The sequence below is a fragment of the Oncorhynchus keta genome, chromosome 2 (genome assembly GCF_023373465.1).
Source record: "Oncorhynchus keta strain PuntledgeMale-10-30-2019 chromosome 2, Oket_V2, whole genome shotgun sequence".
In the NCBI taxonomy this organism is placed as follows: domain Eukaryota; kingdom Metazoa; phylum Chordata; class Actinopteri; order Salmoniformes; family Salmonidae; genus Oncorhynchus; species Oncorhynchus keta.
This window is the reverse complement of record NC_068422.1, coordinates 38,381,137-38,442,084: the sequence shown is the minus strand read 5'-3', so window position 1 is coordinate 38,442,084 and position 60,948 is coordinate 38,381,137. Positions and strand designations below refer to the sequence as shown.

Sequence of the window (60,948 nt, the reverse complement as noted above, 5' to 3'; positions counted from 1 at the left end):
TTCACCAACAACCGCACCCAAAGGGTGGGTTAAAAAAATCGGAATAATACTCAGATGTCTGCCACCAAAGCCCTTAACTTACCGGCATGTTTGAATGAGGCCCAGGTTCATTCAGAGGTCTAAATGGAAAGTCTGTATGTAGAAAAGAGAGATGATATACTGTGTCCATGTCAGTTTTACACACGGTGGCTGTGTCTCCCCTCACTTTTGAGAAACTTGGTCCATGAAAAATGGTTGCCGCTGCTTGTTTCATGTCCAGCCATCACAGGCTTTATTTATGCATATTAGACTGCAGTATAAAACACTAGTGCAGCCAACCTAGCTAAGGCATGGTAGTAAATAACAGATGATGTTCACTCTGGCCAGGTCTACATGCCTCCGCTCTAAACAGTCTCTGTGTGAGTTATGACTGTTTACTGTAGCCCTCTGCTTTGTATTTCACATGCACAGACTGAAGACCAGAATACTACTGTGCAGCATGATTGTGTATGGATGTTATTTATATTTTTGGAGCGTTGCCCTAATGTTGCGGATCTATTTTAATGTTTAAAAGCAAGGAAGTTGTAGATATGAATCACTATTAACAAAACTCTACATTGTAGATTGCACTCAACACATTACATTAGAGATGTAACCAGCAGTTATGAAAACTCAGCTTTGGTACAATCATATCTAACTTGTCTACTAATGGATTAGCAAACCTCAGCATCCATGCAAATGTAATAACCATGACAAGTAAGTTGACAAACTGACATTGCTAATATACAGTGGGGCAAAAATGTATTTCGTCAGCCACCAATTGTGCAAGTTCTCCCACTTAAAAAGATGAGAGGCCTGTAATTTTCATCATAGGTACACTTCAACTATGACAGACAAAATGAGAAAAAAAATCCAGAAAATCACATTGTAGGATTTTTAATGAATTTATTTGCAAATTATGGTGGAAAATAAGTATTTGGTCACCTACAAACAAGCAAGATTACTGGCTCGCACAGATCTGTAACTTCTTCTTTAAGAGGCTCCTCTGTCCTCCACTCGTTACCTGTATTAATGGCACCTGTTTGAACTTGTTATCAGTATAAAAGACACCTGTCCACAACCTCAAACAGTCACACTCCAAACTCCACTATGGCCTCTCTCAACTTTTTAAGTGGGAGAACTTGCACAATTGGCGGCTGACTAAATACTTTTTTGCCCCACTGTAGCTATAGCGGCTTATGATGCATATTATTTCATGCATACTGTATGTGTAATGTGTAGGCACATTAGAATTTGCTTGGAACTACTTTAACTTAAAGTTTGAGGTGTTAAAGTCACATCCATCTGACTCACACAGTGAACATAATGTTGCAAGTCAGAAAAGTATTATTTTATTATTCATTATTTTACACAGAAGGATGTTTTGACAAAATGATAACAAATCAAAAGTAGTAAAGACCAATGACCTGATTTTTGCTTCAAAAAGCAATACTTCTACCCTGTCTCATGTGTCTGTACCTTTAAATATTTGGTCCCATTTTATGATTATAGATATTGAAAATAAAAGAATGGGATGAAGCGAGGTGCGTTATGTCCGTGTTTCAGTAAAACAACACAATGTTGCAATATAAGATTGAACATTTCTAAAGTTGGAGAGGATGAAACATTGATATTTAAGTGTCTGCGGGTGCGACTTGGATAAAAAGTAATGTTCGGCTATGGAAAATCCTATTTCAACCCACACTAGTAGGTCAGTGGAAATTAAACAATAGAAAAAGACTTGTCTACAGGATGTCAAAAGAACAAACACAGTGATAATTCATATGATTGAAAAAATAAATAATTATCAGACAGTACAACACAAAATCATTATTATAATTGTCTCTGTTAACATGTATCATGGTTGTTCTCTGTATGTCCTAATTTGGTCAGACAAAACTGAACCAGTAGAAAGGTCAAGGCAAACCACTTCTCAAGCGCAAGACTAATCCAGTATTATACAATACAATGACAGAGGCTTGTGTTAAACAGTTTCTATTAATAGCGCTGAATAACTTCATACATAGAGTACATATTACACATACTCAAATGTTGGCTTTAAATCACCATCTTTTTTTTTACATCACTAGATGGGATGTGTGAAGTCTTCATTCCTATGTAAAAGTGAACTGGGATAAATATGCACCTGAATATTCATTTGCCTGAACATTTCAGTGTTGTAACTGATCAAAGTTCTCTTCTCCAAAAGGCACACACGAATACTCTTCTATAATATTCAAACTAACATAGTTCCCTTGAGCAGTTTGCGTAACAGAGGGATCACATTTTGACACCATGAAAAAACACATTTAAGACAAATGTACATATAATTCAACCTTGTTTTATGAACCTGAAAAGTGGCTTGTACCTGACCATTGTTGTCTTTGAAACATTATAGATTAAAAACACTGTATTAGTATGAAAACTTAATGATTAGATAAATAGTTTGTTTTAAATGATTGCAATGCACGTCTAAAGCTCACATACTGTGCAACAATAACCAGCTACTGTAGCTAGATCCTTGACCTCCACATGTGTGAATACAGTTTCCTGTGTAAACAGCAAAAACACAGTATGAAGGCAAAATATCAGAGAGACTTTCTAACTAAAGAGACAAAATGTGACAAAGATATCCTGTTTCCTTTACCACAATCTCCTCCAACAGCTGGCTCTCTAGCAATTATCCTGGGGACAAGGTTACCTTCAAGTGTTAAGAAACATTATATTATTTTTTACAATACAATTGACTCCAAAATGACACAAATGATTTACCGTTCATTTATATTGGGCACACAATAATCTGAAACAACCTGAACTAAGAGAAAATGCATCCAACAAATGTGTAGAGTCGCAAGCTTGATGTGGTCATTGCTTGCTATGAATATGGCACCGAATACTTAACTTTTTGCTACTTCAATACACATAAGTGAATTTGTCCCTATACTTACTGGTCCCCTAAAATGGGGGGACTATGTGCAAAAAGTGTTGTAATTTCTAAACAGTTCACCCGATATGGATGAAAATACCCTCAAATTAAAGCTGACAAGTCTACACCAGAAACCTAACAGTCAGTGTATTGTTTAAAATCCTGGAGTACAGAGCTAAAACAACAAAACATGCATCACTGTCCACCACCAGTGGGGTGAAAGATGATTGTTTTGCAGTGAGTGAGCCAGATCCCTCCTGGTTAAGTCCACCTCCATGATAGCGGAGTCCAATCCAGTATCTGGGATACAGTGACACAGTGGAAGCCAGCATGGCCTCTTCCTGTGTATTGTTATAATATCTTTAATGGTCTATCACATACCTGGTACAGTAGAACAGGAGGTTGATGGCAACTTAATTGGGGAGGACAGGATGGTGGTAATGGCTGGAGCAGAATAGGTTAAGTGGTATCAAATACATCATACAAATGGCTTCCATAACATTACCACAAGCCCATGCTCCACAATTGAAGTCATTCCATTTACTCCATTCCAGCCATTAGTATAAGCAGTCTGCCTCTCAGCAGCCTCCACTGTACAGTAGACAGGTCATGGTGAAATGCCAGCCCTTTATGCCCCAACATGTTTTTCTGATATATTTGACGGGCCAACAGGATGATGCTGAATCTCAGTGTTGCTGAGCCATACTGAGACCGGCCAAACCTACATGCTCCAATAAGACTGAATTACAGTATGTCTCTGGTGGTCTTTGATGAAAAACCTCCTGTAGCTGAGCCATAGGTGACACAGACAGGTCAGCCCTACATGCACTGATAGGCCTCAATGTTTTCTTTGATCTCGGTGAATAAGCCACTGTGTTACACAGCCAGGCCAATCCTACGTGCTCCGGTAGGTCTTTATAATGTCTTTGATAGTCCTCCTGCAGATCGGACAGCAGGCATTGGCCATCTTCTTCAGTTTGAGGCCACAGGCGTAGCAGAGACACATGTGACCACAGGCGTACAGCACCGTGTCCACCACGTTCTCATAACAGATGGTGCACTCGTCACTCCAAGAGCCCGAGCACACTTGGAAAGTGGAGGATTCTGGGTGGCTGGAGAATGGAGAGCTGGGAGTCGTACCTGGGAGACAATGGAATAGGTTTTAGTGTTAGGTGGATAATTGTCATACCGTATAGCCTGGAAACTGTACTTCTCCTAGTAGGCGTTTTTCAATTTCGGACTAATTATACTGCATCTTCTCTGAAAAGATATCTTCTATGTTTACACTTTGCAGGATATTGAGTCAATATAACTCATGTTGTTGCTTTTGAGAGGGACTAAACTATAATAACAGGTATCAGGTTGCTGTGTGACGTTTTGTGTATTATACATATCACATTTTCAGCCTATCGCGGTCAAAAGAAACTCTCAACAAATACGTTAAATGCAGCTAATGTTGCCCTTCTTGGTCACATTGCTGCCATAAACAAAGGTGGGAAATGATATACAGCAAGAGATAGAGAGGAGGAAGAAGAGAAAAGAGAAAAATAGAGAGAGATAAAACACCGGGATAACATCTGACCTGGTGAGTGAGAAGGTAGTAATGGGAAGAGGGTTCACCTGTGGAGCTGCTGAAGGCTGGTGGGAAGCTGGCATTGAGAATGGTGTTGAGGTTGATGTTCAGGTTGGAGTTGAGGTTGGGCTCGGAGCTGTCGCTGCAGCGCAGTGTTGGGGTGATAGGGTTGCAGGATGAGGAGCTGGGAATTGATGGCACCTGAGGGTCTGCATTCAAAGACGAGCCTGGGGGCACAGAGAAGCACTGTGTCACATACAAACTGCTCTGAACTCATGTACAGTGCATTTGGAAAGTATTCAGACCCCTTCCTTTTTCCACATTTTGTTACGTTACAGGCTTGTAAAATGTTTTATTCAATAAATAAAAATCCTCAATCTATACACAATAATGACAAAGTAAAAATAGTTTTAGACTTTTTTTGCATACTTAAAAATCAAAAACAGTATATATATATTTTTTTAGTATTCCGCCCCTTTACTATGAGACTCAACATTTAGCTCAGGTGCATCCTGTTTGCATTAATCAACCTTGCGATGTTTCTACAACTTGATTGGAGTCCATCGGTGGTAAGTTCCATTGATGGGACATGATTTGGAAAGGCACACACCTATCTAAATAAGGTCCCACAGTTGACAGTGCATGTCAGAGGATACATGGATAAATGGATAGCATACGATCTATTTTTTTTTCAGTTCCGTAAACAAATGTTCTACAGGATTGATTGAGGTCAGGGCTTTGTGGGGGTGCGTTGCTGCAGGAGAGACAGGTGCACTTCACAAAATAGATGGCTCATGAGGAAGGAAAATTATGTGGATATATTGAAGCAACATCTCAAGACATCAGTCAGGAAGTTAAAGCTTGGTCGCAAATGAGTCTTCCAAATGAACAATGACCCCAAGCATACTTCCAAAGTTGTACACAAAATGGCTTAAGGACAACAAAGTCAAGGTATTCGAGTGGCAATCACAAAGCCCTGACCTCAATCCTATAGAATATGTGTGGGCAGAACTGAAAAAGTGTGTGTGAGCAAGGAGGCCTACAAACCTGACTCAGTTACACCAGCTCTGTCAGGAGGAATGGGCCAAAATTCACCTATTCAACTGTTGTGGGAAGCTTGTGGACGGCTACCCAAAACGTTTTACCCAAGTTAAACAATTTAAAGGCAATGCTACCAAATACTAATTGAGTGCATGTAAACTTCTGACACACTGGGAATGTGATGAAAGAAATAACAGCTGAAATAAATAATTCTCTCTACTATTATTTTGACATTTCACATTCTTAAAATAATGTGGTGATCCTAACTGACCTAAGACAGGGAATTTTTACTAGGATTACATGTCAGGAATTGTGAAAAACTGAGATTAAATATAGTTGGCTAGTGTATAGAAACTTCCGAGATCAACTGTATATCTCCATAAGTCAGACTGACCCCTGACTCTCATACAGAACTTTCACCCCTAACCTTAACCCCTAGCCTAGCTAACGTTATGACCCCCTCTAAAGTTGTTTGTTTATATATACACAGTACCTGTCAAATATGTTTTTTCTTTATTCACAATTTTCTACATTTTAGAATAACAGTGAAGACATCAAAACAATGAAATAACACACATGGAATCATGTAATAACCACAAACGTATTCAACAAATCAAAATACATTTTATATTTGAGATTCTTCAAAGTAGCCACCCTTTGCCTTGATGACAGCTTTGCACTCTTGGCATTCTCTCAACCAGCTTCATGAGGTAGTCACCTGGAATGCATTTCAATGAACAGATGTGCCTTGTTAAAAGTTACTTACATTTTTTTCCTTCTTTATGCATTTGAGCCAATCAGTTGAGTTGTCAGTTTGAGCCAATCAGTTGTGTCCCCGGACCCCAGTCTACAGTATGTGTGGCTGCATTTGTGTGCATCTATAAGTGAATCAGGAGCCCTTGAGGTATTGTAGTCTCACCAAGAAGTGCTCCCCCCCCCCCACCACATTTACAATCCCTCTGGCCATGGCAGTGTCTGTCCTGTGCCATATCCATCCATTCTGAACAGCAGCACCGGCAGCCCTATTTGGCATCAGCCCTCCTATTGGCATCAGAGGAGAATAGCTATGACATTTCCAATTCCACAGACCTAGTGGGCTATATCTTAATGGCACACATTTTTTTGGTTTATACACAGGGCTCTAAAGTGCAACCATTTTGGTTGCATATGCTACGAAATACTATACTGTCCGACCCAAGATTTTATTTTGGGATCACCGTGCATCTACAAAAATAATCAACCAGGTAATAATTTTTGTAATGATTAGGCTTCATTGTACTATTGTTTTTGAGTGACCTATAAAGATAAAAAAAATATAAAAGTGAAGTACAGATTCATTACTGTCATGGTTGCACCATTAATACAGCGAAAACTGATTGTTTCTAGCACAAACCATTCCACGGGCTGTTCCAAAACCACTCACAGGCATTTGTTTACACCTTGTTCAGTCATGTAACATTATTCGCTAACTAACAACCTGGTTACTCAAGTACCAGTATAACCAAATGTTTAGGGGGAAAGAAAGAAAGGAAAAGGGATAGCAAAGACAGTACAGAATGAACAGTGTGGGGATAGCTTCTTCAAGGAAATCAATGACCTTATCATAGCAATGAACTGAACTCTCTTAAAGAGACAGTGTACAATGTTCAATGTAATGCATCTAAATAGGTAGTGCTTTTACACAATGTAGAAACTTAATATTCCACAAACGACTGTAATTTCAATGACATGTTTTTGTATCAACATTTTAGCCCTTTATAATAAACAGAGTTTATAGGACACAAAACGAGCTAGAAATCCATATAGGCCCAATATAGACTCAATCACTTTTTTAAAAAATTATATAATTTCATGGTGGTCCTAACCTTTACGGTGAGAGCAACAGTACCACCAATAAGATGTTTTAATTTAGAAACCTGTTTAAACATAATGTCTGCCATAAAACTCCTCTTACACTGGTATCACTTATGTGCCAAATGAAACAACACCGTCAGTTTGCAAGCAGTAAGCATACACAACTCGCACATTACCCCATTTGTTCCCTATTTTTATATCCTGTACCCTAAGTCTCCCTGAAATGGAATAGATACCTGACCTCACTCCCGAAGGTGAAAAAGAACCGCAACAGCTGTACTTCACTCAACGAGACCGGCCATTTTTTTTTAAGAAAGTTTGAAACACATTCTCGTAAACCCTATTGCTATGACAATAATGTACATAATCGAGTCTAAAACTGAGTGACTCTGATACAATAGAGCCTTGACAAGGGGGCGCCCCTATACGTTCCCATCTCTATCTAGTTGGACCACCCTTACTGGTGGGGTCTCAGTTTCAATCCACATAGAATATTATATCAAAATTATTGTGGAGCTCCTGCACCTAAATACAAACAGTACCGGCACCCAACAAGAATACCGGCACCTATTTCAGTTCAAGTCAAGCACTTGTTTATTGTTATGTATCAACCAAGGTTACACTCAAACATGTTTGGTTTCAAGTGAATCAATGTAAAGTTTGCAGATATACAGTATCTTCTCTAAAACGTGTGAACCACATACATCACTAGCATTACTAGCAACAAGTTCAGTGACATTGTGGTAGAGTACTATAATTACACAAGTTTGCTTAAAAGCGTCCTCATATGATCATTATCTACTTAACGTGACTTGTGTGACAGACCGGCGGCACAGCTGTCTGGTAACATCCTGGTCACCTCTAATAGGAGATCATACAGAAAGATACCCTTCATGTGTATTCCTAAACCCTTTCATCCAGGACAGGGTTCAGATCCTGCCATCGTATGAATGCATTCCTGGCCCCTCTATCTGGAATGGACAACATCTGAGGGCCTAGGAGTATGCAATGCAGCCTGGGATGTCTGCATGCGGCCCCAGCTAAATCCACTGTGGTTCAGTGTTTCCCAACTGCAGTCCTTGAGTACCCCCAACAGTACAGTTTTGTTGTAGCCCTGGGAAAGCACACATTTTTCAACTGGTCAACTAATCCTCAAGCCCTCAATGAGTTGAGTCACGTCAGTTTGTTTGGGGCAACAACAAAAATGTGCTTTTGGACTGGAGTTGAGAAACAATGATGTAGTGTATGCACAGCGCCTTTCACCACAACCTTATCAGACCTCAGTTGGTAGAGCAGGGTTCTTACAATGCCAGGATAGTAGGTTCGATTCCCGGGACCACCCATATGTAAAACATTTATACGCGCATGACTAAGTCAATTGGATAATAGTGTGTGCTAAATGGCATTATATTATATCTTATCTGAAGTTTGCCACTGTACTTACAGTACACCATGATTTTATTATCATGAATGTATTGTAGCATGTGTGTGTGGAGCTGCAATGGGAATGAAGATAAATAAGTACTCTTTTGGAGCTCATACAAACAAGAAGAAATGAAGATATTCACGCACCACGATCATGAAAAAGTGATGGGCTCCCATCTGCTTCATTTCACAGATCCAACAACACACGACCATGGACAAGAGACACTTTCAGAGGTGGTGATGTCAGAGTCATAAGAGTGGAGAGAGAAAGAAAGAAAGAAAGAAAGAAAGAAAGAAAGAAAAGGCAGAGAAAGAGAGAGGAGATAGAGAGTGGTGGCCACCGTTAGGAGAGTAAGACGTGGATGAAAACCGTGATGTCTGAACGCGAGATGCAATTATATTTTCATAATGCATATGGAAGGAATCATAAGCAGCCCCCCTGATGGATGATGACACTGTCTGACGCTGCTGCTGGGCCCACGCAGAACAGAAATAACCCACTCTACCCAGGAGAGGAGAGTGGAAAAGATAGGAGACAAATTACCTCGCAATATCAAAGCAGTTCCATTAGTGCCTTCACATTTCTTGTTTAAATTTGTCTTTGAAGACCTGTTCTCAAACACTATGCTAACATAGTTAAACAAATTGAAACACAATCATTCTCAACAACAAGTTGGTCAGAAAACAAGGCCTACCAGGGGAACAGGTTGTTCAGGACATTATGACAAATAACCTGGCCTCAACAGAGCTTAATAACAAAACAATAGAGCACACGCACACATCTGTGCTTACAAGCTGTTTTCTGCAATATAGACATTTTCATATCAAACTAATAAATTGCCTAAAGTTGCAAGGCTCTGTAAAAAAAGGTATTCTCACAGAGTATCAAAGCCATGAACATCTAGTACTAAACATGCTTGCAAACCAGAAAATTATGCCTACATCTTAAGAGTTCTGATTTGTTTCAACCTGTAAAACATCTTCAAAGTAATAATTTCCCCCCCTAATTTCTCTGTGTAGAACATTGTAGTTTACTTAAATTCCAGGCCCTAGAATCCACTTACAAACAGGAGAATCACTGCAAATATGAGCGCAAATCTCCACATGCATCTTGTCATTAATTCCCCATTTGCAACAGCACCCTTCCCTGCCAGCCATTATTTATGACATGTTATTCTACTGTTTATTTATCATGGGTTGGTCCTATAATCACCCTGTTGCCTCTGATACATGGGACTGGCACCTCAATACCAAAAAGTGGGAGTTGTATTCAGGTTTTCCCCCCTAAGGCCTCCTCATCTATCTAAGCTTGTCATGGTGTGTAAAGACTGGGCATGATGTGTTAGTCTGCACCTGAGAGGACTTACAGTTAGGGAATGAGTGTGTACGGTCATTTGTGGTGTGTGTGTGCCTGTGTATTCCTGCATGCACACAGACATATTCACAGTTCAAGCAGGCAGACATACAGCCAGTATGAAGATTTAGCATCAGTCTGATGAGTTTTGCAGAGGGCAAGGAAGGCATATATTAACCCCCGCTGTACCAAACCAAATGCTTGGCTAGAAGCAAGGGGAAATAATGTGCGAGTTGAGATAAGAGATTATTTGGTAGTGTACCTGTGACGGCCAATACAATACGGCTTGGAACACTGCTTGTCCAATCAGCATTCATGATGTAAAGTACAGAATAACCATCTATTTTTGTACATTTACGCTTTTCTCAATATTGTCATAACAATATATAAGGGAAACTTGTATCCATGTACGTGGGTGTGTGTAATAATGTGTACATCTCCCACCAATGTGACACCCCCATGTGTGATCCCCGCTTTGAGAGGAGGTGACCCGCTACATGGAGGAGTTTGGGTATCTGACCAATCACAGGAGGAGAGGAAGAGGATAAGCATCAGACATCACCAACAATGAGGTAGGCTACAACCTGCAGTCAGACAGTTACCAGGAGGGTGAGTGGATGTTTTTGTTTTTTAGCTCATCTCTCACTGATCATTTCTGTCATGCCCTGATCTCTCATTCCCCCACCCCTTTCTATCTCCCCCTTTTCTCCTCTCTCCTTCTCTCTCCCAGTGTGTAGGCTGTGTATAATGAGTTCCACAGCACTCATGGCCATCAATGAACAGGACCACCTGCACTGGTAGAAGAACACTCACAGACCGGGAATACCCACTGACTGGCATCAGTTCCAGGTGCAACACACAGCGGGCTAATGGAAGTTAATGGGGCCTAATGGAGTGTACTGTAATATGGGATGATGTAAAATTGTGCCCCTTTGTTATTGTCCGAGTTTGTCGAATGTAGTGAACATTGTTACAAGCTAATGTAGCTAATGTAACCATTATTCAAGACTGTTAGAGTGTAATATACTGGACTGCCTTGTTGTGGGCACCAGAAAATAAAATAAATACAATTGAAAACTGTCAAGGCACAGAAAGGCGAGCATGTCTCCATCTGTTTTTAACATCACGCTACAGTACAACTATCTCAGTGATGCTAAAGGCCTTTGCCTGTACGTCACATTCAGCGCTTTACCATTATCACGTCACACTTATCATCCTGGCTAAATCATGCAGTCTGCAAAGGCCTGAAGAACTTAAGAGTCATTCAGTTCTCACCATCTCATTGTGATGAATCATCAATTCCTAATTACTGATTGGTATATTAATTATTTGAAGATAGCGTTATGTCTCCTCTGTGTCTGTATGTGTGTGAATGAATGACACAGAGATAAGCTTGTTGGGGGTGACTGGGTGAACAGTGCTGTAGCGGTGGGACTGAGAAGAAGGCTACAGAGAGCAGACCTGCCAACATGCACGCATTTTGAGTAACAACTATGCAATTCTCTACCCATGTACAAGATCTGAGTTAAAGTACGCAGAAATGAATAGGGCCTAATTTTTAATCAAAAATAAATCCACTGAGCAATCTAACATCCCGATTCTCGAGCTGCAACACAGACATGTACGGAGTTTGTGTCAATGGACATGGAGATTAATACATCATAAGCCGTGTCTGCCCCTCCTCCTGTTTGTTGTGATGCTGAGTTTGCCTACTGTCAGCTGTACGCAAACACATGGACAAATCCCTTTTCGACTGTGTGTTGTGGAAAGGTAAACACTAATTGTTTCAAGCTAACGTTAGCGAACATAAGATGGACATTCAGTGGGCTCTAAAGTACCTGCAGTTCACTCACATTTGTTAGTGAAAGAAATGAAATGCAAATAGGAAAAATAACTGGTTTTGTGCGAGTATGATATACATTTAATTTTGTGTCCCATAAGTTGTATTTTCCACGTAACATTACGAGGATAAAGCAACCTGATAGACTAATTATGATCCACGGCACAAAAAGCACTACAAAAGTATAATACAAAATAAATAAACATCTTGGCATTAAATTGAGTCAGGAGTTTAGGAGACTGCACGATGAAGAATGAATGTGTGTCCGGTATTAGCTATAGAGGCAATGCTTCTATAGACTCACAAACAGTTCAACTTGGGTTAACCAGTACCATGAAAGTAGCCAGGTACATTTCTATGGCGACAAATTCTTCAGAACTAACCTGCTCTTGGACAGGCTAACTCAAGGCTAACTCCACTTACCCTGAATGAAATGACTGAGCCAAGAGTTGAAGACCAATTAAATCAGATACCCTTCCTCTCACAAAGATTGTGTCATCATCCCCTTCATTTGAGGAAGGCTGATTAAATATTTTATTCATCAAATGTTGATATTCCACATTTAGTAAGGACAGCATTTTACTTTCCAAACTGTACATTTTTTCACGTGATTGTATTTTGAAATTTGCAAAAGCCAAACTTATAGCAGTTCCCATTCAAGTGAAGACCTTCAGCCATTGCTAATGTGTACCCCTTTGGGTCCACAGGACAAGGATGAAGAAATACCGTTCTATCCAGACTAATCGGATTCCCCATTTCTCAGAGGCCATTTCAAAAAGTGCCTATTGGATAATGCAAATAAATGCAACCCCCTTTTTTTTTGCAAAGAAAATAGCTGACCGATCTCGGTGCCATGTGGTGACAAAATGGGAATGGAGTTCACAGCGGTGGTCCAAAATGACGTTCTGGAATATGGATATTGAACGAGAAAAGAGGGAGGAAAAAAATTCCCCTTTAAAATGCATTGGCCAATCAAAACCTAAACTATCGTCTTTCCTATAATTGAATTACTTTGGTACATAGGAATCTATCCTCCACAGGCCATTCAAGGATCAGACACTGAAGTTGTTTCATAAATGGGGGAAAAATACTTTATCTGAAAAGTCTCATCATTTTCAGTTAAACAACAAAGATTAATATGATGTATTTGCTCTAGTCGATTACATGAGGCTGACTTTATGAAAACAGATTAGCATTGTATTAACAGATACATGTATTAACACATAATGAAGCCTTAGTTTATACTAGAATTTCACTTGATGCACTTGTCATAATCCCTTAACTCTGACATGAGTTTAACAGAATTATGTATTGTATTATCATAACAATTTTACAAAACCGTTCAGTGTCACAAACCCTCCAATGAACTCACCTAGGATCCTGAGTTGTGTAACGTCTCCATGCAGACCAAAGAACATCCATAGAGGTCTGGAGTTGTCCACACACACCTGTATCCCCGCGTTGATCCCATTGAGGCTCAGAGATACCTCCCCCTCCACGTTCACCACGAAACACAGGATATCACTGTTATGCAGGGGCGTCCCTACCCGACACACCGCCCAGAATTCCTTGCGGTCGACCAGAGACTCCGGGCTGTATGGCAGGTCATTGGGCCGAAGCCCGGCTGGGTCGCACGACGTCACGCCGTAGGAGAGTGACCCGAGACGAGTGCCACCCGCCTTGGTCACTTTTACAAACACACTCTCTCCATAACACAGTGGCCGGCTGGTGAACACCAAGGTCCTCTCGTTACCGCTGCGGTGCTCCATGCCCCGGGTCACCGTGTTCTCATCGAGGGCTTTGACGTTGGCACCTCGGAGTGGGTGGAAGTGGAGATCGCTGTCAAGGAGCGAGGGGAGCAGGGAGCACTGCTGGGAGTTGAGGGAGTTCTGGGGGATGGAACAGGAGGTGGAGCTAAGGGAGTGCAGGCGCTCCTCTTCCTCCTTGTGCTGGTGGCGAAGGTCACACAGTCTGATAGAAAGGTGAGGGTCGTCTGGGTCCCGCCATAAGGACGCCTGGTGGGCCGCGGTGAAGGAGTGAGGATGCAGGCAATCGAGAGGCACCATCTCACTGTCTGTCGGGATAGAGAGACACAAAAGCAGAATGGTTAATCATCTTATAAATTCCATGATTCAAATGGTCAAAGGTGTGTAAAAAAAACTTTGTTAGTACAATGCACAAATTCATACACTGAAGTGTCTTTTTTTTATTTTTAACATTGGAATATAAGTATTATGAGCTGTTTGCCTAAAGCTTTTCACTTGTCTTTCTTATGCATTCAAGATCTACTTTACTCACTGTTATGAAACATAGTCACAAATGCACAAATAGCTAAATGTGCATGTTTATGTGTTTAGAAATAGAAGCGTTAAAGTGGGAAGGGACATTGCTGGGGGGTAATGTCCATATCAGAATTAAATAGACATAATAGCGTTACATAACATTGACTGAATGAGCAGTTCACTTGTCCCTACTACAAAGACCAAAAAGCTCAGCTGTGCCCTGGACGGGGCAGTTCTACACAATGTCAGAGACCAAACATTCCAGCTGTTCCACACACTACACAGATAACATTAACTAGGCTTTCAGACTCCATATAGCTCACCATTCTGTTGAAAGCATTTATCAGCCTCAAACAGTTCTCATCGAATGTTAGTGCACCCAGAATTAAGTAGGGGAACTAAAATGCTTTAATGTGCAAGTCTTTGGGTTAGTACAGTATCTTCTCATGCCACTACAAGTTAAGCAACATGCATAAACATGTTTCAAAAAGCTATACACTCAGTGGAAAGTTTATTAGGTACACTCATCTAGTACAGAGTCAGACCCTCCTTTGCCCCCTAGAACAGCCTGAATTCTCTGGGGGCATGGACACATAGCTCAATTGGTATCAAGGGACCTATTGTATGCCAGGAAAACATTACCCACACCATTACACCCTCAGCCTGTACCATTGCCACCAGGCAGGATGTGTTTATGGCCTCATGTTGCTTACGCCAAATCCTGACTCTGCCATCAGCATGGCGCAACAGGAACTGGGATTCAACGGATTAGATAATGTTTTTCCACTCCTTAATTATCCAGTGTTGTTGATCATGTGCCCATTGGAGCAAATTCTTGTTTTTAGCTGATAGGAGTGGAACCCGGTGTGGTTGTCTGCTGCAATAGCTCATCCGTAAGAAGGACTGACGAGATGTGTGTTCCAAAATGTCGTTCCGCACACCACTGTTGTACTGCGCCGTTATCCTTCGACCAAATCAACACTGTTTTTGCCCACTGGATGTTTTTTGTTTGTTGCACCATTCTCACTAAACCCTAGACACTGTCGTGCATGAAAAGTCCAGGAGGCTGGGCGTTTCTGAGATACAGGAACCGGCACAACTAGCACTAACGATCATACCACCCTCAAAGTGGATTAGGTCATTCACTTTGCCCATTCTAACATTCAATCGAACAGTAACTGAATGCCTTGATGCCTGCTTTATATGGCAAGCCATGGTCACGTGACTCACTGTCTGTAGGAGCAAACGGGCTGGTGTACCTTATAAACTGGCCACTGAGTGTGTTTATGCATGTGCAGTGACGTGTATAAACATGACCCGACTTTACATAAGTCACATTAACATTGACCTTAAGTACAGTATGTCCTCTGTAGCCATTTGAACTATCCCATATAAAAATACTATATTATAGTGTGGTCTAAATACTATAGCATTCACTGTAGTGCTAAGGACTGAAGTCCGCAAAAACAGTAGTGAATATTGTAGTATTTACTGTCGTGTTTTTGCAGACATGACAGTAGTATATTGTAGTAACACCTGCCGACTAGGGTTAGCCAAAATGGCACAACTACCAGACTACGCCTACTGTTTAATGAGGAGAACACCTCAATCACAACAGGTTCGTGACAGGCCACTGATTGAGTTGGGTCAACAGTTTGAGCAATGCAACAGACCAGACAACATCTTACGAAATTCTATATTTTTCATTCCAATTGTAATTTTGAATGTTATACACAGGTTCATGATAGCTTTCTGGAGAAAAAAAAATTGGTGTCACAGAGATTCAGCTGACCAAGTTCACAAGATGCCCCAAAACACTGACAAATACTGTACTTCTGATGGTATTCAAGATCCACTTTACTAACTTATGAAACATACTGTCACATAAATGCATCTAAATATGCATGTTTCTGCGTTAAATTTGGAAAGGAGATTGCTGGGGGGGGGTAATGTACATATCAGACAATCATAAATATAGTATTTGAAATTACCCTCTTTGATCATATGTGACTTAGTCATAAGTATTTATGATTGTCTGAATACTGTATCACATGCCAATATATGGGTATGTACACTGCTAAAAAAAAACTCCATGTGCTCGCCAGAGGTAGCCTGACTGCCATTAGGTACCGAGATGAGATCCTCAGACCCCTTGTGAGACCATATGCTGGTGCGGTTAGCCCTGGGTTCCTCCTAATGCAAGACAATGCTAGACCTCATGTGGCTGGAGTGTGTCAGCAGTTCCTGCAAGGGGAAGGCATTGATGCTATGACTGGCCCGCCCGTTCCCCAGAATTTTAATTTTATGTGACTCCAAATCCAGACCTCCATGGGTTGACAAATTTGATTTCCATTGATAATTTTTGTGTGATTTTGTTGTCCGCACAATCAACTATGTAATGAAAAAAGTATTTAATAAGAATATTGAATTAATTCAGATCTAGGATGTGTTATTTTAGTGTTCCCTTTATTTTTTTGAGCAGTGTATTATTGGCTGTCTGATGATATACAGTGCCTTCTGAAAGCATTCTGAAATCCCTCAATCTACACACAATACCCCATAATGACAAAGCAAAACTGTTTTGTATAAATGTATTTACTTAAGTTGATTGGAGTCCACCTGTGGTCAATTCTATTGATTGGACATGATTTGGAAAGGCACACACCTGTTTATATAAAGTCCCACAGTTGACAGTTCATGTCAGGGCAAAAACCAAGCCATTGAGGTCGAAGGAACCTTCCATAGAGCTCCGAGACAGGATTATGTCAAGTTACAGAACTGGGGAAGGGTACCAAAACATTTCTGCAACACAGTGGCCTCCATCTTTCTTAAATGAAAGAAGTTTGGAACCACCAAGACTCTTCCTAGAGCTGGCCGCCCAGCCAGACTGGGCAATTGGGGGAGAAGGGCCTTAGTCAGGGAGGTGACCAAGAACCTGATGGTCACTCTGACAGAGCTCCAGAGTTCCTCTGTGGAGATGGTAAAATCTTCCAGAAGGACAACAATCAATGCAGCACTCCACCAATCAGGCCTTTATGGTATATTGGACAGACGGGAGCCACTCCTCAGTAAAAGCCCGCTTGGGGTTTGCCAAAAGGAACCGAAAGGACTCTCAGACCATTTTTGGCCTGAATAACAAGTGTCATGTCTGGAGGAAACCTGGCACCATCCCTACGGTGAAGCATGGTGGTGGCAGCATCATGCTGTGGGAATGTTTTTCAGTGGCAGGGACTGGGAATCCAACCTCCCCATCCAACCTGACAGAGCTTGAGAGGATCTGCAGAGAAGAATGTGATAAACTCCCCAAATACAGGTGTGCCAAGCTTGTAGCTTAATAATACCCCAAAAGACTAAGCTTTATACAGAATTCCCTGCTACAGTAGGTGACATGGATGTGGGGGAGGGTAATTATGGCAGGTGTACCCTCTATATAGCTCTATAGCAAGGTATTTATACGGGCAGGTTCGAGGGTGCCTCCATTCAATGCAGGTTCTTCTCCATACTTATTTTCCAACATAATTTGAAAATAAATTCATGTGATTTTCTGGATTTTTTTCTCATTTTGTCTGTCATAGTTGAAGTGTACCTATGATGAAAATTACAGGCCTCTGTCATCTTTTTAAGTGGGAGAACTTGCACAATTGGTGGCTGACTAAATACTTTTTTGCCCCACTGTATATGTTCATTGCTGTTATTCCCACCTTTCCTTTTAGATCAACCATACTCCAAACAAAGCCGACCAACTGTCAATCATTCCCTGCATCTATAAAGACTCTTAAACTGAACTGCATTTCTGCCTCAGCCTACTCTTTACCTGGAATTCCATAGTACAGTGCCGTGCGAAAGTATTCGGCCCCCTTGAACTTTGCGACCTTTTGCCACATTTCAGGCTTCAAACATAAAGATATAGAACTGTATTTTTTTTGTGAAGAATCAACAACAAGTGGGACACAATCATGAAGTGGAATGACATTTATTGGATATTTCAAACTTCTTTAACAAATCAAAAACTGAAAAATTGGGCGTGCAAAATTATTCAGCCCCTTTACTTTCAGTGCAGCAAACTCTCTCCAGAAGTTCAGTGAGGATCTCTGAATGATCCAATGTTGACCTAAATGACTAATGATGATAAATACAATCCACCTGTGTGTAATCAAGTCTCCGTATTAATGCACCTGCACTGTGATAGACTCAGAGGTCCGTTAAATGCGCAGAGAGCATCATGAAGAACAAGGAACACACCAGGCAGGTTAACTTATTTTTTTTTAACCATCAGTAGAACAGTATTGTTTATCACTGTTTTTGGTCATCTTGTGAACTTGGTCAGCTAAAGCTCTGTGAAAGCACTGTTGTATATCAGAAAGCCATCTATTGTAAGAAACAGATCTAAGTAATTTTGGTGTACTTTTGTTAACGTGTTATTTATGTGTGTCAAACAAGTCAACCTAATCCTCTAAGGTTAAATAAAATGTAGCTTGTTCTTTATATCTGACTCTGTACTGTTTCCCTTTAATGGACCTAGCTAGAATGTGTCTAATGTTAACATATTACAACTCTAATAAACATTTGATATTTTTTCTAAAGGTGTTGTCTGGTCGTTGCATTTCTCAAAACTGTTGACCCAACTCAATAGTTGGTCTGTCAAGAACCTGTGTCTGGTTGAGGTGTTCCCCTCATTAAACAGTAACTGGGGTTGTCTGGTAGTTGAGACATTTTAGCTAACCCTAGTTGACAGGTGTTACTACAGTATACTAGTCATGTCCACAAAACACTACAGTGGATATTAAAGTATACTACAGTAATATCTGCAATACACTAGTGAATACTATCGTATACTAGTAATTTCTGTAAAAACACCACAAAGACTACAAAGTCTGCAAAAAACACTAGTGAATACTGTGGTATTTAGAACATAGTATATAATAGTATTGTTTCATGTGTGTTAGCTGTAAATGGGTAACATGTTTGAACTAAGACCACAAAGGAAATACATTAACTTTGTATTATTCTTGAAACATTTCTAAATGAATTGTATTCGAGAGTGGTTGTATTCTTTTTAAACAGTCAATCAAGGGATATTACAGTGTGGAGTATAATATTATACAGTATACTACAACATTCTATATTAAGGACTACTCGATCAAGGGTGAAACTCAGAGGTAATCCCCAGCATGAATTCCCCAAGGACAGCACTTTCGAATCAAATCAGCATAAATAAAGCTAGCAGTCAAATCGATCTTAAAATCCTAAAGTAAGTGGACCACTATGTGGTCGAGGGATAGTACAGTGTGTAGTATACTATTCTACACAGTATACTACAAAAGTGTATAGTTAGCACTACAAGTTTGAGGGATACAATATATGGTATAGTATACTATTCTCCAGTATACTACAACATTCGAAAGTAAGAATTACAGGACTAGTACAGTATTCCACAAATGTCTATAGGAAGCACTACACGATCGAGGGATACTAGAGTATATGATAAACATCTGTTTATGTGGGATGTGTTTGGGTGGTAGAGATGGCCAATGCTGCAACTGAAGGAACAGACATTCTGAAGCACCAACCATTTCCCCTTTGATTTGGCTGTGCTCAACACCAATACATAGTCTCCCTTAGGGATGAAACGGTTACCGTTCCATGGGAAAATTCCCAATGGTTACTATTAGCGTTTCAAATTGTAAGTATCATTAAAACCGTGTTTGATTACCTTGGTTTGAAAAACTCACGGTTTGTCTGTCTAACTTGCTAATAGCTTGTCTATAATGTAAACTGAAGCTTTCAGTGTCACCTACTGTTGTAAAAACACTGCACGTTGTTCTGCTGCTGTGTGCGTCATGTGTCTGCAGACTCTATTCATCCATTGCACACGATAACACGTTATGTAGTTTAGTCACCTAACCAACAGATTTTGTTCATTTAAAATCCGTCAGTCGTCGACTTGGTTGTAAAAGTGTTCCAACAGGAGAAACACTATAGAGTCCTATAGAAGGCTCCTACATTTATGTCAATTGTTGGGCTCATTGCTATCACTGCCTTAAGACTCATTTGTATATGTAAATTGTGCATGGGGTCATTGCATACACTCAAATGCAACACAGAAGATAGACCGTGTGTGTTTGTGTGTGTGTGTGTGTGAATAATACTTATAACACCAATAATAATAATACATTTGCAATTCCCTTGTTTACAGAGTGGGCGTGCAGCAGGCAAACCCAGTGATGCTATGGGTCCCTCCTCTACAGTTGTGACACAGACACTCGAGCAAGTATTTAAAAAAAGGCAGGCTGCTTACACCTACATCAAAAAATGCTTAAGACCTCACTGCAGCCCTTTCATATTACATTGCAAATGACACGATGCCATTTCAAATTGTTGAGAGGCCTGGCTTTCTGAGGCTGCCGTGCCTCACTACAAAATACCATCACCAACATTCTTTTCCAAGACAAATCCCAAACCTGTACAACCAGGTTAAAGCTGATGTTGGAAAAAGTTTGTCTCAAGGTGGTTTGCTGCAACTACTGACCTCTGGACCAGTGAAAGCGGGGGTGGTCAACGCTACATCAGCTTCACTATCCATTAACTCACTCCAGACAAGCAACTGGAATCTAACTGCCTGGAAACAGTTCTTCCCAGATCACTCGGCTCACAGAGTTTTTTGATAATATGCTGGAAAAGTGGGGGATAAACAAGAAAGACCTGGTCTGCATAACCATAGACAATGCAACAAACATGATCAAGGCTTTTGAAGAGTTCCCAGATCTGTGACTTGGGTGCTTCGGCCATATTTTGAACCTGGCCATCTCAAAGGCCCTGAAAATTCAGAGAGTTGACGCAGCAGTCAACGCCTGCCGTCATCTGGTCCAAGGCTTCTCACGGAGCTGGAAGAGAAGGAGAGAACTGAGAGAAAAGCAAGGTGCCCTCAACATGCCACAGAACGCTCTGTTCCATGATGTGGTAACTCGATGGGATGCTTGAGCGTTTCCTCAGCCAACAGCAGCCAGTCTATGCGACACTGGCTGGAGAAAGAGGAACATGGCATCTTATGCCGACATAAGTGTCATGGAGCAACTGTGCCAGCTCCTTGAACCTCTGAGCAAGTTTACAGATGTGCTTGCTTCAGACACACAAGCGACACTGTCAGCCATCAAGCCTGTCCTGGACCACAACACCTGTGATGTTCTGGTAGAAAAGGATACAGAGCCATCCCTGACCAAGGAGATTAAAAGGGTAATGAGAGAAGACCTTAACAAACAGATCCACAGAGAAGGCAAAGATAGTCATGCACATGGCTTGTTTCATTGACCCCCGCTTCAAAAATGAGCTTTTTAGATGAGCCTGAGGCTGCAAAAGTTGACACTGACAGCTGTGTCCAGGAAGCCTTGAAGCTGGCAGCTGCACAAGTCAGGGAAGAACCACAAAGCACCAGAGGCACCTCCACCACCACCACCACAGCGGCATCGGAGAAGGCTTTGCTGGGTTGCTGAGAAAGATCACATCTCTGCTGCATTGTTGAGGTAAAGATTCAGATTCCGACCACCCCAAAAGACAAAAGTGGAATGCCTCTGCCACCCATTCCAGCAGAAGAGGATCCACTGGTGTGGTGGAGGGGCCATGCATCAGAGCTGCCTCACCTTGCCAGGGTTGCCAGTAAGCTTTTGTGTATCCCAGCAACCAGCGTGCCATCAGAGAGAGTGTTCAGTGCCAGTGGGCACATTTGTCTCCCCTCGCAAATCACTACTTAAACTGGACAAAGTAAATATGCTGACATTTTTAGATTTCAATCTCAAGTGAACAAAGACGCCTACATACAGGATGTTAGGCCAGCAGCACCTTATTTCTTTATGAAGGAGAGAATGGACATACAATCAGTGCTGTTCATTTGATTTGTTTACATATTTTGTGTTATTTTAATGTCAACACCTGCACATTGGATGTGTTTACATATGGTTGTATTGTTCTCACATGCACATTGCTGACTTGTGTTGCCTTTATATGCACATTTGATTTGCTTACTTAAGGTTGTATTGATTAAAACCTGCTCATGGCCACATGGTGCCATCTTTAATGTTAATGTTATTATTTAAATATTTATGCACACAAAAAGTACATAGTGCTGCTAATTGTATTTGTTGTTTTCAATATAAAACTTGGTGAAATTATTTCAGTGTGTGTATCAGTACTTCTTGAACATTTCCAGCACATTTGAACAATACCGCAATAATACTGATAATAGTGACATGAAATTTTCAGACCATTTCATCTCTAGTCTCCCTTGAGCTAAATTTGCAAACTTGAGTGAGACAGCCTCATAGACAGCCTTAGCAGCGAAAACAAACCTTGGGTTAATACAAAAATATCTGCATCATAGCATGCTTAGGGACAGGCAGCAGAACAAAATTAACCTGCCCTCTAAACCTGGGCTAAAATTAGCCATATTGGATATGTGAGAAGAGCGGAATTGGGCACAGGCCAGGGGTTGATTGACATAAGAGGCAGAGCCCATTCATTGTACAAAAGAGAGTGCAAAAGAGAGCGTGTGAAGGAAATGTGTTTGTGAACTATACGTATGTATGACTCGAGGGCCTCGGCTCCGTCCAGAGTGAGATCATTTATTTATTTTATTTAACCCTTAATTTACCAGGTCGGTTGACCGAGAACACATTCTCAATTACAGTAACAACCTGGGGAATAGTTACAGGAGAGGGGATGAATGAGCCAATTGGAAGCTGGGGATGAATAGGTGGCCATGATTGTATGAGATTGGGAATTTAGCTAGGACACTGGGGTTAACACACCTACTCTTACGATATAAGTGCCATGGGATTTTTTTTGCGACCTCAGATTCAATTTAACGTCCCATCTGAAAGACTGCACCCTACACATGGCTATGTCTCCAATCACATATTTTTTTAGACCAGACTACTGGCTCTCCAACAACACTTCCAGCAGAACTCTTCCAAAAGCTCCGACTTTCTGACCTGAAATCATCACTGACGTCATGACTTCACCTCATATTTTTCTGAGTTCCCACTTGTTTTGAATGCAGCAATACTACCATACATGAATCTGGAGGTAGCTAAAGCAAACTAATTAGGTTCAATGTTAGCTAACATTAGGCTATAACTAGCAATGCAAATACACTTCTGATACCAATAATATGACTACACAGATCATACACGTATTGTTAGCTAGCTTGCTAATAACCGTACGCTTTAACTTACATTTGAGTAATTTAGCAGACACTCTTATCCAGAGCGACTTACAGTAGTGAGTGCATACATTTCCATACTTTTTCCACCATACTGGTCCCACGTGGGAACCGAACACAACCCTGGCGTTGCAAGCGCAATGATCTACCATCAAAATGTAGCTAGACTTACATGGATGAATGCTTCTCCCTCTGTCAAGGATGGTTTGAAGATGTAATCCTGAGACAGGTGTTTTATTTAACAGCCTTCTGCGTTATTTTTTGGACTCTCTCCGCATTTGACAATCTCTGCTTTCACCGAGCATTCCACTGATTTCAAAACTCTGTCAACGACACTGTTGATCACCGTTTCTTCCCTACCACTGTCATCAGAAGACTCTACAATGTCTGGTTCAATTCAAATGTTTTTACCTAAATCACAGATTACCTCATTGTCTGATTCATTTTCAGACAAGTCAGAGAGAGTCAGCATGGCACGATCGTCTTCCACAACTTTATCACACTGATCTTTGTCGATTGCTGCCCTGAAGTTAATAGCGCTATGTTGAGAGCAGTAGCAAAACTTTTTTTCAGTTCTTCATATCTTTCAAAAAAAGTTGTAGAAAGCATTATGCACACATACTGAGCAGCTCATGTTATTTTTATTTTATTTATTTATTTCACCTTTATTCAACCAGGTAGGCTAGTTCTCATTTACAACTGCGACCTGGCTAAGATAAAGCATAGCAGTATGAACAGACAACACAAAGTTACACATGGAGTAAACAATAAACAAGTCAATAACACAGTAGAAAAAAAAAGAGTCGATACACATTCTGTGCAAAAGGCATGAGGTAGGCGAATAATTACAATTTGGCAGATTAACACTGGAGTGATAAATTATCAAATGGTCATGTGCAGGTAGAGATACTGGTGTGCAAAAGAGCAGAAAACGAAATAAATAAATAAAAACAGTATGGGGATGAGGTTGGTAAATTGGGTGGGCTATTATTATAGTCAGAAGCATGCTACATGGCAGACAAATCCGAACTCATCTCTCAGCATGTCCAGCCCATTAATTATCTCAGCCAATCATGGCTAGCAGGAAGGTTGTATTTCTTATTTACAGATGGCATACAAGTTATTAAGGCATGTGACTTTCAAATTACAGAAGGCATTTCTGCCACCCAAAAATATAATAATCAAATTTAAATTCCTCTCCTGTGAAGTAGTGACGTGCGACAGACACCTAGCTTCTTGAAACAGGTCAAATATAAAATCACTCATCCCATATACAATAACTTGAAAAAGCTTGTATCCCGGTTATGAGAAACCCGGATAAAATGCCTGGGATATGCAGATCTTAGACAGGATACGGTGGCATGTAAACATCTTATCACGTAAACTGTTGTTTTCACAGTCTGTGGATGCTCTATTTCACATCATGGGTGTTGCGTGAGGTTTTCATCCGATTGTCAAATCAATTCAAAAAGTAGGCTACCTGTGCAGTTCGATCAAGCAGAATTAATTTTGCTGATAGGCCTACTCCATACTGGACCGTATAGACTACTGGCTACTTTCACCCCTAAATTATAGAAGTTTCTACTTAGAATTTCCAACATTTGTTTGTCAACTATAGTTAGATACAAGCAGCTTCTCTTCAATCATAACTTGTTGCACAAGAAGACTAAATAAAGTAGCGCTCAACAGAATAATATCTTACATCGATAGAATGAATGCATCAGTAATCTAGTTAGACAAATTTACTGGTGTCGTTTCATTTAGGGACCGGGGAGAAAGAGTAACTACAAAATAGTGGAAAGATTGGTCCATTCAAACATTCAATCAAACAGTAACTGAATGCCTCAATGCCGGTCTGCCTGCTTTAAATAGCAAGCTATGGGCACGTGACTGTCTCTATAGGAGCAATCCATTTTTGTGAACGGGCTGGTGAGTGTGTTTCAATGAACTCTGACTTTGAGAAGTCAAATGTAAGAGGAGCTGCGTACGTATCATTCTTGGGGCATCAAGTTGGATTCTCTGGCCCAAAGCCAGATGTTTCAGATTCTTGGAACTCATTCCATATTGGAAAGAAGACCACTATACTGACCCACATCTTCCGCTAATCATTTAATTACCAAGGAGGACAAAAAAAACAAGGTTATTTGATTACTCCAACATTACTCATATTGTGTGAGCAAAATGTGACTTATGTCACTGCACTTCTACAGCTAACAAGAAATGTAAAAAAAAAAAATTGTGAATCGAGAATATTTTGGTTTGGTTCTAGTATATGTTCTAAAGACTGTAGTATTAACTATGCGATAGTTTTCACTGTAGTGTCTTTGCTGACATGAAAAGTATACTACATTATTCAGTGTTTATGAAGACGACTGTAGTATTTACTGTAGTGTTTTTGTGGACATGACCTTAGTATATTGAAGTAACACCTGCCGGCTAGGGTTCGCCAAAAATGTCCACTACCAGGCTATGTCAGTTACTGTTTAAAGAGGGGAACAACTCAACCAGAACACAGGTTTGTGACAGGTCACCTATTGTGTTGGGTCAACAGTTGAGTAATGCAACAGAACAGACACCTTAGCAAAAATTAAAAATTCTTAACGTCTAAATTAACATCTAAATGTTATACGTTCAAGGCCCATTAAAAGGAAACAATACAGAGTAAGATATAAAGAACAAGTAAAGTTTATTAAAGCGTGTTTGACACATAAATAACACATTAACAAGAGTACACCAAAATTACTTGGATCTGTTACTTCCACTAGCGAGCTGTGACGCCCTCCCACTCTGTCTGCCGTATTCTCTCTTTGTTCTTGTTTCCTTATTAGGATTCCAGTGGGCGGAGTTGAGAGGGTCGTCAGCTACATGGGAAACACCTGGGCCAGGTGTGTCCCAGGATAAATAGACCTCTTCCACATTCATGGAAGAGACTCTCTCCATGCAGACACCTTTCTAGATTTTGTTGTGTTTCTTGGTGGCGTTTTGGTTGTTTACTTTGGCACCTTTCAACACCCTGCATTATCACAGTCATGCATGCAAAACACTCACTTACACACACCATTGTATATTATACTTAGTTATTTAATAAATATATATTTTATTACTCCTTGTCTCCCTTTTGTTACGGGCTTTGAGCCGGTTCGTGACAAGTGGAGGCACACACACACACACACACACATTTAAATACAGATTCACTACATAGAACAGATAGTCCCACCAAAAAATATAAAGTGAAGTTTGTTCTGAAGTGTCTGTCCTATATCTGAGAGATAAGATATTTAACCTCTTATTTCCATCCATTTTTTCAACTGGTACAGGGGGACCTTCAGACAAGTCCTGTGAGGCCTGTCTGCATCTTAGAACTAAAGAGTCTCACCTTTCCACAGACGGGTAGTATTCCTAAACAATATCATAACCACCACCGATAAAAGACAGTACTGTGTAGCAGTCTGGCCAAGTCTTTCGACTCTGTCAATCACCGCATTCTTATCGGTAGACTCAATAGCCTTGGTTTGTCAAATGACTGCCTCGCCTGGTTCACCAAATACTTCTCCGATAGAGTTCAGTGTTTCAAATCAGAGGGTCTGTTGTCTGAACCTCTGGCAGTCTCTATAGGGGTGCCATAGGGTTCAATTCTCGGGCCGACTCTTCTCTGTATATATCAATGATGTCGCTCTGGCTGCTGGTGATTCTCTGATCAACCTCTATGCAGACGACACCATTCTGTATACATCTGGCCCTTCTTTGGACACTGTGTTAACATTCAAATGAGCTTCAATGCCATACGAAACTCCTTCCGTGGCCTCCAACTGCTTTTAAATGGTAGTAAAACTAAATGCATGCTCTTCAACTGATTGCTGCCCGCACCCGCCCGCCCGACTAGTAACACTACTCTGGATGGTTCTGACTTAGAATAGTTGGACAACTACAAATACCTAGGTGTCTGGTTAGACTGTAAATTCTCCTTCCAGACTGACATTAAGCATGTCCAATCCAAAATTAAATCTAGAGATGGCTTCCTATTTCACAACAAAGCCTCCTTTACTCATGCTGCCAAACATACCCTCGTAAAACTGACTATCCTACCGATCCTTGACTTTGGCAATGTCATTTACAAAATAGCCTCCAACACTCTACTCAGCAAACTGGATGCAGTCTATCACAGTGCCATCCGTTTTGTCACCAAAGTCTCATATACTACCCACCACTGCGACCTGTACGCTCTCATTGGCTGGCCCTCGCTACATATTCGTCGCCAAACCCACTGACTACAGGTCATCTATAAGTCTTTGCTAGGTAAACTCCCGCCTTATCTCAGGTAACTGGTCACCATAGCAACACCCACCCGTAACACACGTTCCAGCAGGGATATTTCACTGGTCACCCCCGAAGCCAACTCCTCCTTTATTTGCCTTTCCTTCCAGTTTTCAGCTGCCAATGACTGTAATGAATAAAAAATAAAAATAATTTTTGCATCACTGAAGCTGGAGACATATCTTCAAGCATCAGCGGTCAGAGCAGCTTACCGATCACTATACCTGTACACAGCCAATCTGTAAATAGCACACCCAACTACCTCATCCCCATATTGTTTTTATATTTTTGCTCTTTTGCACCCCAGTATCTCACAGGGGTGTGCACATCGACTCTAGGGGAAAAATACCTTGCCATGGAGTTAAATATAGAAGGCACACATGCCACAAGTGCCCGCCATCCTCACATGACCATAGATATGGGTAGAGCGCACATCTGCCACGAGTGCCCTCTCCCGCATCACCAAGCAGGGAATTCTGTACAAACTTCCAGTTTCTTTTAGCTTTACCAGTATAAATCATCAATAAATCAAACTACTGATTTTACATACCAAGCCACTATCTGGCTCAGACAATCGTGTAACTGGAGAATATTCTGTGAAAGGCAAGGAACCAAAGTTTCCCTGGTAGACATGGTTATGGACGGCAAAAAAGAAGAGCAGAGTGAAGAGGGAAGATGTGTGTTGAGGAAGAATGGCACCAAGTACAAACCGTATTCTGCCTTCTCTGATGGCTCAGAAATTGAACCTGATGAGAGTGAAGATGAATTACCTGTAGTGGCAGGGGTGGTGAAAACCTTCGAGCCTCAACCTGATGGTCATGCAAAGGATGGTGATTTAGGCCCAGTGGGAGTGACATTTTTGGACGAAGTGGATCCTTGCCTTTTGGCTGATCCATACGTAGTCTCAGGCTGGGTAGAAAAGAAGTTGGGTACTATTAAAAATCGGTGACGGTAGCTCGAAGTGGACTTGTCATGATTCCGTTTAGAGGGAGCGGGCGCTTTGTGTCATGCACTGGCAGGCCCCGGTGGCAATAAAACCAAAAGCTTACCTTGACTTGGAAGAGTTCAAGTTTTGATTATACATTGCCAGATAGCTAACATAGCATCCCTCTCTGTTATAGTAGGCTAAACTAGCTAGCTGCATTCGCTAGCTAAATGAAAAAAAATAGCTACAGTCACTCACCATTTTAAAATAAATTTAATTGTTAAAAACTGTTCAACTATTGTCTCAGAGTCAAATACTAACCACATGTTATTCACTGTAGTGCTAGCTAGCTGTAGCTTATACTTCCAGTACTATATTCATTCTCTGATCCTTAGATTGGGGGGAACAACATGTCAGTTCAAGAGCTCTGATAGGTTAGAGGACGTCCTCAGGAAGGTGTCATTACTGTATAAGTGCATGGAAGGGGGTGAGAACCATGAGCCTCCTAGGTTTTTTATTGAAGTCAATACCCAGAGGAGGACAGAAACCAGCTGTCCTCTGGCTACACCATGGTGCTAACCTACAGAGTGCTGTTGAGGCTACTGTAGTCCTTCATTGCAAAACAGTGCATTTTAATCAAATATTTGGTGAAGTGAATATATTTAGTATAGTTTTACCTAAAATTGATAACTTTATGGATAACTTTAATGTTTCACTATAATTATGAAATTCACTGAGGATGGTCCTCCCCTTCCTCCTCTGAGGAGCCTCCACTGGTTGCTGGGGATCAGAAATGCCCAGTGCAAGAGAGACAGGTTGTGGTTGCCAGAGTCAGAGCAGAACAGAAGCTGTCGTATGCTGAGGCAGTGAAGAGAGCAGAGGATGATAGGTCAAGAGTGAGAAGTAGGTCTAGGCCAAGAGTGATATGAATTTGTGCTTCAGTAGATTCAAGTTAGTCACATGCACAAGTACAGTGAAATACCTTTCTTGCTAACTCAAAACCTAACAATGCAATAATGAATGACAATGATTATGAAATAAGAAATGACAAACAAGTAAATAAGCATACTATATACAGGAAACATTTCAGTTCCAATATATTTACATTGTAGAATAATAGAGAATACTTTTAGATTAGATTCAACGTTGTCAAGTACAGTACAACCAAATATAGTTTGCACCTGACCAGAAGTGCAAATAAAAGAGTACAAAAAATGTACAAGTGAAACAATTAAATACAATGTATATTATTAAGTGGGATGTATGAATGTGCAAGGCAGGGCAGATATAGATCTGTAACAGTTTGGGTCTAGTGTCTCCCCCTTTGAAGAGGGGGATGACCGCGGCAGCTTTCCAATCTTCGGGGATCTCAGACGATATGAAAGACGTTGAACAACAGTGGCGGTGGATAATTTTAGAAAGAGGTTCCAGATCGTCTAGCCTGGCTGATTTGTAGGGGTACAGATTTTGCAGGTCTTTAAGAACATCAGCTATCGGAGTTTGGGTGAAAAGAAAAAAGGCGGACACTTGGGCAAGTTGCTGTGGTGGGTGCAGGGCTGTTGACCGGGGTAGGGGTAGCCAGGTGGAAAGCATGGCCAGCTGTAGAAAAATGCTTATTGAAATTCTCAATTATAATGGATTTATAAGTGGTGACAGTGTTTCCTAGCCTCAGTGCAGTGGGCAGCTGGAAGGGGGTGCTCTTATTCTCCATAGACTTTAGTGTCCCAGAACATTTGGGAGTTTGTACTACAGGATGCAAATTTCTGTTTGAAAAAGCTATTCTTTGCTTTCCTAACTGCCTGTGTATATTGGTTCCTGACTTCCCTGAAAAGTTGCAAATCGCAGGGGCTATTCGATGCTAATGCAGTACGCCACAGGATGTTTTTGTGCTGGTCAAGGGCATTCAGGTCTGGAGTGAACCAAGGGCTATATCTGTCCTGGTTGTAAATTGTTTGAATGGAGCATGCTTATTTAAGATGGCGAGGAAAGCACTTTTAAAAGAATAACCAGACATCCTCTAATGACGTCAATATCCTTCCAGGATACCCGGGCCAGGTTGATTAGAAAGTGTTTTAGGGAGCATTTGACATTGATGAGGGGTGGTCGTTTGACCGAAGACCCATTACGGATAAAGGCAATGAGGCAGTGATCGCTGAGATCCTGGTTGAAACAGCAGAGGTGTATTTGGAGGGCAGGTTTATCGGGATATCTGAGGGTGCCCGAGTTTACGGATTTGGGGTGGTACCTGGTAGGTTCATTGATAATTTGTGTGAGATTGAGGGCATTTTGCTTAGATTGTAGGACGGCCGGGGTGTTAACTTGTTGGAACTACCCATCCCGGATCCGGGAGAATTGTCATCAACTGACACTAATTAGCATAACACAACGGACAAAAAAATCTTACTAGAAAATATTCATATTCATGAAATCACAAGTGAAATATATTCAAACACAGCTTAGCCTTTTGTTAATCACCCTGTCATCTCAGATTTTGAAAATATGCTTTACAGCCAAAGCAAGACAAGCATTTGTGTAAGTTTATTGATAGCCTAGCATAGCATTATGCCTTGCTAGCAGCAGGCATTCTGGTCACGAAAATCAGAAAAGCAATCAAATTAAATCGTTTACCTTTGATGAGCTTCAGATGGTCACTCACGAGACTCCCAGTTAGATAGCAAATGTTCCTTTTTTCCAGAAAAAAAGTGATTTTTGTAGCCAAAAATAGCTCCGTTAGTTCTTCACATTTGGCTGAGAAAACGACCGGAAATTGCGGTCACGACAACGCCGAAAAATATTCCAAATTAGCTCCATAATAGCGACAGAAACATGGCAAACATTGTTTATAATCAAGCCTCAATGCGTTTTTCAAATATCTATTCGATAATATATCAATCGGGACAGAGCTTTTTTTCAGTAAGACCGGGTGGAAAAATAGCTACCTCTGTCTTTTGTGCGAGAAATACACAAAGAGCCATCAGGTGGACACTGACGCAATGTTGTTGTACACGCTCATTTTTCAAAATAAAACCCTGAAACTATGTCTTGTGATACTAGACACATTAAGGAAGCCATAGAAATAGGAATCTCGTTGATATCCCATTCACTGCTCAATAGGGAAGCATAGGAATGGACTCTTATTTAGAAACCGCTGCGTTCCTGATTGGATTTTTCTCATTATTTTGCCTGCAATATCAGTTCGGTTATACTCACACTATATAAAGCCTTGACGAAAATGTATCCTCCTGTTCCGAGGATGTGAGGACGACGGTCCATACGTTAAAAGGACTAACATGTCAACTACAGAACTAAGCCAACCTCAGCGTGAGCTGTGGTTGCGAATGGTATGAAATTTGACCTCTTATTCACTACAGAAGTGATACCTCCTAGCCGTTGAGTTAGCAACATCAGCTGCAAACGTTGGCTAGGAAAGAACAGACAGAGTATCCCGTCTACCACACAACGACATTACTACAACATACCCAAATTACCACCTGAGACATTCTTCAAAGGACTCGGTTGGGCAACACAAATGGGCCGTAATTTAGAATGCATAAGATACAATATAGACATCGCTTCTCCCTTTGTTCCTCAGTCTTCCTGCTCTTTCACTCAAACCCAGACCGTTTTCTTTGTGTAACCAGCTGTCATATAAGTTCCCTCCCCTAGGGACGTTTTCCTTCATGATATAATTTGTAATCAAGGTATGATTCATTCTGTGTATATGTAATTCTGTGTGATTAGATAGGTATTTAGTAAATAAATAATTACCCCAATATTGTATTGCAGATTCAAATTGTTAGCCAGGGTTCTAACCCTAACCAAGAAATTACAACTTTTAGATGAGATTGAAATAAAGGTGACAATTAATATTGACTGCTATTGATGTAAAATATGACTAGTTCTTTAAGAGTTTATTCGGAAGATAAAATCACTATTAATCTTATTTCGTGGTTCCCCGACTTTCTAGTTAATTACATTTACATTATTAGCTCAATCAGGTAATATTAATTACAGAGAGTATTTTATAGAATAGCATGCCATATCACTTAATCAGGCATAGCCAAAGACACGACAACGTGTTCCAGGTAGAGGGATGGAAGCTATACTATTACACTGGCAATACTAAAGTGCCTATAAGAACATCCAATAGTCAAAGGTACAGTGGGGAGAACAAGTATTTGATAACCTGCAAAATCGGCAGTATTTCCTACTTACAAAGCATGTAGAGGTCTGTAATATTTTATCATATGTACACTTCAACTGTGAGAGACGGAATCTAAAACAAAAATCCAGAAAATCACATGTATGATTTTTAAGTAATTAATTAGCATTTTATTGCATGACATAAGTATTTTTTCATTCTAAATAAAATCACCAACGGGATGCCAGTTAGGGATCCCTGGTGTATAGTATGATGTTGATGAAAGGCTATACCACATTCTAGATTCTACTTGTCCTCTTAGTCCAGTTGGAGGTCCAGTGTGAAATGTTTGGTTGTGAGGAGTAGCATCCCAGCAGCATAGGCCAAAAACTGTGTCAAAATGATTGATCTCGTTACAACGGCAGATTATCCTGGGCAACAATGTCATGGGGACTAAAGCATTTCTAAGGGAGTGCACTTATATTGTACTCTAGTCTATGGTTTATCAAGCTTTGATATTTGAAAAATTGACTATATTATTCACAGGAATCAACACACTCCATTTAATAAATAAAAAAACCTGAACAAAGAACACATTTATCACAAAAAGGCAACAACATCTTCCCAAATACACATCTTAACCTCGAGAGGTCTAAGAACAAAATTGTAATTGCTGATCACACTAATACATCATGTGCAAATGTCCTGCTGTTTCAGTGATTGAGCGTTTAAAATGTGATTAGAGACTGAGTGTGTACAGGGGCTGTACAAAAATTCATGATTTTAATATGGCAAAAATTGAAGCGCAGTGAATGAGTGTGAATGTTAATGTGGAGACACTTAGCAAAGGAGCTTAGTTTTGCGGAACATACAGTATTTCACCTCATGGAGAGTGACGAGAACCTAATGTATCTGGATATAGTATGAAACACCCAAGTTGGTATCGGTGAATATACATAAGCAGTTCCACTCAAAACACACAGTTAGGCTTTCACTTTGTTTAGTATAATTCAGAAAGGTTACACCACGTGTACATTTATGCACGCTGTATAACATTCTTGTCATTAGCTAGCTAGCCAACTTCAGCAAACTCAGTCACGTCACACATTAAACCTGCAGCATTTTCGTTTTAGCTTTTTTTTTCTACTGGGATATGTCATGATAATGTTGTTGATGGGTGATTTCGACTGGCTCAGAAAAAGTTGTCTTGTCTGGGCACCACTTATATGGTACAACACTGTTTCCGAGGTAAGACAGGCTGTACCAGACAAAATGCCAGGCAAAAGGAAATAATGTGCGACTTGAGATAAATACAAGAGATGATTCAACAACATGAACATGATAATCTTATGGAAGTGCAGTGATAATTTTCAGATAGAACGGTTAGCAGCCATAGGTGTGTCTGTGACGGCCAATACAACACGGCTTGGAACACTGCTCGTCCAAGCAGCATCCAGGGTTCAAACCACCAGTTTTATAATGTACTGTATTAGAGGATACCTTTTCTTAATCTTTCTATAGGGCTTTGGATTAGCCTTAGCTAAGTGTATACTTAACGACACTGGCTCATAACGGTATAATAACCAAGCCTGTCTGTATTGATATTTGTGAGTAGGAAGAGGGCCTAGTGATGTAACAGATCTTACTTAAATTGCAGGGGCAGCATTGTTGGTCTAGAAGACCCCGAGGCTCAGTTTGATTCCGGCAGATTAATTTAGCTTCCTTGGTTATGCAACACCATCTCGGCTTTCAAGCAGTCGGACCAGCCTCTGGATCACCTTTGACTCCTCACATGGGTGGCTATAGCTACTGAGCTACACTCCCCTGATACTGTAGCAGCTTGAGATGAAACAGAGCAAGAGGTCCTCAGAGATCTGAGTAATAACACCCCAGGAATGCAAACATTACCACCACCATTGGTAATAAAAACAGATAACAGATCTTGTTAAGTTATGAAATTAAAAGTCTGAAATCATTGGTTAATTCAACATAAATCACTACTGTGCTGTACATTTGACCAGAAATGTTTCTCTATGTGACATGTTAAAGCGAAGTCACAGATCACCACATGTCCCTAGAGGAAATGGTGACCGAATATGTAGAATTAAACTGAATTGAACAGGCAGTGATTTAAACTCTACATTCCACCCCTTCTCTACTGTGCGGCATTTATTACACATACTATCTTAATAGAATACTGTATATAGCATTGTGCCACTACCTACTATTTATTATCCATGTCACTCAAGTATTGCCTCCCAACAAATATGAGGGGAAATGAATGTATAGCACAGAGCAGTCTCCTTACAGCTGGTACTGAGGAACTGCTTCAGTTAGACTAATGTAACTGACATAAAATCAATCCATCAAACGTGAAAGACTAGGCACCAGATTACTCAAAGTGAAGACACATGCAGCTACATTTACAGTTGAAGTCAGAAGTTTACATACACCTTAACCAAATACATTTTAACTCAGTTTTTCACAATTCCTGACATTTAAATCAGAGTAGCAATTCCCTGTCATAGGTCAGTTAGGATCACCACTTTTTTTTACGAAGGTGAAATGTCAGAATAATAGGAGAGAGAATGATTTACTTCAGCTGTTATTTATTTCATCACATTCCCAGTGGGTCAGAAGTTTACATACACTCAATTAGTATTTGGGAGCATTGCATTTAAAATGTTTAACTTTGGTCAAATGTTTTGGGTAGCATTCCACAAGCGTCACACAATAAAGTGGGTGAATTTTGGCCCATTCCTCCTAACAGAGCTGGTGTAACTGAGTCAGGTGTGTAGGCCTCCCTAGTCGCACACGCTTTTTCAGTTCTGCACACAAATTCTCTATGGGATTGCAGTCAGGACTTGATGGCCACTCCAATACCTTGACTTTGTTGTCCTTAAGCCATTTGCCACAACTTTGGAAGTATGCTTGGGGTCATTGTCCATTTGGAAGACCAATTTGCGACCAAGCTTGAACTTCCTGACTGATGTTTTGAGATGTTGCGTCATGATGCCATCTATTTTGTGAAGTGCACCAGTCCCTCCGGCAGCAAAGCACCCCCACAACATGATGCTGCCACCCCCGTGCTTCGAAGTTGGGATGGTGTTCTTTGGCTTGTAAGCCACCCCCTTTTTCTTCCAAAACATATGAGGGTCATTATGGCCAAACAGTTCTATTTTTTGTTTCCTCAGACCAGAGGACATTTCTCCAAAAAGTATGATCTTTGTCCCCATGTGCAGTTGCAAACAGTATTCCGCTACTTTATGGCAGTTTTGGAGCCGTGGTTTCTTCCTTGTTGAGCGGCCTTTCAGGTTATGTTGATATGGAACTCGTGTTACTGTGGATATAGATACTTTTGTACCTGTTTCCTCCAGCATCTTCACAAGGTCCTTTGCTGTTGTTCTGGGATTGATTTGCACTTTTCGCAACAATGTACGTTCATCTCTAGGATACAGAACGCGCCTCCTTCCTAGGCAGTATGACGGCTGCGTGGTCCCATGGTATACTTGCGTACTATTGTTTGTACAGATGAACGTGGTAACTTCAGGCATTTGGAAGTTGCTCCCAAGGGTGAACCAGACTTGTGGAGGTCTACAATTTGTTTGAGGTCTTGGCTGATTTCTTTTGATTTTCCATGATGTCAAGCAAAGAGGCACTGAGTTTGAAGGTAGGCATTGAAATACATCCACAGGTACATCTGCAATTGATGCAAATGATGTAAATTAGCCTGTCAGAAGCTTCTAAAGCCATGACATCATTTTCTGGAATTTTCCAAGCTGTTTAAACGCAGTCAACTTAGTGCATGTAAACATCTGACCCAATGGAATTGTGATACAGTGAATTATAAGTGAAATAATCTGTCTGTAAACAATTGTTGGACAAATTACTTGTGTCATGCACAAAGTAGATGTCCTAACCGACTTGCCAAAACTATAGTTTGTAAACAAGAAATCTGTGGAGTGGTTGAGTTTTAATGACTCCAACCTAAGTGCGTGTAAACTTTCGACTTCAACTGTATGCACCAAGACCGCGCACATCTGACTGGAACACAGAGTGAAAGTTGGATTGAAGTTCAGTTGAAAACTAGTCAAGATATTGTCACGCATATGGAAGACGGTTACGCCTCAGTGGTGGACAAGATTTAGGATATTGAACTGGTCACACTACTTCAAATTACACACCATGTCACGCAAAAGTTTTACATTTCCTGATTTAGATCCCTTACAGTCACCATAAACTATAAACCTTGAGATCAATGTGAAAATGGTCCTCATTCTTTTCTCAAATTGTCAATTTCTTTCACGTTTACTTAAACAACCAAGTAAAAGGTCATCTCTCAAAATCACGTACTCCAAAGCATTGTTTTTTCACTAAACTCACCCCTATCCTACAGGACCAACCTCCTGACAGATTGTATGATAATAGCTTGACGCACAACAGGTGAAATTTGGCATCATTAAGTATTAAAATGTCCCCTTTGTTAGGAAACTGAGCACGTGCCAGATCACTGGGGCAGACTTTGATATGGCCGACCTATATCTAAGGGACTACGGGTTGCTCGAACTGTGGACAACTGCCGGGGCAATACTAACACTTTGAGATATATATATGCTCTTCAAATGGTGATGTTTAGGCTATAGACGAAGACGGATAGAGAAGGGACCCTTTAGTTGACTTAGGGCTAAAGGCTGCTGTGAAAGGGCAGCAGGGTAGTCAGTGTAGACAAGTATGAGTGTATCTAGGCTTAAAGGGATACTTTATTTAGGGTATTTTCCTACTGTACTTACCCAGAGTCAGGCAAACTCATGGATACCATTTTATATTTGCATGCAGTTTGAAGGAAGTTAAAAGGTAGCATATCGTTAGCTTAGCGCAACTACTGGAGGTCTCTGGGTATCTACTAGTCAGCTCCTCTCAAAGCAGGGAAATAGACCTAACTACTCCAAAGCTGGGCACTTTGTAAAGTATTCTTCACAATTAATATTTTGATTATACTTGTTTGAAAAACATTTTCTTTTTAAAAAAATTCTCTGAACTATACATTTAATTAATCCGCTGAGACGGTGCAAACAAGGATTGGCTGTGCATGAGTGTCTACACAGCTGGCCAGTTTTGAACATGTTTGCTAGATATTAAGTAAGTGTGAGAACAGTACATCAACGACAAACCCAACAGAAGAAGGAGTACATCAGACTGACATTGCTCATCAATGGCAATATTTTTACCTCGCAGCCATGACTGAAGATTGTTGACACTATTGGAAGTATTTTCAAGCTATTAGCTAGCTTACATTAGCAAGTAGCTAAGTGTGGTGAAAATTGTATTAAATCGACGTTCTACCATCACTACAAAATTTGCAATAACAAACCAAGTTACTGGTCGGCTATAATCTTCCAAACTTCAATTGAACGATCTGGACCAATTGAAACAAAGGCTAGTTCCCTGAATATAGAAAACATTTCAACCAAGGACCTCAGAAAGTTAGTAGTTTGATCTGATATTTTTTTTATGGAGGAACAGTTGAGAGGATGGAACTGACAAGTCAAGATGAGACGTTTCCTGAGGGATATACAGAAGTCCCATCAGTGGAGACTGTACGCACACCAGAACAAAATGGAATGTGGTTAAATGTGATGATCTTACATTATTTGATTGAATTGTAGTTAGCTGTTCTCGTGATAAAATTAGATAAGCCTGTTAATTCTTCGTGGATAGGCTGTCCATTTAGGGTGACCACATGAAATATACCCAAATGTGGGACAAGAGGATGATATTTTAAAGACATTTGCAGTTTTGGCCACAAAAGTTTGGGGGACTATTCAGCTGACCAACCAAAAATGAGACAGTAATGTTTTCCTATGCTTTTATATTTTGTTCTGTTATGCAGAACATTAATTAAATCAATGTGATCTTCTAAGACGTTGATTCAGCTTTGATGTAACTTCACTAAACGTGACCGACTGGCTTGATTCGGTCTTTTGCAGCAACATTTTCAATTATGTTTTTTCCATGGGATAAAAGTAGAGACTCAGAGCTAGAAAATTGTATATCATACACTACAGTTAAGGAACAATGGGAAAGTAATTCTGCTGTGAAAGTTGATGAACGTTTAACCTCACTTTTGAGAAAATGGCCCTTGAATTTGTTGGTACACCTGCTGGAGAGCTCTTCTTTGTCCACACCCATTCAGCATCGTTCACACCCTCTCTCCCACCCATCTCTGTAAGGATTCACATGGGAGACCATGACCTAAATAACCAAAGCTTTCAAGACTAAATGCTGGTTTATACTACGGGGTGAGTTTGGAAATTTAATCTGGAGTGCCAGAGTGTGCTATGGGTGTTTGTAAAACTCAGCGCTGTCAGATTGCGCTTAATTTACGAACGGATGTTTCGCTCTGTACGCTCTGGTCGAGGAGTAGGGTTGATCCGAGCATTCTGGCCTAACAGCAGTCAAGCACCCAAGCTAACTGGCCAACATTGGCTAGCTACTTTAGCATTGCCCGAACAACATGATTCAAATAGGTATGTAATGACATTATATAAACTCTATTTATTTTATTTACATTTTAGAGAGGTGATAAAGACCAATCCGAACTCATCTCTCTGCATGTCCAGTCCACTCATCATCTCAGCCAATCAGGCTAGCGGGAAGGTTGCAGGCTTTTTCCGTAGCTAAACCAACTAGGCTCGTAATTTAACAATTGTATTAGTATTTACTGATGGCATACAAGTTAGTTACTAAGGCACATGAAAGTTCACGTTCCTGAAGGCATCTCTCCCATAAAACTAATTTTGATTTAAAAAATGAATTTAAAAGAAAGTTTACGTTCACGCCTGTGAAGTGATGACACATGCCTAGTTTCCTGAAACGAGTCACAAATGAGCAACATTGTGAGAAGTGGCGGCTTGATGCTCCGGTGCATTCCGGCAGCACTACACCCCTGCACCGAACAAGTTAATTGAAGCGCACCTAGCCTACTCTTTTGCCTCACGCAAAATTGGGTGATGAAGGATCAAGGGACCACGTGTGGCTGTTTTATGAAAATCTGGGAATATGTGGCCAAGGAAACTATTGTGGTGGTCTCGGGAAAGTAAAACAGTTAAGTCTTTCAAACTGCACGTCGATACATAAAAATGGTATCCATGCGTTTGCCTGACTCTGGTAAAGTCAGACATAACTCAAAATATCCCTTTAAGTGCTATGATAGCTGCTATTATGGAAACCTACAGTAGGCAGAACCTACATTCGACATAAAAATATACATAAATTCAAATTTAGTTTTTGTAAATTACTGTAAAGAATCCTGATTGCATATGATCATGTTTAGGTAAAGTCACAAAGCCCAGAGTGGATCCAATGCAGTGATTTCCACAATACAAACACAACCTACACTTTCTTAGCCCAGGGAAAACATTCATTTTTTTCACGTCGGTGAAAATGACTTCAGTCACGCCATTTTCCTGACATCACATCTACTCAACGTCTGTTGAGGAACAAGAGCTTTGTGCCTTGTGTCATCACAGCTCACCGCAAAGCCACTGAACTCCAGAGAGTCACACTCTAGCGCTGGATACATAACAGCCCAAAATAGAATAGCACACTTCTTGTTGTCAGCTTAATGAAACCAGAAATTAGGTTAAATGGTACTAATCTACACTATATGTGAGTTTGTTTTATTTTTATTAAGGGTAACGATTCTTGAAAACGACCCCATGTTGATTAAAGTTTTGTGAAATTTGAAAGGTGTTTTCTTTCCATCTTAACTTTGTTTGAATTTTCTCAAGGGGTGAATGACAGAATTGTACTCTAACAAGAGCAATTTAGGATTAAGCAAAATCTAGGAAGGTATACTAGCACTATTTGACAGTAATATGGCTATTTTCAGCTCCAAATATCAGACTGCACTCCTATCAATGTTAACCCCTTAGACTCATTTCCATTAGGGTATATGGATAGGGCCAAAGTGAAATGTTTCTAACAGAAGAACTAAATGCATGCCCATAGTAGCAATTAAGAAAATAACACTTTGGAGATGGTGAAATTATCAGACCAAAAGGTGAGGACACAACAGTTCACCTGACAAGACTGAATCCAAACATTACACTGTTGATTTTTTGTGCATTTGACATTTTATTGTGACTCGTTTCAGGAAACTAGGCATATGTCGTGGGTCACTACTTCACAGGAGAGCTGTTTGAACGTAATGGTTTTAAAATCAAAACGCGTTTTTGGGCAGAAATGCCTTCTGGAACATGTGAACTTTCACATGCCTTAATAACTAACTTGTATGCCATTTGCAAATACTAATAAAATTGTTAAATTACGAGCCTAGTTGGTTTTTCCACAGAAAGACAGCAACCTTCCCGCTAGCCATGATTGGCTGAGATAATGGGTGGGCTGGACATGCCGAGAGAAGAGTGTGGATTGGTCTGCCATATAGCACGCTTCTGTCTAGTTGAGCTGGTCAGTATGTGTAGGTAATCCTTTTAGCGCAGCTTTGTGTGTGTTTGTGTGTGTATTAAAACTACATAAGTGTTGTTCTCCACTTTGTGGAGGACTGAGTTGAGTATGATGTGGAATTAGAGTATGATGGCTAAGGAGATGGAGAAAACACCCGTCTCCAGATTACATCTTCAAACTAAGGGCAACTTTGGCATCTGACGCGTCTAACCACGAATGATGTATACGGGTAAAATAGTCTGGCAAGCTACATTTTCTGATATTACAGGTTTCTAATTTTGAAAGAAAGAGCCATTTGATTGACTAGCTATAACCTAATGTTAACTGACTAACATTGATCTTGGTTGGTTAGCTACCTGCAGATTCATGCAGGGAATTAATGTCATGACTTGTGATTACACAAGTCATCTTTTCAGTGCATTCTTAAATTTAGTCTGGCCACCTACCCCGATTTTAGAGCACTCTCAGAGGGTGCCAGAGAGCGCAGAATAACTGATGAATTTACAAAAACACCTGTTTAATATGGCCGGTGTCAGTAAATGGTCAGCAAAAAAAGCGGAATTAAATTGTTGCCAGCAGCAGTTAGTCACCAACCCTCTAGATAACCAGCTCTGCTAGGGCGAGTAAAATGGTCAGAGTGAGGTGTTCTCTCATTATGTGTATGGAAGTAGCTAACAAGCTAGCCAATAGTAGCCAGTTACAAAATATTGAAAAGTGAACATTTGGACCCCCGGGTGTGTGATTTGCTTGAATGACATCAAAGCAGTATTTATTATAATCCTCAATATCTCATCTTTCAGAAAAATAATAATAATACTCCTCTCGATTTATAGCAAAAGTAGCCCAATTAGTGGGAGGGATGGGGGCATCTTTTTGTCGCATGCGGTGCTCAGGTTTATAACGGCTGTCAGTCAAAACCCATACAGCATTTAGAAGTGGAGAACCAGAGCTCTGACGTCATGTATAGCATGTTACTGTACAGCCACTGCGTTCCAATTTAGGTGCATATCATTGAAAAAAAAAAAAAAAAATCTAAACCGTATACGGGATGACAAGAGCTGTGAGTAGAAAGGGCTACTCAGACACTCAGTTTGAGAGCTGGTTAAAACTTCAGATACTGGTAATAACATTAACTACAAGTCGCTTTTTTTAATGGTACCTTTAACCTCTTTTCCTCCCCAATATCGTGATATCCAATTGGTAGTTACAGTCTTGTCCCATCGCTGCAACTCCTGTAAGGACTTAGGGGAGGTGAAGATCGAGCGCCATGCGTCCTCCGAAACACAACCCTGCCAAGCCGTACTGCTCGCTTAACCCTTAACCCGGAAGCCAGCCTCACCAATGTGTCAGAGGAAACGCTGTACAGCTGGCCACCATAATGATTCGCTAGAGCACCATGGTACAAGCACATCCCAGCCAGTCTATCCCGGACGACGCGGAGCCAAATTGTGCACCGCCTCGTGGGTCTGTGACACAGCCCGCGATTGAACACGGATCTGTAAGGATGCCTCTAGCACTGCCTTAGACCGCAGCACCACTCGGTAGGCCAACTACAAATCTCTACTTAACAAATATCTCTTCAACTTGAAATATTTATTTTTAGTTTCTACTTTGCAAAATCTGTTGGCTGGGAAAAGTTTAAACTGTTTGCGGTAAACCCATCAAACAGAATGGTTAACATCTCGGAATAGATGCCTTGTTTCCCAGGTAGGATTGCAAAGGGTCGGAAACTTTCTGGGAAATTTTCAGAAAATTTCCCATGGGAATAAGCCCTGGAATTTGGGGAATTTTGCTTAAATTCATCAAAAAGTTTAGCTTATAAACAGTGAACCTTTTTTCGTGGGATACACAAGGCAAATCTGGGTCTTGTGGCATATTTTGGTTAAAGTATCCCCCATTCAATGAAATTGCAACCCTATGCATGCAAAGTGCATTCTTTCATCACATGTGCAGTGCACTCTTCAACACATGTACGGCGGATTCTCAAGAGCTTGCACACTAATGAGATGCTATTGAGCCCACACTACTACACTGTCTGAGCCAATGCTTTCTGGTAAGTTTTGATTCCAATAGTGGGTTGGGTGAATATATTTGATATGACATAGATGCTTTTTTGTTAACTAGTAAATAGTAGCCTACGGCAAATCATTTCAAACTTGTTAACAATTTCTGCTAGTTCGTTTTTGCTACCATGTGGGTTTAAGCTTGCTTGAGCCTGCTAACTGAGGACTTTTAATTCACCTGTTTCCATAAGTGTTTCATTTTAAAACATTTATCTTACAAAGGAGTTGTTTAAAACTTCTTGGGGATGGGGGGCAGTATTCGGAAGTTTGGATGACTGAGGTGCCCAACGTAAACTGCCTGTTACTCAGGCCCAGAAGCTAGGATATGCATGGTAGTATTGGATAGAAAACACAAAAGTTTCTAAAACTGTTAAAATAATGTCTGACTATAACAGAACTGATTTGGCAGGCAAAACCCCAAGGACAATCCATCCAGGATTCTTTTTTTTTTCGTCATTGGATTTTTCAATGCTTTTCTATGGGGAAGCCAAATTATTAGGACCCAGATTGCAGTTCCCATGGCTTCCACTAGATGTCAACAGTTTTGAAATTGTTACATTTTTTTGTTGATGAAAAATTAAGAAGTAGTCGTATTCTATCTAAGTGTCACGCACTTTTGGTGCGTGTGAATGAGAGCGCGCACCGCGTGGTTTTTCTGCGGTATTGGAAACAGTTTATTCCATCTTAACTTTTAGCGATTCTTTACATTTTAGGGTACCTGGAAGTTGGATTTTACAAAACGTTTGAAATGTTTGGACCAAGTATACAGGTAACTTATTAGATCCTTTGTAGGCATATTGGGCGAGTTGGAACATGTATATTTCTGAATTTTTGGGATATAAAGGATTTTATCGAACAAAACGACCATTCATTGTGTAATTGAGACCTTTGGGATTGCAAAAGGATGAAGATCTTCAAAGGTAAACAATTTATTTTATCGCTATTTGACTTTCGTGATGCATCTGTTTGGTTGGAAAATGTTTTTCATGCTTTTGTATGCGGTGTGCTGTCCTCAGATAATCGCATGGTATACTTTCGCAGTAAAGCCTTTTTGAAATCTGACAAGGCGGCTGGATTAAAAATAACTTAATGTGTAAACCGATGTATAACGCTTGTATTTTTTATGAATGTTTATTATGACTATTTCTGTATTTTGAATTTGGCGCTCTGCAATATCACCGGATGTTGTCAAGGTGGGTCGCTATCGGAACGCATGCGCCAGAAAGGTTAATTTAACTAACTATTTATCTTCACATGGAATTGTATTTGTCCCCCCCCTCCCTCATTTTTACAGGAAAATGTCTCAGGCACTATCTGTGTGGAGACATTTCACTGCAGCTAATGTAGAAGGAAAAGCTGTGTACATTTGCAAATACTGTGCCAAATCATATGTGAAGAAGCAACAAAGATTCAGAATCATCTGGCCAAGTGCATAATGTTCCCTTGGCGCTCACAACAAGCAACCTCTGACAAAAGTCCCACTACTTCTATTCGAGATGAGAATTATGAATCAGACACCTTATCGATAGCAACAGCTCATGTTCTGCCTGGAATCAGAAGTTTTTTTGACTCAATGGAGGAACGTAGTCAGAGAAATGCTGATGAATGTCTTGCTCGAGCTGTGTATGCAACTGGTTCACCTCTGATGCTCACAGGCAATGTGTATTGGAAGAGATTTCTGAATGTTCGTCACCCAGCATACACCCTTACAACCAGACATGGTTTATCTACTCATTTGCTGGTGCAGAGTCCCATGGAGTTCAAGTGAAGGTCAAGCAAATTATAGAGAAAGCAGACTGTATTGCAATCATCTCTGATGGGTGGTCGAATGTTTGTGGGCAAGGAATAACGAACTACATCATCTCCACCCCTCAACCAGTATTCTACAAGAGCACAGACACACTGGTCTCTACATTGCAGATGAGATGAAGGCAGTCAATGACCTTGGACCACAGAAGGTAATGGCACTGGTGACAGACAATGCTGCGAACATGAAGGCTGCTTGGTCTAAAGTGGAGGAGTCCTACCCTCACATCACCCCATTGGCTGTGCTGCTCATGCATTGAATCTGCTCCTCAAGGACATCATGGCACTGAAAACACTATACAAGAGAGCCAAGGAAATGGTTAGGTATGTGAAGGGTCATCAAGTTATTGCAGCAATCTCACCAAGCAAAGTGAGTAGAATAAGAGCACCACATTGAAGCTGGTGTTGTCATCATGTTTGACAGTCTCCTGGAGGGGAAGGAGTCTCTCCAAGAAATTGCCATATCACAGTCTGCCGATATGGACAGCCCCATCAAGAGGATCCTCCTGGATGATGTATTTTGGGAGAGAGCGGTAAGCAGCCTAAAACATATAGCAGTAGAAGTTGCACAGATTGAGGGCGACAATGACATCCTGTCTGATGTTCAGACTCTGCTTGCAGATGTAAGAGAAGAAATTTGTGGTGCCCTACCCATTTCACTGTTGCTCCAAGCAGAGAAAACTGCAGTTCTGAAATACATCAAAAAACATGAAGACTTCTGCCTGAAGCCCATACACGCAGCATACATGTTGGACCCCAAATATGGTGGTAAGAGAATCCTGTCTGGTGCAGAGATTAACAAGGCCTATGGTGTCATTACTACAGTGACTCGCCACCTTGGCCTGGAAGAGGGCAAGGTTCTTGGCAGTGTGGCGAAGTACACTTCCAAGCAAGGGCTTTGGGATGGAGATGCAATATGGCAGTCGTGCCAACATAACTTATTAGCCACTTGGTGGAAGGGGCTTTGTGGATCTGAGCCTCGTTCCCCTGTTGCCTCAATCATCCTCCAAATCCCACCAACATCAGCCGCCTCAGAGAGCAACTGGTCCTTGTATGGGAACAAACACAAACCAAAGCACGCAACAGGCTGACCGATACAAGGGTTGAAAAATGTGAGGCATTTTGATCCTGGCAACGAGCCATCCTCATTAAGGTTTGAAAGTGAGGATGAGGCCTTACAGTCACAACAAGATGAGGCCTTAGAGGTAGAAATTGAGGAGGTCCAGGGAGAAGACATGGAAGTCTGAGAGGAAGACAACCAAAGCTTAAGTTTCTAGACTATCATTTTACAGATATTTTTTAAATATTTTTTTTATTTCACCTTTATTTAACCAGGTAGGCTAGTTGAGAACAAGTTCTCATTTGCAACTGCGACCTGGCCAAGATAAAGCATAGCAGTGTGAACAGACAACACAGAGTTACACATGGAGTAAACAATTAACAAGTCAATAACACAGTAGAAAAAATGGGCAGTCTATATACAATGTGTGCAAAAGGCATGAGGAGGTAGGCGAATAATACAATTTCAGATTAACACTGGAGTGATAAATGATCAGATGGTCATGTACAGGTAGAGATATTGGTGTGCAAAAGAGCAGAATAGTAAATCAATAAAAAAAAACAGTATAAAAACAGTATGGGAATGAGGTAGGTGAAAATGGGTGGGCTATTTACCAATAGACTATGTACAGCTGCAGCGATCGGTTAGCTGCTCGGATAGCTGATGTTTGAAGTTGGTTGAGGGAGATAAAAGTCTCCAACTTCAGCGATTTTGCAATTCGTTCCAGTCACAGGCAGCAGAGTACTGGAACGAAAGGCGGCCAAATGAGGTGTTGGCTTTAGGGATGATCAGTGAGATACACCTGCTGGAGCGCATGCTACGGATGGGTGTTGCCATCGTGACCAGTGAACTGAGATAAGGCGGAGCTTTACCTAGCATGGACTTGTAGATGACCTGGAGCCAGTGGGTCTGGCGACGAATATGTAGTGAGGGCCAGCCGACTAGAGCATACAAGTCGCAGTGGTGGGTGGTATAAGGTGCTTTAGTGACAAAACGGATGGCACTGTGATAGACTGCATCCAGTTTGCTGAGTAGAGTGTTGGAAGCCATTTTGTAGATGACGTCGCCGAAGTCGAGGATCGGTAGGATAGTCAGTTTTACTAGGGTAAGCTTGGCAGCGTGAGTGAAGGAGGCTTTGTTGCGGAATAGAAAGCCAACTCTTGATTTGATTTTCGATTAGAGATGTTTGATGTGAGTCTGGAAGGAGAGTTTGCAGTCTAGCCAGACACCTACACCTAGGTACTTATAGATGTCCACATATTCAAGGTCGGAACCATCCAGGGTGGTGATGCTAGTCGGGCATGCGGGTGCAGGCAGCGATCGGTTGAAAAGCATGCATTTGGTTTTACTCGCGTTTAAGAGCAGTTGGAGGCCACAGAAGGAGTGCTGTATGGCATTGAAGCTCATTTGGATATATGTTGAAAACATTTTTGGGAGATGCGATGGATCATTGTGGATCATTCAATATTCCCTTTCTTTTGTTGTTCAGTGAAATCATCCCATGTGAAGAGTCAACTCATTTAATTAAAGTTCAAATTGTTACTAATTTTTGTTTATTCTATTGGAAGGATTTAATCATTTGCAATTATGTCTACTTATGATAAGGTAAAAGGTTTATGTTTCTGTCTCCATATGATATGGTAAATATATCCATTGCAAAAAACATCTACATTTAAATGCTATATTAATTTGCATATATTTCCGTTAATTCCCATATATTCCCACAGAAAGTTTCCACCTCTGAATATTCCCCAAAATGTGCAACCCTATTCCCAGGGGGTTCTCAAATTCCACTATGGTGGCATTTATTTTATGCTAACAACTGTGCAACCCATCTTTTTTCCAATGGACTATTTTTATTTGATTGTGTATGGGAAAAGTAGAGCAGTATTACAAAAAGTGACATCACCAAACAACCAACTGCACTTAGACCAGGCACATAGCATTTTAAACATTTAACCACCACACCGCCATCACAAATCAATATGGGAAATTCATCAAAATGAATTTGAATTGTTAACCAATCTCAAATCAGACAGAACAATGCATGGCCAGGAACATCATAAGCCACCATTACACTGTCATTTCTCCTTGTGAAACTCACCCAGTAGCTGGACCCCTCGTGTCAGGCCGTAGACGTCTATGAGAGCCCAGAGTGGCGCGGAGGCATGGACCCCGCAGAAGAACAGTATGGGGCTAGAGTCAATGATACGGTAGAAGACCCGGCCCTTCTTGTCCACCCAGAATGAGATGATGTTGCCCTCGTTGGACAGCTCCTCGGGCAGGGCCTTGGCCCAGAATCCGTTCTGTGAGACAAGGTCTGGGCAGGCGTACTTAGGCAGGTTGTCTGGGTTGATGCGGGACGGGTCCTTGGAGGTGAAGCCCAGACGCATGGCTCCGCTCCAGCAGCACTGCTTCTTAGTGATCTGGAGGAGAACAGGTAAAGGGGTTTGTACCATTTAAAACATGATCAAATAGAGTTAAGCTGGTGAATAACCTAAAAACCATTCCATTAGTCGTGTTTGATTTATCACTCCACATTCTGGTTGGCCATATGTTAAAACTTTGACAAACAAAATGGTAAACAACAACAAAAATAGACATGTCTGTTTATCATCTGGCTATTCTTGTCTCACCTCATTTAAAACCTCCATTTACACTGCTTTCACCGTGTAAGATAACAGTACGGCTCACATGGCAATGCTTCCCATGCTCTTTCACTTTCGAGACATAGATGGACTGATAGGTGAAGTGGAAACGTTTGCTATGCTGGTTTGGCCCACACAGAATCAGGGTAATAAAGGCAACATACATAGTGAGAGACAAACAAAAACATTTATGGAAAATAGTTAGACTAAAAGGAAGCGATGAAAGAGTTTCTGCTTATAAACATGGTCCACTTCCCAGTCTGTCCATACCTTGAGGCGGACCTGCTCGAACAGGGCAATGGGCCGGTTGCTGAAGGTGATGGCGTTGCAGAAACTGGCCTGTCTCTTGACGGTCCTCTGGGCCATGTCCATGACGATCTGGGAGCCCTTGGCACTAGGGTGGAAGAGCAGTGGAAAGGAGGACCTGCTGCCTCCACACTGCTGGATAGGCAGACATCTCTTGGTGGGCTTATGGTGGCAGCGGTGAGACGTGGTGGGGAAGGGGCCACCCAGAGAATCTGAAAAGCAGGAAGCATAGGGGGAGTTTGTAGATATAACTAAGAACATTACTTAAGAGATCAGAAAAGTATTACTGAACAAAATATAGGAACCTAAATATTTCCAGCTGTTGTCTGGCATCCACTGTATGAATATGCACAACGTCAATATAGCAAAGCATCAGCAGTACACACACATTCAAAACTTCCTTTCTTCAATTTGTGATGATGACTGGGTGTATGTGCCTTTAGTAAGCATTTAACTCAAGCTCCATTTTCAGAAATCATATCAAGGAGTGCAAACAAAATGAAATAGTTATGTTAGTCATCTCGATTTTCTCAGATAAAAACATAAGGATAAGAGCTGCTTGGTAAGCAGAAAGAATTGTGCAGCTGCGAGAAACTCATACAAAATTAGGTCATTTCTGTAATAGGCAATTTCCTGTAACGCCTATATTTTTGCCAATCTTGCCAATTTGGCACTGGTTTGGTCATGAGTCTTGAATATATCTACATGAGAAAATAACAGATTTTGAGAGCAGCAGTTAGCACTGATGATAATACTCTGGCAAGAACAGTCAAAATTTGGAAAACAGGCAGATGTTCCCTTTCAGTCAGTCAACTTCGGTACAACACACTATGGGGAGTAGCACTCTCCCGACTTCGGTTTAAGGATCTACAATCACGCCTGATAAGGCCAATGAAATCCACACCTTGCTGGAGCCCCGCCTTCCACAGGTGATAAGTGTGAGGCACTGTTCTCCTACTTGTCCTCGGCACAGGTTCTCTTGACAATAGTGTAGCATTCTTTAGGGGGCTTGGTGTTTCCGATAGTGACTTCCTCTCCCGGGTGCCTGCACCTCAGCGGAGTTTTATGTCTCCAGGCTCTTGTGCGCTCTGTTTCCGGTTATGGGAGACTACTCAAAGGAGAGAGGGTGACAAGGTTCTGTGGGTATCTTCTCACCGCATGTGTCTGCCTTGGTTAAGCAAGGTATCTTCTCAGAAGGGTCCTGGTCCCTTCTCAGTGATCCGGTCCTATATAGACTTGAGACCAAGATAGCTAACATGCCCTGCATAGCGTGCTAGCCAGGTTAGCTAACTCGCAGAGGTGAGCTAGCTACTGCTGGCTATTCCAGCTTCCTAAAGGTGAATTGCTTGGGTAGTTAATTTGTTTAGTATGCGTTTCTAGTGTTAAGTCACTTGTTTATTCTAAACAGACCGTGCTGTGGTCAGAGGCTAGCTAGCCTAGCTTAGAAGCTTCATCATGCATAACTTCCGGCTAATGAAGCTTAATACCCTCCCCCAGCGTTATGGCAATCCCATTCCTATTACAAAATCCTGGAGTTGGAGGAATGTGGGGCTTGCAGGAAACCTCCGATGGGGAAGCAATCTCCGAGCACTTGGATTGGGTAACCCCAGGAGCGAGGGGCCTTAGCATGGGTCTGAGTGACCAGTGCACCCCTTCACAAAAACATTTGTGACACCAGTGCCCCCACGTTTGGTTACGGCCAAATGGGTGCTACGTCAGCTATTGCCAGAGCCACCTGTGTCCATTGGCTCCAGAGCAGCACAGAGGCCTAAGGCACTGCATCTCAGTGCAAGAGGTGTCACTACAGTCCCTGGTTCAAATGCAGGCTGAATCACATCTGGCCATGATTGGGAGTCCCATAGAGCGGCGCACAATTGGCCCAGCGTTGTCTGGGTTTGGCCGGGGTAGGCAGTCATTATAAATAAGAAAATTGTTTGTAACTGACTTGCCTAGTGAAATAAAATAAAAATAAGGGATTGGGCTTCATCCAGGCTTGACAGTCTCACAGAAGCACAACTTAGTTTGGAAGCTTGATGCCCCATCTGTTACCTCACATTCCATTGTGTTCACAAGGCTCAAGGGGTATATCAATCTCTCCATGATGAGAGTAATACGTTGGGTGATTCACTCTCTGTCCCCAAGGGGGCACAACGTCAAGGTGGGTCATTACTGGCATTCATTGCTGATTCCTGCCTGTAATTCACAAGTCCCTATGAGGTGCTTAGTGATACAGGTTATGGGTTTCTATAGGCGATTGGTTTCATTCCTAGGAATAGGATTAAATTGCAAAATACCCGTCTGTTACCACAGAAGGGGGTCAGTTTTTCAGAGCTGTCCATCCCTTTCCAGCTGGGTTAAAAGGTGCTGTGGCACTGGTACCGCTATAATGAAGGTTTTCCACTGGATCCATCTTACTGCCTAAACCAGGGGAGGCTCGTTGTGACAGAATAACACAAGAGGCACTGCCAATCAGAGTTCATCACTGATTGCCGGAGCCCCCGAACCCAGCTTAGACCAGGCTTCAGGCAAACCTTGGTGCATAAACACAGTTGTGTCAACCCAAAGTATTTACAGGTGTCAGAAGTGCTGTGTCTTCCACATTTGGGATCAATGAAGTGTCCCTTCTCCACATTCAGACACATGGTGCTAGAGAGTGATGTAAAGGGAAAAATAACCAAATCTCTCCCAGTCCACAATGTGGCACCCCTTCAGATGGCACTTGACTGCTCTAACTAAATGGCACACATGCGCACTGTTGCTCTGGATCATGTGTATAGTGATGTCGGGGTACCATCTGAAATTTGTTGCGCGTCCCCCATGCTTCTACGACTTCATCACACTGACTGTTCAAGGCCTCAGTGCTTGTTTTGAGAGGGGGAATATCCTCCAGTCGCCAGACGCAGGCAATCCGAGTGGTTTCTATTTCAGATACAGGACGGCTGGTACAGCTGGTATTTCCTGGATTTGGAAATGGGTCAGGACTTTACGCCCCGCTCAAAACTTGTGTCCCCTAGTAAGCATCTCAGGCTATGAACTCAGAATGCTCACGAGCCGCTGGCTATTACAGTCAACAGGCTGGTGGCAAGCAGTGTTACACACATACATGCTGGTGTCCCATACTCAGTCTGAAGGCTTCATAGGAAACTGGAAAAAAAACTTTCCCGACTCCATCTCAGAACATTCCGTTTCTGGGTCTCGAGTCAGTAAATCACGCTTTTCTATCCCCATAGGGGGTGTCCAGGTTCTGCCTCTGATTAACCCAATTTCATCTGTGTCACGCAGTGCGTTTTCACCAGTGCCTACGCCTACAGGGCATGATGACTTCTGTGATAGAAAACGTTCCCCTGGGGCTATTGTTGTTGTGGCCTTTCCAGCACTGAGTGCTAGTCGCTCAACTTCCACGCATCTCACAGCCTAATCGGTCATGTCGAGTGTCTCTGTTGAGCCTACAGACCCTGGCCAAGGGGTGAGACACCCTATTGTCAGGAGGCTCCCATGGTGTCAGTTGTACCCCGCAGGATGATCATGAAAGATGCATCCCTCAGCTAATCCAGCTCGTGGCAGGCACTCTTCGCAGCGTCTCTCCAGCTGGAACAGGAGAAATTCACTAGGCAGTGCACCTTGTGTGTAATACCCAGACCTCCACAATCTTGCAGGGTCAGGTCTGGGTGGTCTGCCATGGGCCATTTCATTTAGTATTCGTTGTGGGTCGGCTTAGGGCGTGATACTATTTCCCCATGGTATGTTGTACCAAAGTTGACTGACTGGAAGGTAACTTCATGACTATAACTACTGTTCCCTGAAAGAGGGAAACGAGGTACAACACCTGTTTAGCCCCTGCCCGTTCCTGTGATCGGTGAAGAGCGGTATTAATATGAAGGAATTAATCCGAGCCTCATGCTTATCACCTGCGGAAGGTGGGGCTTCCAGCAAGGCGCACATTTAATTGGCCTTGTAAGGCGTGATTGTAGATCCTTAAACCAAGTATGTTGCACCTCGTTTCCCTCTTTCAGTGAACAGTAAGTTATAGTCATGATGTGACGTTTTCATCCTACAATAGTTACAAGTGGGAGGAAATTAATGAGTCATTAATGAATGTGAAATGCATGATTCCAAAGGCCCTTGAGAAGGTAGTTAACAAGAATAGGTAGCCAGGATATTAACTTTGGTGATGAACCGTAAGACTGCTAAAATACTCATCAGAGAGATGGTGAAAGCGACACAGTAGTGACGATGAGGATGACTAGCAGTTAGCTTTATGTGTAACCCAACATCTCTGGATGTGCCTAATGTTAAATTGATTGCATGAAGGCTGCATGAATGACTGTCTTTATGAACATGTTGCAGGCAGTCATCAGGAAAAACAAAGTCAATGACTAAGAGCAAGAAAATAGGATTGCCATTCAATGTGCTATTCAAAGCTTTGGACATGTTAAGAGGAAGCAGCAAATAGAAATCCCAAAAACATATTGTATACATTTCCCTGAACAAGCAGAAACACAAATGTGTATAACAGGGAATGAAAAACTACTACAAAGCTACTGTGGGGCGTATCTGACTTGTAGTAAATTAAAGAATGCATCATGGGTAATAAACGGCTCTGACACATACATCCTTCAATGCCGCTGTAATTGACTCAATCTACTTCTTACATCTGGCATTTTGTAAAACACTAAGCGCTAAATCAACAGTTAGGCTACTCCCATTGGTTACCCCCCCCCATCTCTCATCAAATCATTACAATGCCAAGGACACCGAGTTATCATGGTGATATTTCTGGTTAGGTCATCCCAAATAATGCATTTTTCAGACAAATTTGTGGGAATGAGGCATGTAGCTCATGTTCTTTTTTTACTTTCATTTAGCTGATTGTCAAATTAACATATCAGTCACAGGTAGCAGTCCTTTACCAACCTACAGACAGTATTAATTAATAATTGTGAGGGAGCAGGTCAACACTAAACTGAAAAGCAAAATGTCTAAGGATCAACAAATAGAGAATGTTTGCATGCCTAATAAAAGATACGCGTGTGTGAACGTGTGTGTGTGTGCGTGTGTGTGTGTCCATAGCCTAATCTAGACATGCCCTTAGGAACAGAAGGTTATTCTTGCTCATCAGCTCATATCTTCTAGGGGTCAGGAGCTTTTTAGACTACCCAGGAAACAAATCAATTAGGCAGCCGGTGGCACATTAAATTGGGGACGACGGGCTCAAAGTAATGGCTGGAACTGAATAAATTGAATGGTATCTTACACATCAAACATGGTTCCATTCACACCATTTCAAACGGTATTATGAGCCTTCCTTCCCTCAGCAACCTCCTGTCTGTGTTAATATTGGCAACAGAGCATCATGAGGCATTTAAGACCACAGGCTATTTGCAGCTGCTTCAATTTCAAGGCAGAAATATTGTGCAGTGGGAAAACACTCCCGTATCCTGATCCATGAATGTAAATATAGCATAATTTGAAGAGGAAATTAACCAAATGTGCTTTTACAGAGTTTGTTTATTTGTGAAACTCTTTTAGGTTGTGGCTGCCAATAGAACTCAAATGAATTGTTTGGGCTGAACTGTCATATGATGCTTATTTGTTAAAGTATACACTTGTGCCTTGAGGTATTCAAATTAGGCTTGGGCAGTATGCAGCTTGGCATACCTTCATACCAAACTTGTGCCATACCAGGATATTTCGGTAATACTTGCACTGGACAAAAGGGGTGCCGTTTTCAAACTGTAATCCGAAGGTTAGCAATGCTAACAAGTACATGTAAATTCCCATAGAGAATGCTAACGAGTGCATTGCAAACATTTTGTACAGTTTCTGACCTAAACTATACAAGCAACTCAAAAATGCTACTCACAGTTTGCTGCACGCACAAAACAAATATTAGCCTGCAAGGCTCTTGATCCAGAAGGGGATTCTCTGCTGTTACCAAACGAATGCTTGATTTTGGAAGAAGCTAACCACTTAGCTTGATAGCTACTAGATTAGCAAACCAAATGCACAGCTGCAGAGCATTTAGACAGTTATCTAGTTGTGAATTACATACTGTAATTAGATCACCCTGGCACATGCTGCACAACAGTGAGTGACTCTCGTTGTGTGCTTGTAAACAAACCATACATACAACCATACAATTCATAATAATGTGAACGTATTGTACAAATTGACTGCAGGTATTTACTTAAATAGTTAATGGTATTGAAAAACCATTCCGTGGCTTTTTCCACATACCCCGGTATACAGTATACAGCCTAAGCCTAATTCAAATGTCTATCCCTGGGCTACTTTAACAATGTTGAATTGTTCTCTATATACACAACAATGATCTTAAATTAAGTCAGAACAAATCAATTAACCATATTGTATTTAATGTCAAATTATGGGATTTACATTCAGCTGGTGCTAAGGTGGCGCAAGTATCAATGTAAAAACTGGCGCACTGGCATTTCCCAGCCCTAATGCCAGGTTCGGCAATTTACCTGTCTATCATCAGCTCGCTTGTGCTGAGGTGGGAGGGGTAGCAATATCTGAGATGTGTCCTTAAAAACAAGTGTGAGCGGTTTTAACTTCATTGGAATAGGGGGCAGCATTGGTGGGAAGTTTGGATGAAAAGCATGCCTAGAGTAAATTGCCTCTTACTCAGGCCCAGAAGCTAGGATATGCATATAGATTTGGATAGAACACTCAAAAGTTTCCAAAACTGTTAAAATACATGTCTGTGAGTATAACAGAACTCATATGATAGGCAAAAAACTCAGGCAAAAAACTCAGAAAAAAAGGTTTTTAAAAAAAAGTGATTGCTTATCCAATATCCTGTGTCTATGTCTATGTCAACAGTCTTTAAAAGTTGTTTCAGGCTTTTATTGTGAAAGGGGATTGAATAAGAGCTGTTTCAACAAGTGGTCAGGCTGAAAGCCTTTAGTTTAGTCGTGTGGCCGTGAGCGTGACGCTCATTCTCTTTCCTTTCTAATGACAACGGAATTGTCCGGTTGGAATATTATTGAAGATGTATGATAAAAACATCCTACAGATTGATTATATACATCGTTTGACATGTTTCTGCAAACTTTTTTTGACTTTGTCTGCATTTGGATTACTGGACTAAAAGCATGAACAAGAGAGGTATTTGGACAAAGATGAACTTTATCAAACAAAACAAACATTTGTCTAACATGGAGACCTGGGAGTGCCATCAGATGAAGATCAAAGGTTAGTGATTAATTTTAACGCCATTTCTGACACCTCCTTGGTTGGAAAATGGCTGTATGGTTCTCTGTGGCTAGGTGCTGACCTAACATAATCGCATGGTGTGCTTTCTTCGTAAAGCCTTTTTGAAATCGGACTCAGTGGCTGGATTAACTTGAAGTTTCTTTAATCCTACGTATAACACTTTGTATCTTTCATCAATGTTTTTCTGTAATTTCACCAGTTGTTTGTTTGAGACAATGCATTTCTGAACATAACCTCATTTGAAATTGGTGCGTTTTTGGACATAAAGATTAACTTTATCGAACAAAACACATTTGTCTAACATGGAGTCCTTGGAGTGCCATCCGGTGATCATCAAAGGTTAGTGATTCATTTTAATGCTATTTCTGACTTGTGACACCACTCCTTGGTTGGAAAATGGCTGTATGGTTCTCTGTGGCTAGGCGCTGACCTAACATAATCGCATTGTGTGCTTTCACCGTAAAGCCTTTTTGAAATCAAACACTGTGGCTGGATTAACAAGAAGTTTCTTTATAATGGTGTATAATAATTGTATATTTGAGGAATTTTCATTATGAGATTGCTGTTTGAATTTGGCGCCCTGCAATTTCACTGGCTATTGGCGAGGTCGTCCCGAACGATCCCAGAGAGGTTGAGACCCACAAAAAGTAGGTCTTAATGGTGACAGTTGATAATAGCATAGATTTTGAGAGCGGAAGTGCCGCGCACAATGCCCATGGAAGAAGAGATGTTCCTTTTTTGCAGGTGAATCTCGTATTTAGAAACATAAAAACAAACAATTGGCATCTACCCAAATTTCATTTAATAAAAATAAAAAAAGCATAGCCTCCCCTTAATGAAGACTGGTTTTGCAGCATCACATAAGTGCACATTTTTTTTATCCTGGACATTAGCCAAAAGTAGCCTGAATAAAAGATCCTGCGGGATCTTCTGAGAACAGCCACCTGGACAGCTGGATGAAACCGAGGAGTATTTCTTACTGTAATAATGCCCTTTTGTGGGGAAACAAAATATTCTGGTTGGCTGGTCCTGGCTGCCCAGTGAGTGTGCCTATGCGCTTCAAGGCCTACCCATGACTGCACCCCTGCCCAGTCATGTGAAATCAATAGATTAGGGCCTAATTAATTAATTTCAATTGATTGATTTACTGTAACTCAGTAAAATTGTTGCGAGATATGTACATACACACACCATTTTAGTTGGTTTGAAGTCACGGCGATGGTCCCTAACTAGCCCCATAGGGATATTCCAAGTCAACCCAAATGTAACACAGGCAATACGACACAGGCAATATGATCAGATCACGTGCAGCTGCACTCCGAATGTATTATTCATTGTGTGCTGCCAGCTATAGGCAAAATTTTAAAAAATAACACCCTTCATTTACGTTGTGATGCGGTCAAAAAAAGTCTCAAAACGACCAAATTATCCTATTTACACTTCGCAGTAAATTTATCGGTAGAATAAATGTTTGACTCATCTATGCCACATAGGCTGTTTTCCAAACGAGAAGTTGGTTTTAAGGGGCAGTTGCTGTATAATTACAACAACTTGTCAACCAAAGATAATGTACATTTGTCATTTAGACACTTATCCAGAGCGATTTACACTATGACATCAGTCATAGTAAGTACATTTTCTTCTCGAAGTATGTAGCTATCTGTCAGAGCTAGTATACCTAATGGGGAAACAAAGTCGAGTGTTATTCCCGAAAGTATACATACCATCAGCCAAATTGCAAATACGAAGTTCATTCTTGATCTAGACTACATGCAAGTGTCTGCGCTAACAAAATATTGCATTGCTGTAAGTGTGATAACGTTTGCATGCATTTTACATACAATTTACACATGAAGTCATAGCTTGAGTATTCATAACTTACACTCATTGTCTTGCAGACTCTCCAAATGTGTGAATTACTGACCCTTAACTCTCAATATATAATCATCCTCGATTTGCCATTTCTGCTACAAGGTTTTCGTTGTAGCCTCTGACATCAACAACGATTTGATACTAAATATATGCAATCTATAGTCGAATATTCCTCCACCTCAAATGTAAAATCTCCTTACCGTACAAGGTATTTCTTGTTATCTGACCTCCCATGTTTAAATACAAGGCAAGTTCCTCTTCTCTGGGTTTGTTAGACAAAATATTCAGAGGCATGCGCTCCTTGGCTGTCAACATAACATCATCGGATAATTAACGATTTCGTTCTCTCCGGTTCACAGAAGTCCTAACACTTAACCCTCCGTGGGAGTAGTGGCTGTCCCAGCCGATTCACATCGGATACAATGGCAGCACCGCAGCGTAGAATCACATAAAGTGAATCTTCAGTAATTAGCGCTATCGATATCTTCAACGAAGGAGAATTCCAACACCTTTTGAGGTCCGCGAAAAATGAGCGTATGAACAAACCTAGCCGGACCAAAAACAAGTTATGCATTGAGAGGAAGGAAACAGCCTATAAGAAATATGGATGACCTACACAGCTCTGGCAAATGCAGAAAAACTCTGCCAAGTTACTTTTATCTACCGCGCAAGTAGCCCAAACCGCCGCAAGATGGCCCTATTATTATTTTGTCATTTTACGGCTGACTAATGTGCATAGCCAGCAATACACTCCTGGCCGGTATCATAAATCATACCCACTGCGCAAAAACTGGTTGAGTTGTTTCAACGTCACTTCAACCAAAATAATCTAATCAAATTGTATTAGTCACATGCGCCGAATGCAACAGGTAGACTTTACAGTGAAATGCTTACTTACAAGCCCCTCACCAACAGTGCAGTTAAAAAAAATATGGATAAGAATAAGAGATAAAAGTAACAAGTAATTAAAGAGCAACAGTAAAAAAATATATATGTACAGGTGGATGCCAGTGCAGGTAATCAAGGTGATGACGTTGAATTACCGTGGAAAACTGATTGTATTTGCAAAAAGTAATCAACACAATTGAATTTCGTATTATTTTCACCTAAATCCGATGACATGGTAATTTGTTTTTTATTTCACCTTGAATTCACATTATTTGACATCTTTTTTTTTTTTTTTTAACTCTGTTTATTAAGTTTTACACACACATACACACACATAGACAAGACAAACCAATATAAATAATATACTCAACTAGAAAAAAAATACAAATAAAAATACAAATAAAAAAATAGCTTTAAAGATACCATACTTTAGACAAGTTAAACATACCAGGCAGAAGGCTACAGAGGTTAAAGGGCAATCTATAGTACAGGGACAGAGAAAACACCTCACCATTGTTCCTGTAAACAGTCAAGGGATAAGGGTGGAGAAATGCAACCACTCACAGAGAGTCATGGCCACAGACCGACCATCCACTGGACAGTTTTTTTTTTTACAACGCTTTAAAATAAAAAAATAAAATGATTATTCATGTAGGCGTGAACAAAGTGTAAAAATAACTGGGAAAAACAAGCTCACACTTCAGTCTCTGCCCGAGCAAGATGAACAAGGCATCTGCGGATCACAATCAATAAGCACATGGACCTTAATGCCCCCCCCAGCAAAAACACAGAGAGAGGCTCCTCCAACCCTTAAGTCACAGACTTATTTTAGTATTAATTGGAATGCCATCAGAGGATGGACTGTTTAAAGTAAGACCAGAATGGAGCCCAAGCCTCATCAAACAGTTTGGGGTTCCCACATGAATTGACTGAGATTTTTTCTAGTTTCAGAGAGCACAACACATCCCTCACCCAATAGTTATAAGATGGGGGAGCTACCATCTTCCAGTTCTGTAGTATTAGCCGTCTAGCTAAAAGAGTTGTATAAGCAACAGTGTCCGACTGGATTCTTGATAGGGGGGTACCCATGGGCAGTACTCCAAAAAGGGCTGTAAGGGGAGACGGATCTATAACAGTGTCATATATATAAGAGAAACATTTAAATATTAATTCCCAGAAACCTGACAGTTTATGACAGCCCCAAAACATATGCAACAGTGTGGCTGGTTCCACTTTACATCTGACACAGGTAGGATCAAAATCAGAGAATATTCCAAGTTTGGCCCCCAACCAGTGGATACGGTGAACCACCTTGAATTGAATGAGGCTGTGTCTAGTGCTAAAAGAGGACGAGTGCACCCTGGGCAGCACAGATTCCCAGGCGTCTTCCCCAAGTTCCTCCCCCAAATCCTTTTCCCATCGAGTATTTAAAGGCACCAAAGAAGGGTTCGCATATACATCTGAAATTGCGCCCCTAGGAAGCTTGTTCAACTCCAAGATGCTCTCTATAGCTGTATTCGCAGGCCTATTGGGAAATCCAGGTGTATTTAGCCCTGACAAAGTTTCTAGTCTGGAGATAGTGGAAAAAGTGGGATTGGGGGAGATTGAACTTTTCCTGCAGCTGAGAAAAAGAGGCAAATGTATCATCAAAGAATAATTGGGCTAGCGAGGAGAGGCCTAGTGAGTGCCAAATGCC

The 60,948-nt window shown here is 41.1% G+C and overlaps 1 protein-coding gene across 1 annotated transcript; it reads right to left on the bottom strand.

Moving 5' to 3' along the window:
- Positions 1-1,347: 1,347 nt before the first annotated feature.
- On the bottom strand, positions 1,348-59,129 carry LOC118400159 (E3 ubiquitin-protein ligase NEURL1-like). Its single transcript, XM_035796716.1, has 6 exons — positions 58,565-59,129; positions 49,221-49,468; positions 48,407-48,728; positions 13,404-14,105; positions 4,565-4,744; positions 1,348-4,084 (listed from the first exon to the last, which is right to left on the bottom strand). The coding sequence occupies exons 1-6, from the start codon at positions 58,677-58,679 to the stop codon at positions 3,840-3,842; spliced, it is 1,812 nt and encodes a 603-aa protein (XP_035652609.1). The 5' UTR covers positions 58,680-59,129; the 3' UTR covers positions 1,348-3,839.
- Between the last annotated feature and the right edge of the window lie 1,819 nt (positions 59,130-60,948).

Excerpts from the sequence above, each read along its gene's own strand:
- LOC118400159 (XM_035796716.1), bottom strand. The coding sequence starts at position 58,679 with ATGTTGACAGCCAAGGAGCGCATGCCTCTGAATATTTTGTCTAACAAA. Across the intron at positions 49,469-58,564 it reads AACAAGAAATACCTTGTACG|ATTCTCTGGGTGGCCCCTTC; the intron begins GTAAGGAGATTT and ends CCTGCTTTTCAG. Across the intron at positions 4,085-4,564 it reads AGCCTTCAGCAGCTCCACAG|GTACGACTCCCAGCTCTCCA; the intron begins GTGAACCCTCTT and ends ATTGTCTCCCAG.